Here is a 72,089-nt window from a genome sequence, read left to right on the forward strand (position 1 = left end):
ACCCCAGATCCATCAAGAACTCCTCTTTCTTGGAGGGTTCTTGGTTGTTACAGTTCAAGAAAGTCATTTCTTGGTACCTTTTTTCCACCCTTCCACCATTCCTAATCCATACCCCCCCTTCTCTTCGTTCTTGATCCACCCCACCACCGTTCTTGAACACCCTCCCACATTTCTTGAATTTCCCCTCTTTCCTCCTTTCCCCATCGTTTCTTGATTCCCAACCGCCTCGTCTTGCCTTTCTTGATCGCCTACCCTCCTTTCTCCCATCGTTTCTTGATTCCCAACCGCCTCGTCTTGCCTTTCTTGATCGCCCACCCTCCTTTCCCCATTGTTTCTTGATTCCCAACCGCATCCTCTTGTCTTTCTTGATCGCCCATCTTTCTTTCCCCTTGATTTCATGATTTCTTGATTTCTTGATTTCTTGATTTCTTGATTTCTTGATTTCTTGAATTCTTGATTTCTTGATTTCTTGATTTCTTGATCTCACCACATCTCCTTGATTCCCCTTCGTCCTCCCCTTCGCCCTCCCCTCGCCCTCATCTTTCTTGATTTCTTGATTCCCACCCTCTACGCCATAACCGATTACTTGGTTTTATGCCCCACCCCCATGACTATTCCCACGATACTTGGTTCGCTGTCTTGCTCGCCCACACGACTACGATGTGCACCAGCCAAGCGCGCGCCTTGTGCACCCTCTGCTCCGACTATTGCTGCACACCTCCCGTGGACTCAGCTCTCTGCTGGTAGTTACGATCGCACCGTCCGCACCCGGTTTCGTCTTCGTCAACGACACTCGTCCGCACGACCCGACACTAAGCATCCGCTCGACGACTTGGACGCCTTGGACTAAGCGATACAAAGGTCAGTCTCGTCTCCCCTCTATAAACTCCAGTATTATTATCTTCCCCTATCGCGTCCGCTACCGTGATATTCTCGAACATCATCAGATAGGACTAGCCACTTTGTCGAACGTAGGGATTCTTGTGGTAGACAGATTGTCATCCGACTTGGACACCAAACGCTCCAGGGCTGTTAGACGCCCCTCACTTAGTAGACGTCTAGTAGGTCCAGCGGGTCATTGGGAGTTTGACCTTAGGATCACTCCTCTCTCGTTGATCGGTACGGCCGGCGTCGCTATCCGTCAAGTCCTTATCTGCTCATTCATATTTTCTCATCATTTGGCTTACATCCCTTACATTCGCATCATAACCCTGTGACGTGAAACGCGCCGATTGATCCCGGCCGTCGTCGTTTCACATCAAATTCTATTGCCATATGGATGTATTTGTATTTCATGGTGGGTTCTATGCCTTGCTAAGTCCACAGATTTTTGATAGCAAGTTGAATTTGCAGACTATGGATACCAGTGCAATAAAATTTTGATTTAACCAAAATAAAATAATCCATGAAATATCCACATGATCCCCTAAAAAGATATTCAAAGATGGATTCCTCACATGATATGTCAAATTGTTTAGATGGGGCAAAATATTCAATAACCATATGGGAAAGACTTCTATTTTCCATAAAATGATCGTGACAATCTGAAAAGAAAATCTTTTTAAAAAGAAAATATGGACTTATAGATTCATTAGGCATGCTCATTTGAAAATCATGAACTTGAAAACTCATTTTCTCATTATTCAAAAGATGATTATGCCAATCACTATAAAACATTTTAGTTATATTTGGCATAATATTTATTCCTCTAATCATTTTCCTTTGCAAATATATGGAATGAAGAGGCAAGTGTGTAACATCAAAATGTTCATTCATGGATATTAAAGGTAAAGCGTCATACAAACTTTTGTCAACTACTATAATATCATGTATGAAATCTATTTCTTTCTCTTCATCAACATAATGTGTAGTCATATTTTTATTCTCCCGTAACTCCTTTTTATCCTCAAGTAATTTTCCATCTTCCTCAATAACTCTTCCAAAATCTTCAAATAATAAATGCATACCAGCAAGAATTTCTTCCAATTCTATTATATCACCTTTATCCTCTATAAAAAAATCTATTTGTCTTCTAGGAGCTCTTGAATAAAGTGCTTGGGGAAAAGGGATTGGTGGACAATAACCCTCAAAATCTGAAAATTTTCCAATCACTAAGTCATTCTTCATATTATTCTCATCTCGATCAATCAAATTTTTGAAATCATTGACAAAATCAGAAAATGAGTCTTCCTCTTCCTCGTTTGCACCCCTATCATGCATGATATCCTTATCTTTGATATTGTATTCATGAACTTTGTCAATGAAATTAAATGATGCCTTACTAGGTTCAATTTCATGCATATAATCACTTTCATGGAATAGAGATGATGAATTAGAAATTTGAAAACTTGTAGAAGATTTGAGTGAATATTGATCTTCCCTTTCATCTAATGATCGTGCAGCTTGGAGTTGGGCTGAATCTTCTGAAGACTCATAGCTTATCCCTCTTTGTGTTGATTTCAGCATGTCCATATGCATTGTAAGGAGCTTCTTTTCTTCTTCCCAAGCTTTTTCCTTTTCCTGCAATCTTATATACTCCTTCCGTAGTTTGTTTTCAACAATAAAATCCGACAAACCTTGGTTAGTTTGATCATGAGAAATAGATGAACAAGCATTTGAAGATTCAGAATTTCCATATGGATTACACTTCTTAGAAAATTTAGTGATATTCGAAGCACTTTGCATTTCTTTATCTATCATCCATTCCAATAAAGTTTTACCACGAAGATCGGATGTAGAAGGAGAAGAACACTCTGAAGATCGAAAATCATAGGATGAATGTATATCAGCAATTTGAGAATTCTCATGTTCATTTTCTTGCATATTTTTCATAGTTTTCTCAATCATCCATTCAAACAATGTTTTATTGCCAAAACCGGGAGTAGAAGGGGAATCACACTTTGAAGATTCAAAATTAGCATGTGCATATGCATCACAATTGTCAGAAACATGAGTGATATTTGAAGTATTTTGCATGTTTTGCATATTTTTTTCAACCATTAATTCAAGCAAAGTTTTCTTACCACGATCAATAGTAGAAGGGGAATAATAATTTGAAGTGAAATTTGCAGATTGGGATTCATAGGAAGCAAATTTGTCAGAAATTCTAGAATTATGACATTCATTTTCTTTAAATCCATTCATATTCCTTGAAATAGTAAAATTATCATGAAAATTAGGAGAAATAGGATGAAAATTAGAAGGATTACACGAAAATTGATCATATGAAAAAGAAGTTCCTGAATCGAATTGATTATTGAAAATCCCATTTCTACTATATGGAAATTCAGTCATGAAAACGTCGATATGATTATATGAAGGATTGCAACAAGAATTTGAAAATTGAGGATTAAGAGGAGCATTTGAGTGAGAATTATTGTAATAATCAGGAAAAATCGGTGTTGATGTATCCGTGTAATCACAAGAGTAGGAAGAATTATTTCCCTGACTATATGGAGAATAATTTCCCATATGTTCCATATTTCTGTTATGGAATTCATTAATTCCATAACAGTTAAACATTACTTCAAGCAACACTTTTTTTTTTTACAAAACAAAATCAAACCGAAAACACTTGCATAATATTCATCATTCAAATGAGGGTTCAAATGAATCCCCAACTCAAAAAAAAATGAAATTAAGCCTTGTAGCCTCGAAGGCAACGGCGCCAAATGATAAGCTCAAAAATGTTTGTTTATTTGTCGTTATTTAGGGAGTTTTTCGAACTTAATCACTAATTTTTTATGTCCCTTAATGCTTGAGGAAGGGGTCGAACCCTAGGGAGGCGATAGGAAAATTCAATTCTCTTCAAATTAGGGATTAGCACTCAAGTTTTAGTAGCTATGACTTTTTTACTTTTAATAGATTTTATGACTAGTTAGCAATCTTTGACAAGAACACCTAATTAATACCCTACTAGGTTGTTTAAGTATCCAATGGATCTTAGATTCTTAGGATGTCAGTGTAACAAATATCTAGATCAACAGTTCGCTTGAAGTGTGCTTAACGTGTTTGTTTAACCTGAATACCTAATGCAGCTTGCACATTTTTTATTTTCTTTTAGTCAATTGAAAATGATTTAGAGAAGAAATGTATACCAATATTTAATACAAGTCTCTTTATAAAGATGTATTCAAATTTCTCAAAGACTTGAAGGCCTGAGGTAATATTTTCTAGTAATTTGTATTTTGTTTGATTGATTTCTCACAGATTTAGAATGTTAAGAAGAATTTTGATTATTCTTATATTTAATTTAACCCTGATTAATTCGGAATTGTAAATATATCCTATGATTGCAAATCGTGAATGTGATTCAGGATTTGCTGAATTTTCAGCAGCACGAGCATGAATTTTATGATTTTAAGGAACAAATGTGATTCTAAATAGGAAGGGACAATCGATCTAGGCTAATTGATTTGAAATCAAACTAAAATTCACGAGCTAAAATGATTAAAATCGGAACATAAAAAACGACGGCGAGCCTAAACGAAATGCAAATTTCAGAAAATCCAGTATGAAATAAAGTGAAAAAATCAAAAAAGAATAAACCTAGAGGTACCAGGAGTGATCATGACTCGATTTAGGCAAATTCTGCGCAACAAACACCACGATTCCCGTGAATTTCAGCCTGAACTTTGGGGAAGAATGCGGCGACGGATCTGCAAGATTGCGGTCCACATCGAGCTCGGATTCACTCCAGGTTGATTCCTGAGCTTTGAAGGAGGCTAGGCGATCTGTCCTTCAACTTAAACAATCAAGAATGCCTACTGTGCACTGACAAACAGTGTGGTAGAGAGACCGAGAGAGAGAGAGAGAGAGACCGCATCAACCGTGCACTGACAAAGACACCAAAGACGAACGACGCCACCGCCGAGAGAGCTCGGATTGCCGCGATTCTTATTTCATTGGATTCAGAAGGGCTTCTTCTATAAGAATCGACTACAAATTCGTCATCAACAGATTCCTATAGCTCCTTATAGAAGCTTTTCAATCTTCAAGGTAAGTTTTTTATTCAAAATTCCATTCCGCAATATCCCGTTAACTACTTAAGCTCAATACGTTGAATCTATATTCAATCTGTTCGTCTTCAGAAGCCGCCTCTTTCTATATACTTAATTCTCTATGAATTTGCATATTTAAGTGTAAATTTTGGTTTTAAAATCCGCATCGCCGAAATCCCCCGCTCGCAGCCCGCAATCCAATGCGGGCTGCTGAGCTACCAGGTTGCCCGCTTGACGTGGCTGCCATGCAGGCGGCTCGGCAGTCGACGAAATCTGACATGGGCGACCCTCCGGGGTCCATTAAAAACTTAATGGACCCCTATTCGCCCACGTCAGCCGTTGGGAGCGTCAACACCGTTGGCTTTGCTAAAGTGGACGCATCCGACGATAGCGTACCACCCAAAAAAACAAAAAAAAACAAAACAGGAAAAAACCAAAAGATACGGCGGCATCGGCCACCAAGCCGCCGCAATTTGGGTCCATCTGGACCGTTGCGCATGCCACGTGCCAGGATCGCGACGGTCCAACGGATGGACCCTTTGTGGACCATGCGCCGATTCAAACTCAAGAGCCGTTGGCATTAAGTGCCAACGGTTCCTTTACCGCAGCCGCCCACCTCGAAGCCCCCTCCATCTCCACGTCAGATCCGACGGTCATAACTGAACCTCAACATAGGATCGATCCAATACTGACTGTCGGATCTGATGGAACTTGTGAGGGTCTTTTTGCAACAAAACTTTGCAAAAAGGCCCTTCAAAGTTCAGAAATTATGTCAATACTTTTTTTCTGTTATAAATATATCATTTTTTTCTTAGAATAAATGCATTTCCTCTTCAAATAAATCTCAGAAAAATCCTAAAAATCATAAAAAATTCTAGAAAATTCTAGAAGATTCAATGATTCATCCCTATACTGATAAATCTCGATATTAAATATTAAAATTAGCATTTTCATTCAAAAATAGTTATTTCAAGCTCCAATAAATCCTTTAAAATTCATAGAATTAACAGAAAATTAGGGAAAAATCAGAAATCACTTGAAAACAATATTTTCATGTAAATATATGATAGCAACCCCATTTTAAGCTCTTTAAATGCATAAAATTGTGCTAATAACATAAAATAAAGACCCAATTTAGGGTGTTATCAATCGGCTCGTATTGCGTCACAGGAATATGATGATTTATATGCGATGAATTATGAATGCACGATGTCCAGTAGGAAATCCCGTAATGAGCAATATTTATTCAAATGATTGAGATATTGATTCAAATCAGACTCCCAATGACCCTTAGGACCAACTAGGCGTCTAAGGTATGAGAGGCATTTTACGGCCCAAGAGTGTCCAGCGTCTAGGTTCAACGTCTAACCCTCTACCACAAGAAAAGACCTAACACTCAATGTAGGTGGCTATCCTATCGATGATTGCACGTAACCTGGCAGAGGACGAGATAGCAGACGATGAGACTGGAGAAAGTAATAATACTGGAATTTAATGGAGGGGAGACGAGAGGATACCTGATTTTTCGATAGTCCACGGCGTAAGACGCGTTCAATTCAGGGTCAAGGATAGGACTGGTGACGGACGGTGGGACTGGACGAGCGGATATGAGGGCCGGTGGTCAGCGTGAGCAGGGCGTGCAAGACTGGGGGCCCACGCGGCAAGGCGTGTAGTGCGCATGCGCCGATGGCGCGGCGCGCGTCTGACGTGTGCGCGGCGTGGACAAGCGCGCGGGCGCATGCGAGCGCACAGCGCACGGGCGCATGCGAGCGCACAGCGCACAGGCGCAGCGGGCGCGCAGTGCATGGGCGCGGACAGGTGCGCGGGTGTGGGCGAGCGCACGACTTGCGGCACGCGCGCGGCGCTGGCAGCGCGCGACGCGCGCCGGCGGGCAGCGCGACGGCGCGGCATGCGCTGCGGCGCACGGGAGCTCGCGGGCGAGTGGCGACGATCGCCGACAGGCGTGCGGGCGCGGGCCGATGAGCGGCGCGCGAATGCGTACCGGGAAAGGGCCGCGCACGGGCGGTGCTTGGCGGGCGCCGGGCGAGCGCAGGGGCCCGGATGGCGGCAGGAATGGTGGGCGCGATGGCGGATGGCGGCCGAGATGGAAGGCGCGATGGCGGACAGCGACGGGGATGGCAGTCGTGGCGGCGGGCGGTGGCGGAGATGGCGTGCGCGGTGGTGGACAATGGCGGAGACAATCCTGAGCCTCAAGAAAGGAGTTCTTGAGCTGTAACCGCACAAGAACCCTTCAAGAAGATGGGTTTCTTGACGTTCTTGGAGGCTCGAGGACCGGGCAGCTGGATCTTGACGGACGCAGGTGGCGACGCTCTTGAATCTTCAATCCCCTTCGGAGTGATCTCAACGAAAGGGTCTTTCGCTCCAAGAATGGTCGTCTTCTGAAATCTTTAAGTGCTCCAGAGGGATCTCGACAAAGCGATTAGACACATCATCACGGAGTGATCTCGACGTGATGGCGCGGGCTCTATCCATGGAGTGATCTCGACGTGGGCGGGACTAGCCAATTCCCTCTACACTCTACTCACTACGTTAGGTGGAGACAAGAGTTGTAAAATTCTTTCAACAATTGACTCAAATCGTCACTTGGGCATGCTATCCCCTTATATAGTGAGGATAGGTGCCAAGTGAACATGGGGGGAGGGCGAACCATCGCGAGACGTGGTTCGGCCTCTCCTTACATTTTGCAAAATAAAAACTGAAAATAAAGAAACAGGAAAAGGGACAAGGCCCAACACCGGCCCAGCCCATAAATCCAAAAACAGAACACAAACAAACAAATAAAGATAAGGATGCTTATGTGGGGTACTTAAACCCCGGGTGGCGAGCATCGGTGCGAGCAGCTCGGCGTGGCTGACGTCGTCCCGTCCTGGCGTCTCCTGGATGGTCCCCCATCAGATCACAGGTAAGGTCTTTGTGGTATCCAAGTATGCATATTTGAGGGAGGATGGTAAAGGTTTTAGCTCTAGATCAACTTCGACCGAAGGTGTGCCGGTAATTTCATCTTCTGAATTGAACCCTTCTACGCGTGATAAATACTCCTTCATCACCTCAATCTCTCCTTCATCCTCCGTACAAAGTTTTAATTCTTCATTGCTCCCTAAGGGGCACTTCATCATTTTTGATATATCAATCTGGACTCTTTCGTTCCCAATCTTAAATTCTACAGTCCCCTTTTCCCAATCCATGATTGTCCTTGCCGTTACTAAAAATGGCCTCCCTAGAATGATAGGGGCTAAACTAATATTCCCTGATATTTTGACATCAGTTACTATAAAATCTACAGGGATTTCACAATTTTCTACAGTAATCATGACATCCGTCAATCCCCCCTCGGGTTGCCTAACAGTGCCATCAGCTAGAAGTAAGTCCACATGGATGATACTTATGCTGGCTCTAATTCCCTAAATCCATATTCCTCATATAGAGCTGCAGGAATGATACTTATGCTGGCTCCGTGATGACTCTCAAATATGTCATCAAATAATTAAACTTTTTAGTTCTCATTCATCAAAATTATAATGTTAATTCATGCTAATATCATGCATATGCATCATTTTGTAAAATCACTAACCCCACTTGATCCTTTGAATCAAGTGGAATATATTTAACATTTTATGGTTAGTAAACATTCAGAGACAGGTTAAGAAGATCAAGGAAAGAGACGAGGATCAAGAGGAGCGGGCAAAAATTCAAAGAAGCAGAAATTACGAAAATGCCCCTGGGCATGACTTAAGAGAAACCTATAAATACTCTCTTGAGAGTTGATTTTAGGTTGTCCAGAATTTCTCTCAAGGAAGCTAGGGCTTGGAGAGAAAGGATTTCTGCAGGCCCTCCGAGGCGGATGACCATTTGAGCTGGGAGTGAAGCGAGCCGAGGAGTAGCTGGAGCACGACGATCGTCGCCTTGCCCGGAAGGAGTGACACAAGGAGGCGTGAGCATTTCGGTTTTGGTACAATCTTCTTCTCCCTTCTAAGACAGTCAGGGTTGGGCTGAAGATCACAAGCTGTGTCTTCAGCATTTCCAATTTCTGTTGTTCCTTTGGTTACGTTTGATTTCGAATCCCATAGTTGATTGAATCGCTTTCCATTATGTCTAGCAAAAATTTCATTGTTCTGATCCGATCGTGAACTCCTTCCTGCAGAACTTCCAACTGCTAGCAACCCAGGCCTCAGCCTAGGTTGCCAGCAATCCAAGTAGCAAGCAAGCTCGCTCGCGAGCAGCGCGGTGCTCGCCACCGGCAGCGCTCGCCAGCGGCGCAGCGCCGCTGCAGCGCAGGTTAAGCGCCGCAGCAGCGGCAGCAGCGCAGGTTCGCCTCGCAGCAGCGCCGCGAGCAGGCTCACCAGCAGCGAGGCGCCATACAGGCACAAACACCGCAGTGTTTGCTCAATTGCCTCACAGGGCATAAGCGAACCGTCAACAAAGAAAATTTCTCTACTGACGGTTCTGCTCAATTGAGTTTGCCAAGATATCTCCGTAAAACTTAACTGAAGATAATTTGACTGAAGAATTAGCTGAATCCATACTTTTAAGGAATTTTCTGCAACTTATTCTGAAGAAAATTTCTACAGAGATTAACACTTGGAATTTTCCGCTGTTTTCTTTGCTTACTGTGGATCGACCCTTGCTTGCCAAAGGCTGTGAGGTTATAAATTTCGTTGCATAAGCTCAATCCTCACACGAATTCAACTGATAAATAACCAGTAAAAAACACCCTAAAATTGGGCTCATCAACTGGCACCGTTGCCGGGGAGCACGGTATTATAGTAGGAATTTTTGTTTTTCTGAATCTACAGTCATTCTTTATTATCCTCTTAAGCTGAAGGACTTTAAAATCCTCAGCTCATCGTCTGCTAACATTTTGCTGAAGATTTATGGTAGTAACACGCTCAGGAGCTGGTGAGAAGTCTGCAGAAAACATTAGTAGAGACGCCACCCCAGATTCTACAGTCACAGAACCAGAAATTCAGCAGAGAAATATGGCTGAAGAGATACATCAGCAAAATGAGAGGAGAAGAACTATGCTGGATAGGTCTACACCATCCGGAAGCTTACGACAAACCGATGTAAATCTAAACATCGGTGAAGGTATCTTGTTTCGATACGATAATGCATTGATCAATTCTCTACCTGAATTTAACGGATTACCTGCACAGAATTCGTTAGAATTCCTTGATGATTTTCATATTAGATGCTCTTCTCAAAATGTTCCTGGAATATCTACGGAGATGTTAAAAATGAAATATTTTCCTCTAACTCTTAAAGATAAAGCGTTTGCATGGTATCGTAATCTAGGAATCACTTTTAATTCTTGGGAAGAGATGCAAGGAAAATTTGTGCAGAAATTTTACCCTCTCTCCAAAACGAATTTTTATAGAAGAGAAATTCACAATTTCCATCCTCATGACGGAGAAGCATTTAGTGAGTCATGGGAGAGATTCAATGATTTGTTGAGGAAATGTCCTCACCATGGCATTGAGCAATGTCAACTAGCCCAAATATTTTATGAATCTCTCTGATTTTATGAAAAACAAAGTAAATCTCGCCGGTGGAACGTTTACACCGCATACGAGGATGAGGTTTTCGATATTTTGGAGAGAGTTGCAGAAACTGACTTGCAGGAGATTGGAGCCAATCAGAATGGGAGAAACCTGCAGCCAAAAAGAGCAGGAGTTCTGTAGGTTAACGCCAAGGAGGGAGAGCTACAAGCGGGCCTAAGGGAGACTAACCAGAAATTGGAGGAGCTCACCTCCACCTTGAAGAATGTCTTTTTAGGCAACTCTCCTATCATTAAAGCTAAGATCTGCTCTCTCTGCTTCAGTAGGGAACATGAAGATGGGGCCTGCCAAGCCATGGAAGAAGAGGTGAAGGCCTTCAACTAGCCGCAACAACCGTGGGCAGGTCAAAAGAGGCCAAATTTCCAAAACGGAGGGAGCTTCACCAAAGGGAACAAAGCTCCTTTTCAACACCAATTTCAGTAGAAGCAGCAGTTTCAATCAAGACACCAACAGCAGTATCATGCTCCCTCTCAAACTCAACCTGATTTCTCTACACTAACCCCGGTTATTTCAGATATGATCGAGAAGCAAAATCAGAAGTTGAGAGCGGAGATGGAGATGCGCATGCAAGTCATGATGGAGTTCCAAACGAAGCAGATGTTGGAGTCCCAAGAACAGATGAGGAAGCTATTGGAGAGCTTCAGACCTGCACCACCTGAACACCAAGGTATAACTCTAGAACCCCATTGCACATCATATAAACTTCCCACGAAACCGATAATAAATCCATGCAACCTACATCATGTGCAACACTCCATTCATGATGATACGAATGGAGAAGATCCTGAAGTTCTAGCAATCTCAAAATTGAGAAATGGAAAGGAACTTCAGGATCCTTATCAGAATTCTATAGAGAATTCTAAGAAGGGGAATGAATCAAGAGAGGAAGAAGGAGAGGATTCTTCCTACGTGGAGGAACCTCTACCTTCTACGAGTGGGCAACATGTTCCTTACCCTTCAGCTTTAAATAGGAAAAAACCGACTCTTGATTATGAAAATAGATTACTTGAGAACTTTAAAAGAGCCACCATGACTGTTACTATAGAGGACATGCTTAGGTGTGCACCCTCCCTAAAGAAATACCTTAAGGATTCTTGCACCATTAGGAAGCCTAGGGAAGTAGTTAAATTATCTGAAAATGCCTCTAGCATCCTTAATGACATCCCTATCAAAATGAGAGACCCCGGAGCCCCTTTTATCACATTCTCTAAAGTTTTATTAGATACGGGAGCAAGCATAAGCATCATCCCAACGGCATTATATAAGGAGTGTGGGTTTGGAGAATTAGAGGAAATACATATGGATTTACTCCTAGCTGATGGAACTGTTAGGTAACCCGAGGGAAGGTTAACCGATGTCATGATCACTGTAGAGAATTGTGAAATACCCATAGATTTTATAGTGACTGATGTGAAAATATCGGGAAACATTAGCTTAGCTCCTATTATCTTAGGAAGACCATTTCTAGTTACTGGCAAAAATGATAATGGATTGGGAAAAGGGACGGTGGAGTTTAAAATTGGAAAGGAGAGAGTTCAACTTGATATATCAAAATGATCAAATGTCCCTTAGGAAGCAATGAGGAGTTAAAATTGTGTGCAGGGGGTGACAGAGAGGATGTGATTAAGGAATACTTGTCACAAGTAGAGGGCAGAGAGCTAGAGGAAGAAATCATAGACTCCCCTTCGGTAGAGGTAGGACCAGAATTGAAACCCTTACCCTCATCCCTCAAATATGCATATCTAGATGAGAAGAAAATCTTACCGGTAATCATTTCCTCATCACTCACTCCTGAACAAGAAAGTGACTTGCTCGATGTACTTAGGGAGCACAAAAATGCCATAGGTTGGACATTTGATGATATTAGGGGAATTCCATCTTCGATCTGTGAACATAGGATATTTTTAGAAGAGGAAGCAAGACCTTGTAGAGAGCATCAAAGGAGACTCAACCCTTACATGAGAGAAGTTCTTGAGAAAGAAATTATAAAGTGGTTGAATGCAGGAATTATTTATGCCATATCCGACAGTAGATGGGTGAGTCCCGTACACATGGTACCAAAGAAATCTGGAATTACAGTAGAAGTGAATGAAAAAGGGGAAGAGGTGCAGAAGAGATTGACCACTGGATGGAGAGTATGTATTGATTATAGGAAGCTAAACAAGGCAACCAAGAAAGACCACTACCCTCTACCCTTTATGGATCAAATATTAGAAAAGTTGTCGGGGCAACAATAGTTTTGTTTTCTTGACGGTTATTCAGTGTACAACCAAGTAAACATCCATCCTGATGATCAACAGAAGACAACATTTACGAGTCCCGTCGGGACATATGCCTTTAGGCGTATGCCCTTCGGGCTATGCAATGCCCCGCCACATTTCAGCGATGTATGAATGCCTCTTTTCTGATTTAGTAGGAGAATGTCTAGAAATCTTTATGGATGATTTTTCAGTTTTTGGATCTACCTTTGAAAACTGCTTACTAAGCCTCACCAAAGTATTGAAGAGGTGCATTGAGTCCAACCTTGTCCTAAGCTGGGAAAAATCCCATTTCATGGTGCAGGAGGGAGTAGTGCTGGGACACATGGTCAGCAACCGTGGATTGGAAGTGGACAAGGCCAAGATCGAAATCATCCAGGGTCTTCCACCTCCAACCAACCTAAAAACCCTTAGGGGTTTCCTCGGCCACGCGGGTTTCTATAGACGTTTCATTCTTGACTTTGCTAAAATTTCCAAACCTCTTACAAATATTTTATCGTCTAAGAACAATGAGTTTGAACTAACACTAGAAGCTAAAGATGCATTTTATAAATTGAAGGAAGCCTTAGTTAATGCGCCTATCTTGCAAGGGCCCGATTGGACCCTTCCTTTTGAACTAATGTGTGATGCTTCTGATTTTGCAGTAGGTGCAGTGTTAGGTCAGCAAATCGACAAGAAACCCGTGGTTATCTACTACACCAGCAGAACCTTAGTGGACGCGCAGCTAAATTATACTACTACTGAGAAGGAACTGCTAGCCATTATTTTTGCTTTAGAAAAGTTTAGATCTTACTTGTTAGGTAGTAAAATTACTGTTTTTTCTGACCATGCAGCTATTAGATACTTGTTAACGAAGAAGGAGGCCAAACCTAGGTTGATTAGATGGGTGCTTTTATTGCAGGAATTTGATTTAGAGATCAAAGATAAGAAAGGGTGTGAAAATGTAGTAGCAGATCATCTCTCTCGAATCATGAGCATCTAACCTGAGATTATAAATGATGCATTTCCTGATGAATATGTCCTAACCGCACAAGGAACATCGCTTCCTTGGTACGCGCACATTGTCAATTTGTTGGTTTCAGGAAAAATTCCCACAGGATGGATGTCTCATGGGAGGAAGAAGCTGCTTAAGGATGCACAATTTTACTTTTGGGAAGATCCGGAGCTATTCCATCAAGGCCAAGATCAAATTTTGAGGCGGTGTGTCCCCGAGAGCGAGCAAAGAAGCATTTTGGAATTCTGTCATTCCAAACCCGGAGGGGGACACTACTCGGCCAAGGTAACAACTCATAAAGTTGTTGAATCGGGTTTCTTTTGGCCTACATTATTTCATGACGCCCAGAAATTTTATAATACTTGTTTAGCATGCCAAGCATCCGTCAACATAAATAGGAAAGATAGAATGCCCCTACAACCCATCCTAGAAGTAGAAATATTTGATTTATGGGGAATCGATTTTATGGGTTCCTTCCCTAGTTCTAATGGTTATGAATATATTTTGATGGCTGTCGATTATGTCTCCAAATGGGTAGAAGCCATTCCCTCCAAAACCAATGACAGTAAGGTAGTGACTATCATTAGTGATGGAGGTTCCCACTTTACAAACTACAACTTTAGGAACCTCCTCAAGAAGTTTGGTGTCCATCATCGAGTCACTACTCCTTATCACCCTCAAGCCAATGGCCAAGTTGAATTGTGCAATCGGGCGGTTAAGAAAATTTTGAGCCTAGGAAAGATTGCGTCCGGATGGGAAAGATTGGTCTAGGAAGCTAGACGAGGCATTATGGGCCTATAGGACCGCTTACAAAACTCCTCTCGGCATGTCTCCCTTTGGACTTATCTTTGGGAAGGCTTGTCACCTACCACTTGAGTTAGAACACAAGGCCCTGTGGGCTATTAGCAAACTCAACCTAGATTTGGATAGAGCCGGCAAGCATAGACTTCTTCAATCGAATGAGTTGGAAGAGTTAAGAAATGAGGCTTATGAGAATTCGATGATTTATAAAGCCAAGATGAAGATGTTTCATGATAAGAGCTTGAAGAGACGAATTTTTGTAGAGAATCAAAAAGTATGGCTTTACAACTCTAGATTAAAACTCTTTTCAGGAAAATTGAAAACGCGATGGGATGGCCCCTTCCTTGTTCAGCAGGTTTTTGAGAATGGAGCGGTTACCATTTTTGATCCTACATCTCAAAGACAATTCACTGTGAATGGGCAACGGCTCAAACCCTACTTAGAAGAAGAAGATCTTAATAGCCCCATGAATATTACTTTAGAAAAGCCACCGCACGAGAGCTCATGATCTGACTAGTTTTTGCTTCCATTTCCTATTTTCTCTGTTTTGTTATTTTGGTGTGTTTTGTTTTTGTTTTCTTCGTTTTTGTTTCTGTCTTCGTGTGCAGCTACTCCTATCCAAGCTAGGTACACCGTCACTGGACAACACGAATGCTGATCGCCGCCTTTCCTTCCATGGTTTGATCTCTCTTTCTCCTTTCTCGTAATTATGATTTGTCATGTAGGAACATGCCTTTTTATTGGGGGGAGGGGAGTACAGTTGCATGCATCATCCATTAAAATTTTTCGTTTTGCATTCACAAACCATGGATATTTGATGATCCTAGGAGATGCTTGTCCAATGATATGCATGATAATTCGATTCTTTTCAAAAGGGTAGAGGTGCAAGAGTGGCCAGCTAGGAAATCCTAGGTGAAGTAAGCCTAGCTAGGTGCACTATGATACGTACTATTTCATCCACATCTCTTACCATTATATTTCTCTCACCTCACCACCGACTTCGGGTTGAGTTAGCACTTACATGCACGAAATTTTTAGCTTTAGTGGAGAGTAGGGTTAGTGCTAGCTCATTGGCAATATTATTATGATGTGAGTGAAGCTCCCTGAACCAAGAAGGATACAAAACTTCGTCGGGGGAATAAGCTGCCGGTCTACTAAGGACGGCAGATGGGTAGTGGATAAGCGCCACCAAATTATAAAGTGAAAGCTGCATTGCAAAACAAGCAAAAGCTTGCATCATAGTTACTAAAGTTGATTGTCATAAAAATGACCAACAAGCAGCAAATGCCAAAGAAAATAAAGGTGGAAAAGCTGTCTCCCATGTGTTTGAGCCGATGCTACTATAGCCATAGTATTGAGCTACCATTAGCACCGCCTCCACGCCTTGTTCAGTAGTGCGCTTGGGGTGTTAACTCGACCTTACTCCATATACTATGTACTTACTATATGTACACCGTAGATCAAGTGCACTTAGTTGAGGTAGAAGGCTAAGATAGATCCTAAATTTCTCCTATGCTGGTCAAGTTCAATTGCTGAAAATACTCCTTGAAAAGAGCATGAATCAAAGCTATCGGAAGTCGAGGGTCAACTTGAGATCATCTTTTATTCTCACCTGCATTTCATTACTAAAGGACTAGTAATGATCTAAGTTGGGGGGTGTTTGATGACTCTCAAATATGTCATCAAATAATTAAACTTTTTAGTTCTCATTCATCAAAATTATAATGTTAATTCATGCTAATATCATGCATATGCATCATTTTGTAAAATCACTAACCCCACTTGATCCTTTGAATCAAGTGGAATATATTTAACATTTTATGGTTAGTAAACATTCAGAGACAGGTTAAGAAGATCAAGGAAAGAGACGAGGATCAAGAGGAGCGGGCAAAAATTCAAAGAAGCAGAAATTACGAAATGCCCTGGCATGACTTAAGAGAAACCTATAAATACTCTCTTGAGAGTTGATTTTAGGTTGTCCAGAATTTCTCTCAAGGAAGCTAGGGCTTGGAGAGAAAGGATTTCTGCAGACCCTCCAAGGCTGATGACCATTTGAGCTGGGAGAGAAGCAAGCCGAGGAGTAGCTGGAGCACGACGATCGTCGCCTTGCCCGGAAGGAGTGACACAAGGAGGCGTGAGCATTTCGGTTTTGGTACAATCTTCTTCTCCCTTCTAAGACAGTCAGGGTTGGGCTGAAGATCACAAGCTGTGTCTTCAGCATTTCCAATTTCTGTTGTTCCTTTGGTTACGTTTGATTTCGAATCCCATAGTTGATTGAATCGTTTTCCATTATGTCTAGCAAAAATTTCATTGTTCTCGCATCCGATCGTGAACTCCTTCCCTGCAGAACTTCCGACTGCTAGCAACCCAGGCCTCAGCCTAGGTTGCCAGCAATCCAAGTAGCAAGCAAGCTCGCCCGCGCGAATCAGCACTGCGAGCAGGCTCGCCGCGCACCGCAGCGCCGCGCGCAGGCTCGCCCGCGCGCAGCAGCGCCGCGTGCAGGTTAACCCGCGCGCAGCAGCGCCGCGTGCAGGTTCGCCCGCGCAGCAGCGCCGCGAGCAGGCTCACCAGCGCGCAGCGTTCACAGGCACAAACACCCAGGGTGTTTGCTCAATTGCCTCACAGGGCATAGCGAACCGTCCAACAAAGAAAATTTCTCTACTGACGGTTCTGCTCAATTGAGTTTGCCAAGATATCTCCGTAAAACTTAACTGAAGATAATTTGACTGAAGAATTAGCTGAATCCATACTTTTAAGGAATTTTTTGCAACTTATTCTGAAGAAAATTTCTACAGATTAACACTTGGAATTTTCCGCTGTTTTCTTTGCATCGTGGATCGACCCTTGCTTGCCAAAGGCTGTGAGGTTATAAATTTCGTTGCATAAGCTCAATCCTCACACGAATTCAACTGATAAATAACCAGTAAAAAACACCCTAAAATTGGGCTCATCAACTGGCACCGTTGCCGGGGAGCACGGTATTATAGTAGGAATTTTTGTTTTTCTGAATCTACAGTCATTCTTTATTATCCTCTTAAGCTGAAGGACTTTAAAATCCTCAGCTCATCGTCTGCTAACATTTTGCTGAAGATTTATGGTAGTAACACGCTCAGGAGCTGGTGAGAAGTCTGCAGAAAACATTAGTAGAGACGCCACCCCAGATTCTACAATACAGAACCAGAAATTCAGCAGAGAAATATGGCTGAAGAGATACATCAGCAAAATGAGAGGAGAAGAACTATGCTGGATAGGTCTACACCATCCGGAAGCTTACGACAAACCGATGTAAATCTAAACATCGGTGAAGGTATCTTGTTTCGATACGATAATGCATTGATCAATTCTCTACCTGAATTTAACGGATTACCTGCACAGAATTCGTTAGAATTCCTTGATGATTTTCATATTAGATGCTCTTCTCAAAATGTTCCTGGAATATCTACGGAGATGTTAAAAATGAAATATTTTCCTCTAACTCTTAAAGATAAAGCGTTTGCATGGTATCGTAATCTAGGAATCACTTTTAATTCTTGGGAAGAGATGCAAGGAAAATTTGTGCAGAAATTTTACCCTCTCTCCAAAACGAATTTTTATAGAAGAGAAATTCACAATTTCCATCCTCATGACGGAGAAGCATTTAGTGAGTCATGGGAGAGATTCAATGATTTGTTGAGGAAATGTCCTCACCATGGCATTGAGCAATGTCAACTAGCCCAAATATTTTATGAATCTCTCTGATTTTATGAAAAACAAAGTAAATCTCGCTTCGGGTGGAACGTTTTACACCGCATACGAGGATGAGGTTTTCGATATTTTGGAGAGAGTTGCAGAAACTGACTTGCAGGAGATTGGAGCCAATCAGAATGGGAGAAACCTGCAGCCAAAAAGAGCAGGAGTTCTATAGGTTAACGCCAAGGAGGGAGAGCTACAAGCGGGCCTAAGGGAGACTAACCAGAAATTGGAGGAGCTCACCTCCACCTTGAAGAATGTCTTTTTAGGCAACTCTCCTATCATTAAAGCTAAGATCTGCTCTCTCTGCTTCAGTAGGGAACATGAAGATGGGGCCTGCCAAGCCATGGAAGAAGAGGTGAAGGCCTTCAACTAGCCGCAACAACCGTGGGCAGGTCAAAAGAGGCCAAATTTCCAAAACGGAGGGAGCTTCACCAAAGGGAACAAAGCTCCTTTTCAACACCAATTTCAGTAGAAGCAGCAGTTTCAATCAAGACACCAACAGCAGTATCATGCTCCCTCTCAAACTCAACCTGATTTCTCTACACTAACCCGGTTATTTCAGATATGATCGAGAAGCAAAATCAGAAGTTGAGAGCGGAGATGGAGATGCGCATGCAAGTCATGATGGAGTTCCAAACGAAGCAGATGTTGGAGTCCCAAGAACAGATGAGGAAGCTATTGGAGAGCTTCAGACCTGCACCACCTGAACACCAAGGTATAACTCTAGAACCCCATTGCACATCATATAAACTTCCCACGAAACCGATAATAAATCCATGCAACCTACATCATGTGCAACACTCCATTCATGATGATACGAATGGAGAAGATCCTGAAGTTCTAGCAATCTCAAAATTGAGAAATGGAAAGGAACTTCAGGATCCTTATCAGAATTCTATAGAGAATTCTAAGAAGGGGAATGAATCAAGAGAGGAAGAAGGAGAGGATTCTTCCTACGTGGAGGAACCTCTACCTTCTACGAGTGGGCAACATGTTCTACCCTTCAGCTTTAAATAGGAAAAAACCGACTCTTGATTATGAAAATAGATTACTTGAGAACTTTAAAAGAGCCACCATGACTGTTACTATAGAGGACATGCTTAGGTGTGCACCCTCCCTAAAGAAATACCTTAAGGATTCTTGCACCATTAGGAAGCCTAGGGAAGTAGTTAAATTATCTGAAAATGCCTCTAGCATCCTTAATGACATCCCTATCAAAATGAGAGACCCCGGAGCCCCTTTTATCACATTCTCTAAAGTTTTATTAGATACGGGAGCAAGCATAAGCATCATCCCAACGGCATTATATAAGGAGTGTGGGTTTGGAGAATTAGAGGAAATACATATGGATTTACTCCTAGCTGATGGAACTGTTAGGTAACCCGAGGGAAGGTTAACCGATGTCATGATCACTGTAGAGAATTGTGAAATACCCATAGATTTTATAGTGACTGATGTGAAAATATCGGGAAACATTAGCTTAGCTCCTATTATCTTAGGAAGACCATTTCTAGTTACGGCAAAAATGATAATGGATTGGGAAAAGGGGACGGTGGAGTTTAAAATTGGAAAGGAGAGAGTTCAACTTGATATATCAAAATGATCAAATGTCCCTTAGGAAGCAATGAGGAGTTAAAATTGTGTGCAGGGGTGACAGAGAGGATGTGATTAAGGAATACTTGTCACAAGTAGAGGGCAGAGAGCTAGAGGAAGAAATCATAGACTCCTTGGTAGAGGTAGGACCAGAATTGAATCCCTTACCCTCATCCCTCAAATATGCATATCTAGATGAGAAGAAAATCTTACCGGTAATCATTTCCTCATCACTCACTCCTGAACAAGAAAGTGACTTGCTCGATGTACTTAGGGAGCACAAAAATGCCATAGGTTGGACATTTGATGATATTAGGGGAATTCCATCTTCGATCTGTGAACATAGGATATTTTTAGAAGAGGAAGTAAGACCTTGTAGAGAGCATCAAAGGAGACTCAACCCTTACATGAGAGAAGTTCTTGAGAAAGAAATTATAAAGTGGTTGAATGCAGGAATTATTTATGCCATATCCGACAGTAGATGGGTGAGTCCAGTACACATGGTACCAAAGAAATATGGAATTACAGTAGAAGTGAATGAAAAAGGGGAAGAGGTGCAGAAGAGATTGACCACTGGATGGAGAGTATGTATTGATTATAGGAAGCTAAACAAGGCAACCAAGAAAGACCACTACCCTCTACCCTTTATGGATCAAATATTAGAAAAGTTGTCGGGGCAACAATAGTTTTGTTTTCTTGACGGTTATTCAGTGTACAACCAAGTAAACATCCATCCTGATGATCAACAGAAGACAACATTTACGAGTCCCGTAGGGACATATGCCTTTAGGCGTATGCCCTTCGGGCTATGCAATGCCCCCGCCACATTTCAGCGATGTATGAATGCCCTCTTTTCTGATTTAGTAGGAGAATGTCTAGAAATCTTTATGGATGATTTTTCAGTTTTTGGATCTACCTTTGAAAACTGCTTACTAAGCCTCACCAAAGTATTGAAGAGGTGCATTGAGTCCAACCTTGTCCTAAGCTGGGAAAAATCCCATTTCATGGTGCAGGAGGGAGTAGTGCTGGGACACATGGTCAGCAACCGTGGATTGAAGTGGACAAGGCCAAGATCGAAATCATCCAGGGTCTTCCACCTCCAACCAACCTAAAAACCCTTAGGGTTTCCTCGGCCACGTGGTTTCTATAGACGTTTCATTCTTGACTTTGCTAAAATTTCCAAACCTCTTACAAATATTTTATCGTCTAAGAACAATGAGTTTGAACTAACACTAGAAGCTAAAGATGCATTTTATAAATTGAAGGAAGCCTTAGTTAATGCGCCTATCTTGCAAGGGCCCGATTGGACCCTTCCTTTTGAACTAATGTGTGATGCTTCTGATTTTGCAGTAGGTGCAGTGTTAGGTCAGCAAACCGACAAGATACCCGTGGTTATCTACTACTCCTGCAGAACCTTAGTTGACGCAGCTAAATTATACTACTACTGAGAAGGAACTGCTAGCCATTATTTTTGCTTTAGAAAGTTTAGATCTTACTTGTTAGGTAGTAAAATTACTGTTTTTTCTGACCATGCAGCTATTAGATACTTGTTAGAAGAAGGAGGCCAAACCTAGGTTGATTAGATGGGTGCTTTTATTGCAGGAATTTGATTTAGAGATCAAAGATAAGAAAGGGTGTGAAAATGTAGTAGCAGATCATCTCTCTCGAATCATGAGCATCTAACCTGAGATTATAAATGATGCATTTCCTGATGAATATGTCCTAACCGCACAAGGAACATCGCTCTTGGTACGCCACATTGTCAATTTGTTGGTTTCAGGAAAAATTCCCACAGGATGGATGTCTCATGGGAGGAAGAAGCTGTAAGGATGCACAATTTTACTTTTGGGAAGATCCGAGCTATTCCATCAAGGCCAAGATCAAATTTTGAGGCGGTGTGTCCCCGAGAGCGAGCAAAGAAGCATTTTGGAATTCTGTCATTCCAAACCCGGAGGGGGACACTACTCGGCCAAGGTAACAACTCATAAAGTTGTTGAATCGGGTTTCTTTTGGCCTACATTATTTCATGACGCCCAGAAATTTTATAATACTTGTTTAGCATGCCAAGCATCCGTCAACATAAATAGGAAAGATAGAATGCCCCTACAACCCATCCTAGAAGTAGAAATATTTGATTTATGGGGAATCGATTTTATGGGTTCCTTCCCTAGTTCTAATGGTTATGAATATATTTTGATGGCTGTCGATTATGTCTCCAAATGGGTAGAAGCCATTCCCTCCAAAACCAATGACAGTAAGGTAGTGACTATCATTAGTGATGGAGGTTCCCACTTTACAAACTACAACTTTAGGAACCTCCTCAAGAAGTTTGGTGTCCATCATCAGTCACTAACCCTTATCACCCTCAAGCCAATGGCCAAGTTGAATTGTGCAATCGGGCGGTTAAGAAAATTTTGAGCCTAGGAAAGATTGCGTCCGGATGGGAAAGATTGGTCTAGGAAGCTAGACGAGGCATTATGGGCCTATAGGACCGCTTACAAAACTCCTCTCGGCATGTCTCCCTTTGGACTTATCTTTGGGAAGGCTTGTCACCTACCACTTGAGTTAGAACACAAGGCCCTGTGGGCTATTAGCAAACTCAACCTAGATTTGGATAGAGCCGGCAAGCATAGACTTCTTCAATCGAATGAGTTGGAAGAGTTAAGAAATGAGGCTTATGAGAATTCGATGATTTATAAAGCCAAGATGAAGATGTTTCATGATAAGAGCTTGAAGAGACGAATTTTTGTAGAGAATCAAAAAGTATGGCTTTACAACTCTAGATTAAACTTTTCAGGAAAATGGAAAACGCGAGGGGATGGCCCCTTCCTTGTTCAGCAGGTTTTTGAGAATGGAGCGGTTACCATTTTTGATCCTACATCTCAAAGACAATTCACTGTGAATGGGCAACGGCTCAAACCCTACTTAGAAGAAGAAGATCTTAATAGCCCCATGAATATTACTTTAGAAAAGCCACACGAGAGCTCATGATCTGACTAGTTTTTGCTTCCATTTCCTATTTTCTCTGTTTTGTTATTTTGGTGTGTTTTGTTTTGTTTTCTGCGTTTTGTTTCTGTCTTCGTGTGCAGCTACTCCTATCCAAGCTAGGTACACCGTCACTGGACAACACGAATGCTGATCGCCTTTCCTTCCATGGTTTGATCTCTCTTTCTCCTTTCTCGTAATTATGATTTGTCATGTAGGAACATGCCTTTTTATTGGGGAGGGAGTACAGTTGCATGCATCATCCATTAAAATTTTCGTTTGCATTCACAAACCATGGATATTTGATGATCCTAGGAGATGCTTGTCCAATGATATGCATGATAATTCGATTCTTTTCAAAAGGGTAGAGGTGCAAGAGTGGCCAGCTAGGAAATCCTAGGTGAAGTAAGCCTAGCTAGGTGCACTATGATACGTACTATTTCATCCACATCTCTTACCATTATATTTCTCTCACCTCACCACCGACTTCGGGTTGAGTTAGCACTTACATGCACGAAATTTTTAGCTTTAGTGGAGAGTAGGGTTAGTGCTAGCTCATTGGCAATATTATTATGATGTGAGTGAAGCTCCCTGAACCAAGAAGGATACAAAACTTCGTCGGGGGAATAAGCTGCCGGTCTACTAAGGACGGCAGATGGGTAGTGGATAAGCGCCACCAAATTATAAAGTGAAAGCTGCATTGCAAAAACAAGCAAAAGCTTGCATCATAGTTACTAAAGTTGATTGTCATAAAAAATGACCAACAAGCAGCAAATGCCAAAGAAAATAAAGGTGGAAAAGCTGTCTCCCATGTGTTTGAGCCGATGCTACTATAGCTATAGTATTGAGCTACCATTAGCACCGCTCTCCACGCCTTGTTCAGTAGTGCGCTTGGGGTGTTAACTCGACCTTACTCCATATACTATGTACTTACTATATGTACACCGTAGATCAAGTGCACTTAGTTGAGGTAGAAGGCTAAGATAGATCCTAAATTTCTCCTATGCTGGTCAAGTTCAATTGCTGAAAATACTCCTTGAAAAGAGCATGAATCAAAGCTATCGGAAGTCGAGGGTCAACTTGAGATCATCTTTTATTCTCACCTGCATTTCATTACTAAAGGACTAGTAATGATCTAAGTTGGGGGGTGTTTGATGACTCTCAAATATGTCATCAAATAATTAAACTTTTTAGTTCTCATTCATCAAAATTATAATGTTAATTCATGCTAATATCATGCATATGCATCATTTTGTAAAATCACTAACCCCACTTGATCCTTTGAATCAAGTGGAATATATTTAACATTTTATGGTTAGTAAACATTCAGAGACAGGTTAAGAAGATCAAGGAAAGAGACGAGGATCAAGAGGAGCGGGCAAAAATTCAAAGAAGCAGAAATTACGAAAATGCCCCTGGGCATGACTTAAGAGAAACCTATAAATACTCTCTTGAGAGTTGATTTTAGGTTGTCCAGAATTTCTCTCAAGGAAGCTAGGGCTTGGAGAGAAAGGATTTCTGCAGACCCTCCAAGGCTGATGACCATTTGAGCTGGGAGAGAAGCAAGCCGAGGAGTAGCTGGAGCACGACGATCGTCGCCTTGCCCGGAAGGAGTGACACAAGGAGGCGTGAGCATTTCGGTTTTGGTACAATCTTCTTCTCCCTTCTAAGACAGTCAGGGTTGGGCTGAAGATCACAAGCTGTGTCTTCAGCATTTCCAATTTCTGTTGTTCCTTTGGTTACGTTTGATTTCGAATCCCATAGTTGATTGAATCGTTTTCCATTATGTCTAGCAAAAATTTCATTGTTCTCGCATCCGATCGTGAACTCCTTCCCTGCAGAACTTCCAACTGCTAGCAACCCAGGCCTCAGCCTAGGTTGCCAGCAATCCAAGTAGCAAGCAAGCTCGCCCGCGCGAATCAGCACTGCGAGCAGGCTCGCCACGCGCACCGCAGCGCCAGCAAGGTCGCCGCGCAGCAGCAGCGCGGCAGGTTAACCCCACGCAGCGCGCCAGGCAGGTTCGCCCGCGCGCAGCAGCGCCGCGAGCAGGCTCACCCGCGCGCAGGCGTTCGCGCGTGCACAAACACCCGCAGGGTGTTTGCTCAATTGCCTCACAGGGCATAAGCGAACCGTCAACAAAGAAAATTTCTCTACTGACGGTTCTGCTCAATTGAGTTTGCCAAGATATCTCCGTAAAACTTAACTGAAGATAATTTGACTGAAGAATTAGCTGAATCCATACTTTAAGGAATTTTTTGCAACTTATTCTGAAGAAAATTTCTACAGAGATTAACACTTGGAATTTTCCGCTGTTTTCTTTGCTTACTGTGGATCGACCCTTGCTTGCCAAAGGCTGTGAGGTTATAAATTTCGTTGCATAAGCTCAATCCTCACACGAATTCAACTGATAAATAACCAGTAAAAAACACCCTAAAATTGGGCTCATCAACTGGCACCGTTGCCGGGGAGCACGGTATTATAGTAGGAATTTTTGTTTTTCTGAATCTACAGTCATTCTTTATTATCCTCTTAAGCTGAAGGACTTTAAAATCCTCAGCTCATCGTCTGCTAACATTTTGCTGAAGATTTATGGTAGTAACACGCTCAGGAGCTGGTGAGAAGTCTGCAGAAAACATTAGTAGAGACGCCACCCCAGATTCTACAGTCACAGAACCAGAAATTCAGCAGAGAAATATGGCTGAAGAGATACATCAGCAAAATGAGAGGAGAAGAACTATGCTGGATAGGTCTACACCATCCGGAAGTTACGACAAACCGATGTAAATCTAAACATCGGTGAAGGTATCTTGTTTCGATACGATAATGCATTGATCAATTCTCTACCTGAATTTAACGGATTACCTGCACAGAATTCGTTAGAATTCCTTGATGATTTTCATATTAGATGCTCTTCTCAAAATGTTCCTGGAATATCTACGGAGATGTTAAAAATGAAATATTTTCCTCTAACTCTTAAAGATAAAGCGTTTGCATGGTATCGTAATCTAGGAATCACTTTTAATTCTTGGGAAGAGATGCAAGGAAAATTTGTGCAGAAATTTTACCCTCTCTCCAAAACGAATTTTTATAGAAGAGAAATTCACAATTTCCATCCTCATGACGGAGAAGCATTTAGTGAGTCATGGGAGAGATTCAATGATTTGTTGAGAAATGTCCTCACCATGGCATTGAGCAATGTCAACTAGCCCAAATATTTTATGAATCTCTCTGATTTTATGAAAAACAAAGTAAATCTCGCTTCGGGTGGAACGTTTTACACCGCATACGAGGATGAGGTTTTCGATATTTTGGAGAGAGTTGCAGAAACTGACTTGCAGGAGATTGGAGCCAATCAGAATGGGAGAAACCTGCAGCCAAAAAGAGCAGGAGTTCTGTAGGTTAACGCCAAGGAGGGAGAGCTACAAGCGGGCCTAAGGGAGACTAACCAGAAATTGGAGGAGCTCACCTCCACCTTGAAGAATGTCTTTTTAGGCAACTCTCCTATCATTAAAGCTAAGATCTGCTCTCTCTGCTTCAGTAGGGAACATGAAGATGGGGCCTGCCAAGCCATGGAAGAAGAGGTGAAGGCCTTCAACTAGCCGCAACAACCGTGGGCAGGTCAAAAGAGGCCAAATTTCCAAAACGGAGGGAGCTTCACCAAAGGGAACAAAGCTCCTTTTCAACACCAATTTCAGTAGAAGCAGCAGTTTCAATCAAGACACCAACAGCAGTATCATGCTCCCTCTCAAACTCAACCTGATTTCTCTACACTAACCCCGGTTATTTCAGATATGATCGAGAAGCAAAATCAGAAGTTGAGAGCGGAGATGGAGATGCGCATGCAAGTCATGATGGAGTTCCAAACGAAGCAGATGTTGGAGTCCCAAGAACAGATGAGGAAGCTATTGGAGAGCTTCAGACCTGCACCACCTGAACACCAAGGTATAACTCTAGAACCCCATTGCACATCATATAAACTTCCCACGAAACCGATAATAAATCCATGCAACCTACATCATGTGCAACACTCCATTCATGATGATACGAATGGAGAAGATCCTGAAGTTCTAGCAATCTCAAAATTGAGAAATGGAAAGGAACTTCAGGATCCTTATCAGAATTCTATAGAGAATTCTAAGAAGGGGAATGAATCAAGAGAGGAAGAAGGAGAGGATTCTTCCTACGTGGAGGAACCTCTACCTTCTACGAGTGGGCAACATGTTCCTTACCCTTCAGCTTTAAATAGGAAAAAACCGACTCTTGATTATGAAAATAGATTACTTGAGAACTTTAAAAGAGCCACCATGACTGTTACTATAGAGGACATGCTTAGGTGTGCACCCTCCCTAAAGAAATACCTTAAGGATTCTTGCACCATTAGGAAGCCTAGGGAAGTAGTTAAATTATCTGAAAATGCCTCTAGCATCCTTAATGACATCCCTATCAAAATGAGAGACCCCGGAGCCCCTTTTATCACATTCTCTAAAGTTTTATTAGATACGGGAGCAAGCATAAGCATCATCCCAACGGCATTATATAAGGAGTGTGGGTTTGGAGAATTAGAGGAAATACATATGGATTTACTCCTAGCTGATGGAACTGTTAGGTAACCCGAGGGAAGGTTAACCGATGTCATGATCACTGTAGAGAATTGTGAAATACCCATAGATTTTATAGTGACTGATGTGAAAATATCGGGAAACATTAGCTTAGCTCCTATTATCTTAGGAAGACCATTTCTAGTTACGGCAAAAATGATAATGGATTGGGAAAAGGGGATGGTGGAGTTTAAAATTGGAAAGGAGAGAGTTCAACTTGATATATCAAAAATGATCAAATGTCCCTTAGGAAGCAATGAGGAGTTAAAATTGTGTGCAGGGGGTGACAGAGAGGATGTGATTAAGGAATACTTGTCACAAGTAGAGGGCAGAGAGCTAGAGGAAGAAATCATAGACTCCCCTTCGGTAGAGGTAGGACCAGAATTGAAACCCTTACCCTCATCCCTCAAATATGCATATCTAGATGAGAAGAAAATCTTACCGGTAATCATTTCCTCATCACTCACTCCTGAACAAGAAAGTGACTTGCTCGATGTACTTAGGGAGCACAAAAATGCCATAGGTTGGACATTTGATGATATTAGGGGAATTCCATCTTCGATCTGTGAACATAGGATATTTTTAGAAGAGGAAGCAAGACCTTGTAGAGAGCATCAAAGGAGACTCAACCCTTACATGAGAGAAGTTCTTGAGAAAGAAATTATAAAGTGGTTGAATGCAGGAATTATTTATGCCATATCCGACAGTAGATGGGTGAGTCCGTACACATGGTACCAAAGAAATCTGGAATTACAGTAGAAGTGAATGAAAAAGGAAGAGGTGCAGAAGAGATTGACCACTGGATGGAGTATGTATTGATTATAGGAAGCTAAACAAGGCAACCAAGAAAGACGACTACCCTCTACCCTTTATGGATCAAATAGTAGAAAAGTCGTCGGGGCAACAATAGTTGTGTTTTCTTGACGGTTATTCAGTGTACGACCAAGTAAGCATCCATCCTGATGATCAACAGAAGATAACATTTACGAGTCCCGTGAGGGACATATGCCTTAGGCGTATGCCCTTCGGCTATGCAATGCCCCCGCCACATTTCAGCGATGTATGAATGCCCTCTTTTCTGATTTAGTAGGAGAATGTCTAGAAATCTTTATGGATGATTTTTCAGTTTTGGATCTACCTTTGAAAACTGCTTACTAAGCCTCACCAAAGTATTGAAGAGGTGCATTGAGTCCAACCTTGTCCTAAGCTGGGAAAAATCCCATTTCATGGTGCAGGAGGGAGTAGTGCTGGGACACATGGTCAGCAACCGTGGATTGAAGTGGACAAGGCCAAGATCGAAATCATCCAGGGTCTTCCACCTCCAACCAACCTAACAACCCTGAGGGGTTTCCTCGGCCACGCGGGTTTCTATAGACGTTTCATTCTTGACTTTGCCAAAATTACCAAACCTCTTACAAATATTTTATCGTCTAAGAACAATGAGTTTGAACTAACACTAGAAGCTAAAGATGCATTTTATAAATTGAAGGAAGCCTTAGTTAATGCGCCTATCTTGCAAGGGCCCGATTGGACCCTTCCTTTTGAACTAATGTGTGATGCTTCTGATTTTGCAGTAGGTGCAGTGTTAGGTCAGCAAATCGACAAGAAACCCGTGGTTATCTACTACACCAGCAGAACCTTAGTGGACGCAGCTAAATTATACTACTACTGAGAAGGAACTGCTAGCCATTATTTTGCTTTAGAAAAGTTTAGATCTTACTTGTTAGGTAGTAAAATTACTGTTTTTTCTGACCATGCAGCTATTAGATACTTGTTAACGAAGAAGGAGGCCAAACCTAGGTTGATTAGATGGGTGCTTTTATTGCAGGAATTTGATTTAGAGATCAAAGATAAGAAAGGGTGTGAAAATGTAGTAGCAGATCATCTCTCTCGAATCATGAGCATCTAACCTGAGATTATAAATGATGCATTTCCTGATGAATATGTCCTAACCGCACAAGGAACATCGCTTCCTTGAGTGCATACTGTCAATTTGTTGGTTTCAGGAAAAATTCCCACAGGATGGATGTCTCATGGAGGAAGAAGCTGCTTAAGGATGCACAATTTTACTTTTGGGAAGATCCGAGCTATTCCATCAAGGCCAAGATCAAATTTTGAGGCGGTGTGTCCCCGAAGCGAGCAAAGAAGCATTTTGGAATTCTGTCATTCCAAACCCGGAGGGGACACTACTCGGCCAAGGTAACAACTCATAAAGTTGTTGAATCGGGTTTCTTTTGGCCTACATTATTTCATGACGCCCAGAAATTTTATAATACTTGTTTAGCATGCCAAGCATCCGTCAACATAAATAGGAAAGATAGAATGCCCCTACAACCCATCCTAGAAGTAGAAATATTTGATTTATGGGGAATCGATTTTATGGGTTCCTTCCCTAGTTCTAATGGTTATGAATATATTTTGATGGCTGTCGATTATGTCTCCAAATGGGTAGAAGCCATTCCCTCCAAAACCAATGACAGTAAGGTAGTGACTATCATTAGTGATGGAGGTTCCCACTTTACAAACTACAACTTTAGGAACCTCCTCAAGAAGTTTGGTGTCCATCATCGAGTCACTACTCCTTATCACCCTCAAGCCAATGGCCAAGTTGAATTGTGCAATCGGCGGTTAAGAAAATTTTGAGCCTAGGAAAGATTGCGTCCGGATGGGAAAGATTGGTCTAGGAAGCTAGGCGAGGCATTATGGGCCTATAGGACCGCTTACAAAACTCCTCTCGGCATGTCTCCCTTTGGACTTATCTTTGGGAAGGCTTGTCACCTACCACTTGAGTTAGAACACAAGGCCCTGTGGGCTATTAGCAAACTCAACCTAGATTTGGATAGAGCGGCAAGCATAGACTTCTTCAATCGAATGAGTTGGAAGAGTTAAGAAATGAGGCTTATGAGAATTCGATGATTTATAAAGCCAAGATGAAGATGTTTCATGATAAGAGCTTGAAGAGGCAATTTTTGTAGAGAATCAAAAGTATGGCTTTACAACTCTAGATTAAAACTCTTTTCAGGAAAATTGAAAACGCGATGGGATGGCCTTCCTTGTTCAGCAGGTTTTTGAGAATGGAGCGGTTACCATTTTTGATCCTACATCTCAAAGACAATTCACTGAATGGGCAACGGCTCAAACCCTACTTAGAAGAAGAAGATCTTAATAGCCCCATGAATATTACTTTAGAAAAGCCACATCGAGAGCTCATGATCTGACTAGTTTTGCTTCCATTTCCTATTTTCTCTGTTTTGTTATTTTGGTGTGTTTTGTTTTTGTTTTCTTCGTTTTTGTTTCTGTCTTCGTGTGCAGCTACTCCTATCCAAGCTAGGTACACCGTCACTGGACAACACGAATGCTGATCGCCGCCTTTCCTTCCATGGTTTGATCTCTCTTTCTCCTTTCTCGTAATTATGATTTGTCATGTAGGAACATGCCTTTTATTGGGGAGGCGAGTACAGTTGCATGCATCATCCATTAAAATTTTTCGTTTTGCATTCACAAACCATGGATATTTGATGATCCTAGGAGATGCTTGTCCAATGATATGCATGATAATTCGATTCTTTTCAAAAGGGTAGAGGTGCAAGAGTGGCCAGCTAGGAAATCCTAGGTGAAGTAAGCCTAGCTAGGTGCACTATGATACGTACTATTTCATCCACATCTCTTACCATTATATTTCTCTCACCTCACCACCGACTTCGGGTTGAGTTAGCACTTACATGCACGAAATTTTTAGCTTTAGTGGAGAGTAGGGTTAGTGCTAGCTCATTGGCAATATTATTATGATGTGAGTGAAGCTCCCTGAACCAAGAAGGATACAAAACTTCGTCGGGGGAATAAGCTGCCGGTCTACTAAGGACGGCAGATGGGTAGTGGATAAGCGCCACCAAATTATAAAGTGAAAGCTGCATTGCGCAAAAACAAGCAAAAGCTTGCATCATAGTTACTAAAGTTGATTGTCATAAAAAATGACCAACAAGCAGCAAATGCCAAAGAAAATAAAGGTGGAAAAGCTGTCTCCCATGTGTTTGAGCCGATGCTACTATAGCCATAGTATTGAGCTACCATTAGCACCGCTCTCCACGCCTTGTTCAGTAGTGCGCTTGGGGTGTTAACTCGACCTTACTCCATATACTATGTACTTACTATATGTACACCGTAGATCAAGTGCACTTAGTTGAGGTAGAAGGCTAAGATAGATCCTAAATTTCTCCTATGCTGGTCAAGTTCAATTGCTGAAAATACTCCTTGAAAAGAGCATGAATCAAAGCTATCGGAAGTCGAGGGTCAACTTGAGATCATCTTTTATTCTCACCTGCATTTCATTACTAAAGGACTAGTAATGATCTAAGTTGGGGGGTGTTTGATGACTCTCAAATATGTCATCAAATAATTAAACTTTTTAGTTCTCATTCATCAAAATTATAATGTTAATTCATGCTAATATCATGCATATGCATCATTTTGTAAAATCACTAACCCCACTTGATCCTTTGAATCAAGTGGAATATATTTAACATTTTATGGTTAGTAAACATTCAGAGACAGGTTAAGAAGATCAAGGAAAGAGACGAGGATCAAGAGGAGCGGGCAAAAATTCAAAGAAGCAGAAATTACGAAAATGCCCTGGGCATGACTTAAGAGAAACCTATAAATACTCTCTTGAGAGTTGATTTTAGGTTGTCCAGAATTTCTCTCAAGGAAGCTAGGGCTTGGAGAGAAAGGATTTCTGCAGACCCTCCAAGGCTGATGACCATTTGAGCTGGGAGAGAAGCAAGCCGAGAGTAGCTGAGCACGACGATCGTCGCCTTGCCGGAAGGAGTGACACAAGGAGGCGTGAGCATTTCGGTTTTGGTACAATCTTCTTCTCCTTCTAAGACAGTCAGGGTTGGGCTGAAGATCACAAGCTGTGTCTTCAGCATTTCCAATTTCTGTTGTTCCTTTGGTTACGTTTGATTTGAATCCATAGTTGATTGAATCGCTTTTTCCATTATGTCTAGCAAAAATTTCATTGTTCTCGCATCCGATCGTGAACTCCTTCCTGCAGAACTTCCAACTGCTAGCAACCCAGGCCTCAGCCTAGGTTGCCAGCAATCAAGTAACAAGCAAGCTCGCCCGCGAATCAGCATCTGCGAGCAGGCTCGCCCACCGCAGCGCCAGCGAGCTCGCCCGCGTGCAGCAGCGCCGCGTGCAGGTTAACCCGCGCGCAGCAGCGCCGCGTGCAGGTTCGCCCGCGCGCAGCAGCGCCGCGAGCAGGCTCACCCGCGCGCAGGCGTTCGCGCGTGCACAAACACCCGCAGGGTGTTTGCTCACTTGCCTCACGGGGCCTAAGCGAGCCGTCAACATAGAAAAGTTCTCTGCTGACGGTGCTGCTCAATTGAGTTTGCCAAGATATCTCCGTAAAACTGAACTGAAGATAATTTGACTGAAGAATTCGCTGAATCCATACTTTTAAGGAATTTTCTGCAACTTATTCTGAAGAAAATTTCTACAGAGATTAACACTTGGAATTTTCCGCTGTTTTCTTTGCTTACTGTGGATCGACCCTTGCTTGCCAAAGGCTGTGAGGTTATAAATTTCGTTGCATAAGCTCAATCCTCACACGAATTCAACTGATAAATAACCAGTAAAAACACCTAAAATTGGGCTCATCAACTGGCACCGTTTTGAGCACGGTATTATAGTAGGAATTTTGTTTTTCTGAATCTACAGTCATTCTTTATTATCCTCTTAAGCTGAAGGACTTTAAAATCCTCAGCTCATCGTGCTAACATTTTGCTGAAGATTTATGGTAGTAACACGCTCAGGAGCTGGTGAGAAGTCTGCAGAAAACATTAGTAGAGACGCCACCCCAGATTCTCTGATCACAGAACCAGAAATTCAGCAGAGAAATATGGCTGAAGAGATACATCAGCAAAATGAGAGGAGAAGAACTATGCTGGATAGGTCTACACCATCCGGAAGCTTCGACAAACCGATGTAAATCTAAACATCGGTGAAGGTATCTTGTTTAAATACGATAATGCATTGATCAATTCTCTACCTGAATTTAACGGATTACCTGCACAGAATTCGTTAGAATTCCTTGATGATTTTCATATTAGATGCTCTTCTCAAAATGTTCCTGGAATATCTACGGAGATGTTAAAAATGAAATATTTTCCTCTAACTCTTAAAGATAAAGCGTTTGCATGGTATCGTAATCTAGGAATCACTTTTAATTCTTGGGAAGAGATGCAAGGAAAATTTGTGCAGAAATTTTACCTCTCTCAAAGCAATTTTTATAGAAGAGAAATTCACAATTTCCATCCTCATGACGGAGAAGCATTTAGTGAGTCATGGGAGAGATTCAATGATTTGTTGAGGAAATGTCCTCACCATGGCATTGAGCAATGTCAACTAGCCCAAATATTTTATGAATCTCTCTGATTTTATGAAAAACAAAGTAAATCTCGCTTCGGGTGGAACGTTTTACACCGCATACGAGGATGAGGTTTTCGATATTTTGGAGAGAGTTGCAGAAACTGACTTGCAGGAGATTGGAGCCAATCAGAATGGGAGAAACCTGCAGCCAAAAAGAGCAGGAGTTCTGTAGGTTAACGCCAAGGAGGGAGAGCTACAAGCGGGCCTAAGGGAGACTAACCAGAAATTGGAGGAGCTCACCTCCACCTTGAAGAATGTCTTTTTAGGCAACTCTCCTATCATTAAAGCTAAGATCTGCTCTCTCTGCTTCAGTAGGGAACATGAAGATGGGGCCTGCCAAGCCATGGAAGAAGAGGTGAAGGCCTTCAACTAGCCGCAACAACCGTGGGCAGGTCAAAAGAGGCCAAATTTCCAAAACGGAGGGAGCTTCACCAAAGGGAACAAAGCTCCTTTTCAACAATTTCAGTAGAAGCAGCAGTTTCAATCAAGACACCAACAGCAGTATCATGCTCCTCTCAAACTCAACCTGATTTCTCTACACTAACCGGTTATTTCAGATATGATCGAGAAGCAAAATCAGAAGTTGAGAGCGGAGATGGAGATGCGCATGCAAGTCATGATGGAGTTCCAAAAGCAGATGTTGGAGTCCCAAGAACAGATGAGGAAGCTATTGGAGAGCTTCAGACCTGCACCACCTGAACACCAAGGTATAACTCTAGAACCCCATTGCACATCATATAAACTTCCTGAAAACCGATAATAAATCCATGCAACCTACATCATGTGCAACACTCCATTCATGATGATACGAATGGAGAAGATCCTGAAGTTCTAGCAATCTCAAAATTGAGAAATGGAAAGGAACTTCAGGATCCTTATCAGAATTCTATAGAGAATTCTAAGAAGGAATGAATCAAGAGAGGAAGAAGGAGAGGATTCTTCCTACGTGGAGGAACCTCTACCTTCTACGAGTGGGCAACATGTTCCTTACCCTTCAGCTTTAAATAGGAAAACCGACTCTTGATTATGAAAATAGATTACTTGAGAACTTTAAAAGAGCCACCATGACTGTTACTATAGAGGACATGCTTAGGTGTGCACCCTCCTAAAGAAATACCTTAAGGATTCTTGCACCATTAGGAAGCCTAGGAAGTAGTTAAATTATCTGAAAATGCCTCTAGCATCCTTAATGACATCCCTATCAAAATGAGAGACCCGGAGCCCCTTTTATCACATTCTCTAAAGTTTTATTAGATACGGAGCAAGCATAAGCATCATCCCAACGGCATTATATAAGGAGTGTGGGTTTGGAGAATTAGAGGAAATACATATGGATTTACTCTAGCTGATGGAACTGTTAGGTAACCCGAGGGAAGGTTAACCGATGTCATGATCACTGTAGAGAATTGTGAAATACCCATAGATTTTATAGTGACTGATGTGAAAATATCGGAAACATTAGCTTAGCTCCTATTATCTTAGGAAGACCATTTCTGAATTACGGCAAAAATGATAATGGATTGGGAAAAGGGACGGTGGAGTTTAAAATTGGAAAGGAGAGAGTTCAACTTGATATATCAAAAATGATCAAATGTCCCTTAGGAAGCAATGAGGAGTTAAAATTGTGTGCAGGTGGGTGACAGAGAGGATGTGATTAAGGAATACTTGTCACAAGTAGAGGCAGAGAGCTAGAGGAAGAAATCATAGACTCCCTCGGTAGAGGTAGGACCAGAATTGAAACCCTTACCCTCATCCCTCAAATATGCATATCTAGATGAGAAGAAAATCTTACCGGTAATCATTTCCTCATCACTCACTCCTGAACAAGAAAGTGACTTGCTCGATGTACTTAGGGAGCACAAAAATGCCATAGGTTGGACATTTGATGATATTAGGGGAATTCCATCTTCGATCTGTGAACATAGGATATTTTTAGAAGAGGAAGCAAGACCTTGTAGAGAGCATCAAAGGAGACTCAACCCTTACATGAGAGAAGTTCTTGAGAAAGAAATTATAAAGTGGTTGAATGCAGGAATTATTTATGCCATATCCGACAGTAGATGGGTGAGTCCCGTACACATGGTACCAAAGAAATCTGGAATTACAGTAGAAGTGAATGAAAAAGGGGAAGAGGTGCAGAAGAGATTGACCACTGGATGGAGAGTATGTATTGATTATAGGAAGCTAAACAAGGCAACCAAGAAAGACCACTACCCTCTACCCTTTATGGATCAAATATTAGAAAAGTTGTCGGGGCAACAATAGTTTTGTTTTCTTGACGGTTATTCAGTGTACAACCAAGTAAACATCCATCCTGATGATCAACAGAAGACAACATTTACGAGTCCCGTAGGGACATATGCCTTTAGGCGTATGCCCTTCGGGCTATGCAATGCCCGCCACATTTCAGCGATGTATGAATGCCCTCTTTTCTGATTTAGTAGGAGAATGTCTAGAAATCTTTATGGATGATTTTTCAGTTTTGGATCTACCTTTGAAAACTGCTTACTAAGCCTCACCAAAGTATTGAAGAGGTGCATTGAGTCCAACCTTGTCCTAAGCTGGGAAAAATCCCATTTCATGGTGCAGGAGGGAGTAGTGCTGGGACACATGGTCAGCAACCGTGGATTGGAAGTGGACAAGGCCAAGATCGAAATCATCCAGGGTCTTCCACCTCCAACCAACCTAAAAACCCTTAGGGGTTTCCTCGGCCTGTGAGTTTCTATAGACGTTTCATTCTTGACTTTGCTAAAATTTCCAAACCTCTTACAAATATTTTATCGTCTAAGAACAATGAGTTTGAACTAACACTAGAAGCTAAAGATGCATTTTATAAATTGAAGGAAGCCTTAGTTAATGCCTATCTTGCAAGGGCCCGATTGGACCCTTCCTTTTGAACTAATGTGTGATGCTTCTGATTTTGCAGTAGGTGCAGTGTTAGGTCAGCAAATCGACAAGCAACCCGTGGTTACCTACTACACCAGCAGAACCTTAGTGGACGCGCAGCTAAATTATACTACTACTGAGAAGGAACTGCTAGCCATTATTTTTGCTTTAGAAAAGTTTAGATCTTACTTGTTAGGTAGTAAAATTACTGTTTTTTCTGACCATGCAGCTATTAGATACTTGTTAACGAAGAAGGAGGCCAAACCTAGGTTGATTAGATGGGTGCTTTTATTGCAGGAATTTGATTTAGAGATCAAAGATAAGAAAGGGTGTGAAAATGTAGTAGCAGATCATCGCTCGAATCATGAGCATCTAACCTGAGATTATAAATGATGCATTTCCTGATGAATATGTCCTAACCGCACAAGGAACATCGCTTCCTTGGTACGCGCACATTGTCAATTTGTTGGTTTCAGGAAAAATTCCCACAGGATGGATGTCTCATGGGAGGAAGAAGCTGCTTAAGGATGCACAATTTTACTTTTGGGAAGATCCGGAGCTATTCCATCAAGGCCAAGATCAAATTTTGAGGCGGTGTGTCCCCGAGAGCGAGCAAAGAAGCATTTTGGAATTCTGTCATTCCAAACCCGGAGGGGGACACTACTCGGCCAAGGTAACAACTCATAAAGTTGTTGAATCGGGTTTCTTTTGGCCTACATTATTTCATGGCCCAGAAATTTTATAATACTTGTTTAGCATGCCAAGCATCCGTCAACATAAATAGGAAAGATAGAATGCCCTACAACCCATCCTAGAAGTAGAAATATTTGATTTATGGGGAATCGATTTTATGGGTTCCTTCCCTAGTTCTAATGGTTATGAATATATTTTGATGGCTGTCGATTATGTCTCCAAATGGGTAGAAGCCATTCCCTCCAAAACCAATGACAGTAAGGTAGTGACTATCATTAGTGATGGAGGTTCCCACTTTACAAACTACAACTTTAGGAACCTCCTCAAGAAGTTTGGTGTCCATCATCGAGTCACTACTCCTTATCACCCTCAAGCCAATGGCCAAGTTGAATTGTGCAATCGGGCGGTTAAGAAAATTTTGAGCCTAGGAAAGATTGCGTCCGGATGGGAAAGATTGGTCTAGGAAGCTAGACGAGGCATTATGGGCCTATAGGACCGCTTACAAAACTCCTCTCGGCATGTCTCCCTTTGGACTTATCTTTGGGAAGGCTTGTCACCTACCACTTGAGTTAGAACACAAGGCCCTGTGGGCTATTAGCAAACTCAACCTAGATTTGGATAGAGCCGGCAAGCATAGACTTCTTCAATCGAATGAGTTGGAAGAGTTAAGAAATGAGGCTTATGAGAATTCGATGATTTATAAAGCCAAGATGAAGATGTTTCATGATAAGAGCTTGAAGAGACGAATTTTTGTAGAGAATCAAAAAGTATGGCTTTACAACTCTAGATTAAAACTCTTTTCAGGAAAATTGAAAACGCGATGGGATGGCCCCTTCCTTGTTCAGCAGGTTTTTGAGAATGGAGCGGTTACCATTTTTGATCCTACATCTCAAAGACAATTCACTGTGAATGGGCAACGGCTCAAACCCTACTTAGAAGAAGAAGATCTTAATAGCCCCATGAATATTACTTTAGAAAAGCCACCGCACGAGAGCTCATGATCTGACTAGTTTTTGCTTCCATTTCCTATTTTCTCTGTTTTGTTATTTTGGTGTGTTTTGTTTTTGTTTTCTTCGTTTTTGTTTCTGTCTTCGTGTGCAGCTACTCCTATCCAAGCTAGGTACACCGTCACTGGACAACACGAATGCTGATCGCCGCCTTTCCTTCCATGGTTTGATCTCTCTTTCTCCTTTCTCGTAATTATGATTTGTCATGTAGGAACATGCCTTTTTATTGGGGGGAGGGGAGTACAGTTGCATGCATCATCCATTAAAATTTTTAGTTTGCATTCACAAACCATGGATATTTGATGATCCTAGGAGATGCTTGTCCAATGATATGCATGATAATTCGATTCTTTTCAAAAGGGTAGAGGTGCAAGAGTGGCCAGCTAGGAAATCCTAGGTGAAGTAAGCCTAGCTAGGTGCACTATGATACGTACTATTTCATCCACATCTCTTACCATTATATTTCTCTCACCTCACCACCGACTTGGGTTGAGTTAGCACTTACATGCACGAAATTTTTAGCTTTAGTGGAGAGGGTTAGTGCTAGCTCATTGGCAATATTATTATGATGTGAGTGAAGCTCCTGAACCAAGAAGGATACAAAACCGTCGGGGAATAAGCTGCCGGTCTACTAAGGGCGGCAGATGGAGTAGTGGATAAGCGCCACCAAATTATAAAATGAAAGCTGCATTGCGCAAAAACAAGCAAAAGCTTGCATCATAGTTACTAAAGTTGATTGTCATAAAAAATGACCAACAAGCAGCAAATGCCAAAGAAAATAAAGGTGGAAAAGCTGTCTCCCATGTGTTTGAGCCGATGCTACTATAGCCATAGTATTGAGCTACCATTAGCACCGCTCTCACGCCTTGTTCAGTAGTGCGCTTGGGGTGTTAGCTCCACCTTACTCCAGATACGACGTACTCACTAAATCTACACCGTAGATCAAGTGCACTTAGTTGAAGTAGAAGGCTAAGATAGCTCCCAAATTGCTCCTACGCTGGTAAAGTTCAATTGCTGAAAATACTCCTTGAAAAAAGCATGAATCAAAGCTATCGGAGTCGAGGGTCAACTTGAGATCATCTTTTATTCTCACCTGCATTTCATTACTAAAGGACTAGTAATGATCTAAGTTGGGGGGTGTTTGATGACTCTCAAATATGTCATCAAATAATTAAAATTTTTAGTTCTCATTCATCAAAATTATAATGTTAATTCATGCTAATATCATGCATATGCATCATTTTGTAAAATCACTAACCCCACTTGATCCTTTGAATCAAGTGGAATATATTAACATTTTATGGTTAGTAAACATTCAGAGACAGGTTAAGAAGATCAAGGAAAGAGACGAGGATCAAGAGGAGCGGGCAAAAATTCAAAGAAGCAGAAATTACGAAAATGCCCTGGGCATGACTTAAGAGAAACCTATAAATACTCTCTTGAGAGTTGATTTTAGGTTGTCAGAATTTCTCTCAAGGAAGCTAGGGCTTGGAGAGAAAGGATTTCTGCAGACCCTCCAAGGCTGATGACCATTTGAGCTGGGAGAGAAGCAAGCCGAGGAGTAGCTGGAGCACGACGATCGTCGCCTTGCCGGAAGGAGTGACACAAGGAGGCGTGAGCATTTCGGTTTTGGTACAATCTTCTTCTCCCTTCTAAGACAGTCAGGTTGGGCTGAAGATCACAAGCTGTGTCTTCAGCATTTCCAATTTCTGTTGTTCCTTTGGTTACGTTTGATTTGAATCCATAGTTGATTGAATCGTTTTCCATTATGTCTAGCAAAATTTCATTGTTCTCGCATCCGATCGTGAACTCCTTCCCTGCAGAACTTCCGACTGCTAGCAACCCAGGCCTCAGCCTAGGTTGCCAGCAATCCAAGTAGCAAGCAAGCTCGCCCGCGCGAATCAGCACTGCGAGCAGGCTCGCCGCGCACCGCAGCGCCGCGCGCAGCAGCGTCGCGTGCAGGTTAACCCGCGCGCAGCAGCGCCGCGTGCAGGTTCGCCCGCGCGCAGCAGCGCCGCGAGCAGGCTCACCCGCGCGCAGGCGTTCGCGCGTGCACAAACACCCGCAGGGTGTTTGCTCAATTGCCTCACAGGGCATAAGCGAACCGTCAACAAAGAAAATTTCTCTACTGACGGTTCTGCTCAATTGAGTTTGCCAAGATATCTCCGTAAAACTTAACTGAAGATAATTTGACTGAAGAATTAGCTGAATCCATACTTTTAAGGAATTTTCTGCAACTTATTCTGAAGAAAATTTCTACAGAGATTAACACTTGGAATTTTCCGCTGTTTTCTTTGCTTACTGTGGATCGACCCTTGCTTGCCAAAGGCTGTGAGGTTATAAATTTCGTTGCATAAGCTCAATCCTCACACGAATTCAACTGATAAATAACCAGTAAAAAACACCCTAAAATTGGGCTCATCAACTGGCACCGTTGCCGGGGAGCACGGTATTATAGTAGGAATTTTTGTTTTTCTGAATCTACAGTCATTCTTTATTATCCTCTTAAGCTGAAGGACTTTAAAATCCTCAGCTCATCGTCTAACATTTTGCTGAAGATTTATGGTAGTAACACGCTCAGGAGCTGGTGAGAAGTCTGCAGAAAACATTAGTAGAGACGCCACCCCAGATTCTACAGTCACAGAACCAGAAATTCAGCAGAGAAATATGGCTGAAGAGATACATCAGCAAAATGAGAGGAGAAGAACTATGCTGGATAGGGCTACACAATCCGGAAGCTGACGACAAACCGATGTGAATCTAAACATCGGTGAAGGTATCTTGTTTCGATACGATAATGCATTGATCAATTCTCTACCTGAATTTGACGGCTTACCTGCACAGAATTCGTTAGAATTCCTTGATGATTTTCATATTAGATGCTCTTCTCAAAATGTTCCTGGAATATCTACGGAGATGTTAAAATGAAATATTTTCCTCTAACTCTTAAAGATAAAGCGTTTGCATGGTATCGTAATCTAGGAATCACTTTTAATTCTTGGGAAGAGATGCAAGGAAAATTTGTGCAGAAATTTTACCCTCTCTCAAAAGCAATTTTTATAGAAGAGAAATTCACAATTTCCATCCTCATGACGGAGAAGCATTTAGTGAGTCATGGGAGAGATTCAATGATTTGTTGAGGAAATGTCCTCACCATGGCATTGAGCAATGTCAACTAGCCCAAATATTTTATGAATCTCTCTGATTTTATGAAAAACAAAGTAAATCTCGCTTCGGGTGGAACGTTTTACACCGCATACGAGGATGAGGTTTCGATATTTTGGAGAGAGTTGCAGAAACTGACTTGCAGGAGATTGGAGCCAATCAGAATGGGAGAAACCTGCAGCCAAAAAGAGCAGGAGTTCTATAGGTTAACGCCAAGGAGGGAGAGCTACAAGCGGGCCTAAGGGAGACTAACCAGAAATTGGAGGAGCTCACCTCCACCTTGAAGAATGTCTTTTAGGCAACTCTCCTATCATTAAAGCTAAGATCTGCTCTCTCTGCTTCAGTAGGGAACATGAAGATGGGGCCTGCCAAGCCATGGAAGAAGAGGTGAAGGCCTTCAACTAGCCGCAACAACCGTGGGCAGGTCAAGAGGCCAAATTTCCAAAGCGGAGGAGCTTCACCAAAGGGAACAAAGCTCCTTTTCAACACCAATTTCAGTAGAAGCAGCAGTTTCAATCAAGACACCAACAGCAGTATCATGCTCCTCTCAAACTCAACCTGATTTCTCTACACTAACCCGGTTATTTCAGATATGATCGAGAAGCAAAATCAGAAGTTGAGAGCGGAGATGGAGATGCGCATGCAAGTCATGATGGAGTTCCAAGCGAAGCAGATGTTGGAGTCCCAAGAACAGATGAGGAAGCTATTGGAGAGCTTCAGACCTGCACCACCTGAACACCAAGGTATAACTCTAGAACCCCATTGCACATCATATAAACTTCCCACGAGACCGATAATAAATCCATGCAACCTACATCATGTGCAACACTCCATTCATGATGATACGAATGGTGCAGATCCTGAAGTTCTAGCAATCTCAAAATTGAGAAATGGAAAGGAACTTCAGGATCCTTATCAGATTTCTATAGAGAATTCTAAGAAGGGAATGAATCAAGAGAGGAAGAAGGAGAGGATCCTTCCCACGTGGAGGAACCTCTACCTTCTACGAGTAGACAACATGTTCCTTACCCATCAGCCTTAAATAGGAAAAAACCGACTCTAGATTATGAAAATAGATTACTTGAGAACTTTAAAAGAGCCACCATGACTGTTACTATAGAGGACATGCTTAGGTGTGCACCCTCCCTAAAGAAATACCTTAAGGATTCTTGCACCATTAGGAAGCCTAGGGAAGTAGTTAAATTATCTGAAAATGCCTCTAGCATCCTTAATGACATCCCTATCAAAATGAGAGACCCGGAGCCTTTTATCACATTCTCTAAAGTTTTATTAGATACGGAGCAAGCATAAGCATCATCCCAACGGCATTATATAAGGAGTGTGGGTTTGGAGAATTAGAGGAAATACATATGGATTTACTCTAGCTGATGGAACTGTTAGGTAACCGAGGAAGGTTAACCGATGTCATGATCACTGTAGAATTGTGAAATACCCATAGATTTTATAGTGACTGATGTGAAAATATCGAAACATTAGCTTAGCTCCTATTATCTTAGGAAGACCATTTCTGAATTCTGGCAAAAATGATAATGGATTGGGAAAAGGACGGTGGAGTTTAAAATTGGAAAGGAGAGAGTGCAACTTGATATATCAAAAATGATCAAATGTCCCTTAGGAAGCAATGAGGAGTTAAAATTGTGTGCAGGGGGTGACAGAGAGGATGTGATTAAGGAATACTTGTCACAAGTAGAGGGCAGAGAGCTAGAGGAAGAAATCATAGACTCCCCTTCGGTAGAGGTAGGACCAGAATTGAAACCCTTACCCTCATCCCTCAAATATGCATATCTAGATGAGAAGAAAATCTTACCGGTAATCATTTCCTCATCACTCACTCCTGAACAAGAAAGTGACTTGCTCGATGTACTTAGGGAGCACAAAAATGCCATAGGTTGGTCATTTGATGATATTAGGGAATTCCATCTTGATCTGTGAACATAGGATATTTTTAGAAGAGGAAGCAAGACCTTGTAGAGAGCATCAAAGGAGACTCAACCCTTACATGAGAGAAGTTCTTGAGAAAGAAATTATAAAGTGGTTGAATGCAGGAATTATTTATGCCATATCCGACAGTAGATGGGTGAGTCCCGTACACATGGTACCAAAGAAATCTGGAATTACAGTAGAAGTGAATGAAAAAGGGGAAGAGGTGCAGAAGAGATTGACCACTGGATGGAGAGTATGTATTGATTATAGGAAGCTAAACAAGGCAACCAAGAAAGACCACTACCCTCTACCCTTTATGGATCAAATATTAGAAAAGTTGTCGGGCAACAATAGTTTTGTTTTCTTGGCGGTTATTCAGTGTACAACCAAGTAAACATCCATCCTGATGATCAACAGAAGACAACATTTACGAGTCCCGTGGGACATATGCCTTTAGGCGTATGCCCTTCGGGCTATGCAATGCCCCGCCACATTTCAGCGATGTATGAATGCCCTCTTTCTGATTTAGTAGGAGAATGTCTAGAAATCTTTATGGATGATTTTCAGTTTTGGATCTACCTTTGAAAACTGCTTACTAAGCCTCACCAAAGTATTGAAGAGGTGCATTGAGTCCAACCTTGTCCTAAGCTGGGAAAACTCCCATTTCATGGTGCAGGAGGGAGTAGTGCTGGGACACATGGTCAGCAACCGTGGATTGGAAGTGGACAAGGCCAAGATCGAAATCATCAGGGTCTTCCACCTCCAACCAACCTAAAAACCCTTAGGGGTTTCCTCACCTTGGGTTTCTATAGACGTTTCATTCTTGACTTTGCTAAAATTTCCAAACCTCTTACAAATCTTTTATCATCTAAGAACAATGAGTTTGAACTAACACTAGAAGCTAAAGATGCATTTTATAAATTTAAGGAAGCCTTAGTTAATGCGCCTATCTTGCAAGGGCCCGATTGGACCCTTCCTTTTGAACTAATGTGTGATGCTTCTGATTTTGCAGTAGGTGCAGTGTTAGGTCAGCAAATCGACAAGAAACCCGTGGTTATCTACTACACCAGCAGAACCTTAGTGGACGCATGGCTAAATTATACTACTACTGAGAAGGAACTGCTAGCCATTATTTTTGCTTTAGAAAAGTTTAGATCTTACTTGTTAGGTAGTAAAATTACTGTTTTTCTGATCATGTAGCTATTAGATACTTGTTAACGAAGAAGGAGGCCAAACCTAGGTTGATTAGATGGGTGCTTTTATTGCAGGAATTTGATTTAGAGATCAAAGATAAGAAAGGGTGTGAGAATGTAGTAGCAGATCATCTCTCTCGAATCATGAGCATCTAACCTGAGATTATAAATGATGCATTTCCTGATGAATATGTCCTAACCGCACAAGGAACATCGCCTTGGTGCGCGCACATTGTCAATTTGTTGGTTTCAGGAAAAATTCCCACAGGATGGATGTCTCATGGGAGGAAGAAGCTGCTTAAGGATGCACAATTTTACTTTTGGGAAGATCCGGAGCTATTCCATCAAGGCCAAGATCAAATTTTGAGGCGGTGTGTCCCGAGGCGAGCAAAGAAGCATTTTGGAATTCTGTCATTCCAAACCGGAGGACACTACTCGGCCAAGGTAACAACTCATAAAGTTGTTGAATCGGGTTTCTTTTGGCCTACATTATTTCATGGCGCCCAGAAATTTTATAATACTTGTTTAGCATGCCAAGCATCCGTCAACATAAATAGGAAAGATAGAATGCCCTACAACCCATCCTAGAAGTAGAAATATTTGATTTATGGGAATCGATTTTATGGGTTCCTTCCCTAGTTCTAATGGTTATGAATATATTTTGATGGCTGTCGATTATGTCTCCAAATGGGTAGAAGCCATTCCCTCCAAAACCAATGACAGTAAGGTAGTGACTATCATTAGTGATGGAGGTTCCCACTTTACAAACTACAACTTTAGGAACCTCCTCAAGAAGTTTGGTGTCCATCATCGAGTCACTACTCCTTATCACCCTCAAGCCAATGGCCAAGTTGAATTGTGCAATCGGGCGGTTAAGAAAATTTTGAGCCTAGGAAAGATTGCGTCCGGATGGGAAAGATTGGTCTAGGAAGCTAGACGAGGCATTATGGGCCTATAGGACCGCTTACAAAACTCCTCTCGGCATGTCTCCCTTTGGACTTATCTTTGGGAAGGCTTGTCACCTACCACTTGAGTTAGAACACAAGGCCCTGTGGGCTATTAGCAAACTCAACCTAGATTTGGATAGAGCCGGCAAGCATAGACTTCTTCAATCGAATGAGTTGGAAGAGTTAAGAAATGAGGCTTATGAGAATTCGATGATTTATAAAGCCAAGATGAAGATGTTTCATGATAAGAGCTTGAAGAGACGAATTTTTGTAGAGAATCAAAAAGTATGGCTTTACAACTCTAGATTAAAACTCTTTTCAGGAAAATTGAAAGCGATGGGATGGCCTTCCTTGTTCAGCAGGTTTTGAGAATGGAGCGGTTACCATTTTTGATCCTACATCTCAAAGACAATTCACTGTGAATGGGCAACGGCTCAAACCCTACTTAGAAGAAGAAGATCTTAATAGCCCCATGAATATTACTTTAGAAAAGCCACATACGAGCTCATGATCTGACTAGTTTTTGCTTCCATTTCCTTTTTTCTCTGTTTTGTTATTTTGGTGTGTTTTGTTTTTGTTTTCTTCGTTTTTGTTTCTGTCTTCGTGTGCAGCTACTCCTATCCAAGCTAGGTACACCGTCACTGGACAACACGAATGCTGATCGCCGCCTTTCCTTCCATGGTTTGATCTCTCTTTCTCCTTTCTCGTAATTATGATTTGTCATGTAGGAACATGCCTTTTATTGGGGAGGAGTACAGTTGCATGCATCATCCATTAAAATTTTTAGTTTTGCATTCACAAACCATGGATATTTGATGATCCTAGGAGATGCTTGTCAATGATATGCATGATAATTCGATTCTTTTCAAAAGGGTAGAGGTGCAAGAGTGGCCAGCTAGGAAATCCTAGGTGAAGTAAGCCTAGCTAGGTGCACTATGATCGTACTATTTCATCCACATCTCTTACCATTATATTTCTCTCACCTCACCACCGACTTCGGGTTGAGTTAGCACTTACATGCACGAAATTTTTAGCTTTCGTGGAGAGTAGGGTTAGTGCTAGCTCATTGGCAATATTATTATGATGTGAGTGAAGCTCCCTGAACCAAGAAGGATACAAAACCCGTCGGGAATAAGCTGCCGGTCTACTAAGGGCGGCAGATGGGTAGTGGATAAGCGCCACCAAATTATAAAGTGAAAGCTGCATTGCAAAAAAGCAAAAGCTTGCATCATAGTTACTAAAGTTGATTGTCATAAAAAATGACCAACAAGCAGCAAATGCCAAAGAAAATAAAGGTGGAAAAGCTGTCTCCCATGTGTTTGAGCCGATGCTACTATAGCCATAGTATTGAGCTACCATTAGCACCGCTCTCCACGCCTTGTTCAGTAGTGCGCTTGGGGTGTTAACTCGACCTTACTCCATATACTATGTACTTACTATATGTACACCGTAGATCAAGTGCACTTAGTTGAGGTAGAAGGCTAAGATAGATCCTAAATTTCTCCTATGCTGGTCAAGTTCAATTGCTGAAAATACTCCTTGAAAAGAGCATGAATCAAAGCTATCGGAAGTCGAGGTCAACTTGAGATCATCTTTTATTCTCACCTGCATTTCATTACTAAAGGACTAGTAATGATCTAAGTTAGGGTGTTTGATGACTCTCAAATATGTCATCAAATAATTAAAATTTTTAGTTCTCATTCATCAAAATTATAATGTTAATTCATGCTAATATCATGCATATGCATCATTTTGTAAAATCACTAACCCCACTTGATCCTTTGAATCAAGTGGAATATATTTAACATTTTATGGTTAGTAAACATTCAGAGACAGGTTAAGAAGATCAAGGAAAGAGACGAGGATCAAGAGGAGCGGGCAAAAATTCAAAGAAGCAGAAATTACGAAAATGCCCTGGGCATGACTTAAGAAGAAACCTATAAATACTCTCTTGAGAGTTGATTTTAGGTTGTCAGAATTTCTCTCAAGGAAGCTAGGGCTTGGAGAAAGGATTTCTGCAGACCCTCCAAGGCTGATGACCATTTGAGCTGGGAAGCAAGCCGAGGAGTAGCTGGAGCACGACGATCGTCGCCTTGCCGGAAGGAGTGACACAAGGAGGCGTGAGCATTTCGGTTTTGGTACAATCTTCTTCTCCTTCTAAGACAGTCAGGGTTGGGCTGAAGATCACAAGCTGTGTCTTCAGCATTTCCAATTTCTGTTGTTCCTTTGGTTACGTTTGATTTGAATCCATAGTTGATTGAATCGTTTTCCATTATGTCTAGCAAAAATTTCATTGTTCTCGCATCCGATCGTGAACTCCTTCCCTGCAGAACTTCCGACTGCTAGCAACCCAGGCCTCAGCCTAGGTTGCCAGCAATCAAGTAACAAGCAAGCTCGCAGGCTCGAATCAGCGCACATGGCGCGCAGCGCGCGAGGCTTCGCCAGCGCAGCGCAGCGCCGGCGTGCAGGTTAACCCGCGCAGCAGCGCGCGCGTGCAGGTTCGCCAGCGCAGCAGCGCGCGAGCAGGCTCACCAGCGCGGGCGTTGGCGTGCACAAACACCAGCGGTGTTTGCTCAATTGCCTCACAGGGCATAGCGAACCGTCAACAAAGAAAATTTCTCTCGGCGGTTCTGCTCAATTGAGTTTGCCAAGATATCTCCGTAAACTTAACTGAAGATAATTTGACTGAAGAATTAGCTGAATCCATACTTTTAAGGAATTTTCTGCAACTTATTCTGAAGAAAATTTCTCAGATTAACACTTGGAATTTTCCGCTGTTTTCTTTGCTTCGTGGATCGACCCTTGCTTGCCAAAGGCTGTGAGGTTATAAATTTCGTTGCATAAGCTCAATCCTCACACGAATTCAACTGATAAATAACCAGTAAAAAACACCCTAAAATTGGGCTCATCAACTGGCACCGTTGCCGGGGAGCACGGTATTATAGTAGGAATTTTTGTTTTTCTGAATCTACAGTCATTCTTTATTATCCTCTTAAGCTGAAGGACTTTAAAATCCTCAGCTCATCGTCTGCTAACATTTTGCTGAAGATTTATGGTAGTAACACGCTCAGGAGCTGGTGAGAAGTCTGCAGAAAACATTAGTAGAGACGCCACCCCAGATTCTCTGATCACAGAACCAGAAATTCAGAGAAATATGGCTGAAGAGATACATCAGCAAAATGAGAGGAGAAGAACTATGCTGGATAGGTCTACACCATCCGGAAGCTTCGACAAACCGATGTAAATCTAAACATCGGTGAAGGTATCTTGTTTAAACGATAATGCATTGATCAATTCTCTACCTGAATTTAACGGATTACCTGCACAGAATCGTTAGAGAATTCCTTGATGATTTTCATATTAGATGCTCTTCTCAAAATGTTCCTGGAATATCTACGGAGATGTTAAAAATGAAATATTTTCCTCTAACTCTTAAAGATAAAGCGTTTGCATGGTATCGTAATCTAGGAATCACTTTTAATTCTTGGGAAGAGATGCAAGGAAAATTTGTGCAGAAATTTTACCCTCTCTCCAAAGCAATTTTTATAGAAGAGAAATTCACAATTTCCATCCTCATGACGGAGAAGCATTTAGTGAGTCATGGGAGAGATTCAATGATTTGTTGAGGAAAAGTCCTCACCATGGCATTGAGCAATGTCAACTAGCCCAAATATTTTATGAATCTCTCTGATTTTATGAAACACAAAGTAAATCTCGCTTCGGGTGGAACGTTTTACACATACGAGGATGAGGTTTCGATATTTTGGAGAGAGTTGCAGAAACTGACTTGCAGGAGATTGGAGCCAATCAGAATGGGAGAAACCTGCAGCCAAAAAGAGCAGGAGTTCTGTAGGTTAACGCCAAGGAGGGAGAGCTACAAGCGGGCCTAAGGAGACTAACCAGAAATTGGAGGAGCTCACCTCCACCTTGAAGAATGTCTTTTAGGCAACTCTCCTATCATTAAAGCTAAGATCTGCTCTCTCTGCTTCAGTAGGGAACATGAAGATGGGGCCTGCCAAGCCATGGAAGAAGAGGTGAAGGCCTTCAACTAGCCGCAACAACCGTGGGCAGGTCAAAAGAGGCCAAATTTCCAAAGCGGAGGAGCTTCACCAAAGGGAACAAAGCTCCTTTTCAACACCAATTTCAGTAGAAGCAGCAGTTTCAATCAAGACACCAACAGCAGTATCATGCTCCTCTCAAACTCAACCTGATTTCTCTACACTAACCCGGTTATTTCAGATATGATCGAAGCAAAATCAGAAGTTGAGAGCGGAGATGGAGATGCGCATGCAAGTCATGATGGAGTTCCAAGCGAAGCAGATGTTGGAGTCCCAAGAACAGATGAGGAAGCTATTGGAGAGCTTCAGACCTGCACCACCTGAACACCAAGGTATAACTCTAGAACCCCATTGCACATCATATAAACTTCCCACTAAACCGATAATAAATCCATGCAACCTACATCATGTGCAACACTCCATTCATGATGATACGAATGGAGAAGATCCTGAAGTTCTAGCAATCTCAAAATTGAGAAATGGAAAGGAACTTCAGGATCCTTATCAGAATTCTATAGAGAATTCTAAGAAGGGGAATGAATCAAGAGAGGAAGAAGGAGAGGATTCTTCCTACGTGGAGGAACCTCTACCTTCTAGTGGGCAACATGTTCCTTACCCTTCAGCTTTAAATAGGAAAAAACCGACTCTTGATTATGAAAATAGATTACTTGAGAACTTTAAAGAGCCACCATGACTGTTACTATAGAGGACATGCTTAGGTGTGCACCCTCCCCAAAGAAATACCTTAAGGATTCTTGCACCATTAGGAAGCCTAGGGAAGTAGTTAAATTATCTGAAAATGCCTCTAGCATCCTTAATGACACCCCTATCAAAATGAGAGACCCCGGAGCCCCTTTTATCACATTCTCTAAAGTTTTATTAGATACGGGAGCAAGCATAAGCATCATCCCAACGGCATTATATAAGGAGTGTGGGTTTGGAGAATTAGAGGAAATACATATGGATTTACTCCTAGCTGATGGAACTGTTAGGTAACCCGAGGGAAGGTTAACCGATGTCATGATCACTGTAGAGAATTGTGAAATACCCATAGATTTTATAGTGACTGATGTGAAAATATCGGGAAACATTAGCTTAGCTCCTATTATCTTAGGAAGACCATTTCTAATTCTGGCAAAAATGATAATGGATTGGGAAAAGGGACGGTGGAGTTTAAAATTGGAAAGGAGAGAGTTCAACTTGATATATCAAAAATGATCAAATGTCCCTTAGGAAGCAATGAGGAGTTAAAATTGTGTGCAGGGGGTGACAGAGAGGATGTGATTAAGGAATACTTGTCACAAGTAGAGGGCAGAGAGCTAGAGGAAGAAATCATAGACTCCTTCGGTAGAGGTAGCACCAGAATTGAAACCCTTACCCTCATCCCTCAAATATGCATATCTAGATGAGAAGAAAATCTTACCGGTAATCATTTCCTCATCACTCACTCCTGAACAAGAAAGTGACTTGCTCGATGTACTTAGGGAGCACAAAAATGCCATAGGTTGGACATTTGATGATATTAGGGGAATTCCATCTTGATCTGTGAACATAGGATATTTTTAGAAGAGGAAGCAAGACCTTGTAGAGAGCATCAAAGGAGACTCAACCCTTACATGAGAGAAGTTCTTGAGAAAGAAATTATAAAGTGGTTGAATGCAGGAATTATTTATGCCATATCCGACAGTAGATGGGTGAGTCCGTACATGGTACCAAAGAAATCTGGAATTACAGTAGAAGTGAATGAAAAAGGGGAAGAGGTGCAGAAGAGATTGACCACTGGATGGCGAGTATGTATTGATTATAGGAAGCTAAACAAGGCAACCAAGAAAGACCACTACCCTCTACCCTTTCTGGATCAAATATTAGCAAAGTCGTCGGGGCAACAATAGTTTTGTTTTCTTGCCGGTTATTCAGTGTACAACCAAGTAAACATCCATCCTGATGATCAACAGAAGACAACATTTACGAGTCCCGTCGGGACATATGCCTTTAGGCGTATGCCCTTCGGGCTATGCAATGCCCACGCCACATTTCAGCGATGGATGAATGCCCTCTTTTCTGATTTAGTAGGAGAATGTCGAGAGATCGTTATGGATGATTTTTCAGTTTTGGATCTACCTTTGAAAACTGCTTACTAAGCCTCACCAAAGTATTGAAGAGGTGCATTGAGTCCAACCTTGTCCTAAGCTGGGAAAAATCCCATTTCATGGTGCAGGAGGGAGTAGTGCTGGGACACATGGTCAGCAACCGTGGATTGGAAGTGGACAAGGCCAAGATCGAAATCATCCAGGGTCTTCCACCTCCAACCAACCTAAAACCCTTAGGGGTTTCCTCGACCTGTGAGTTTCTATAGACGTTTCATTCTTGACTTTGCTAAAATTTCCAAACCTCTTACAAATATTTTATCGTCTAAGAACAATGAGTTTGAACTAACACTAGAAGCTAAAGATGCATTTTATAAATTGAAGGAAGCCTTAGTTAATGCGCCTATCTTGCAAGGGCCCGATTGGACCCTTCCTTTTGAACTAATGTGTGATGCTTCTGATTTTTGCAGTAGGTGCAGTGTTAGGTCAGCAAATCGACAAGAAACCCGTGGTTATCTACTACACCAGCAGAACCTTAGTGGACGCAGCTAAATTATACTACTACTGAGAAGGAACTGCTAGCCATTATTTTTGCTTTAGAAAAGTTTAGATCTTACTTGTTAGGTAGTAAAATTACTGTTTTTTCTGACCATGCAGCTATTAGATACTTGTTAACGAAGAAGGAGGCCAAACCTAGGTTGATTAGATGGGTGCTTTTATTGCAGGAATTTGATTTAGAGATCAAAGATAAGAAAGGGTGTGAAAATGTAGTAGCAGATCATCTCTCTCGAATCATGAGCATCTAACCTGAGATTATAAATGATGCATTTCTGATGAATATGTCCTAACCGCACAAGGAACATCGCTTCCTTGGTACGCACATTGTCAATTTGTTGGTTTCAGGAAAAATTCCCACAGGATGGATGTCTCATGGGAGGAAGAAGCTGTAAGGATGCACAATTTTACTTTTGGGAAGATCCGGAGCTATTCCATCAAGGCCAAGATCAAATTTTGAGGCGGTGTGTCCCGAGAGCGAGCAAGAAGCATTTTGGAATTCTGTCATTCCAAACCCGGAGGGGGACACTACTCGGCCAAGGTAACAACTCATAAAGTTGTTGAATCGGGTTTCTTTTGGCCTACATTATTTCATGACGCCCAGAAATTTTATAATACTTGTTTAGCATGCCAAGCATCCGTCAACATAAATAGGAAAGATAGAATGCCCCTACAACCCATCCTAGAAGTAGAAATATTTGATTTATGGGGAATCGATTTTATGGGTTCCTTCCCTAGTTCTAATGGTTATGAATATATTTTGATGGCTGTCGATTATGTCTCCAAATGGGTAGAAGCCATTCCCTCCAAAACCAATGACAGTAAGGTAGTGACTATCATTAGTGATGGAGGTTCCCACTTTACAAACTACAACTTTAGGAACCTCCTCAAGAAGTTTGGTGTCCATCATCAGTCACTACTCCTTATCACCCTCAAGCCAATGGCCAAGTTGAATTGTGCAATCGGGCGGTTAAGAAAATTTTGAGCCTAGGAAAGATTGCGTCCGGATGGGAAAGATTGGTCTAGGAAGCTAGACGAGGCATTATGGGCCTATAGGACCGCTTACAAAACTCCTCTCGGCATGTCTCCCTTTGGACTTATCTTTGGGAAGGCTTGTCACCTACCACTTGAGTTAGAACACAAGGCCCTGTGGGCTATTAGCAAACTCAACCTAGATTTGGATAGAGCCGGCAAGCATAGACTTCTTCAATCGAATGAGTTGGAAGAGTTAAGAAATGAGGCTTATGAGAATTCGATGATTTATAAAGCCAAGATGAAGATGTTTCATGATAAGAGCTTGAAGAGACGAATTTTTGTAGAGAATCAAAAAGTATGGCTTTACAACTCTAGATTAAAACTCTTTTCAGGAAAATTGAAAACGCGATGGGATGGCCCCTTCCTTGTTCAGCAGGTTTTTGAGAATGGAGCGGTTACCATTTTGATCCTACATCTCAAAGACAATTCACTGTGAATGGGCAGCGGCTCAAACCCTACTTAGAAGAAGAAGATCTTAATAGCCCCATGAATATTACTTTAGAAAAGCCACCGCACGAGCTCATGATCTGACTAGTTTTGCTTCCATTTCCTATTTTCTCTGTTTTGTTATTTTGGTGTGTTTTGTTTTTGTTTTCTTACGTTTTGTTTCTGTCTTCGTGTGCAGCTACTCCTATCCAAGCTAGGTACACCGTCACTGGACAACACGAATGCTGATCGCCTTTCCTTCCATGGTTTGATCTCTCTTTCTCCTTTCGTAATTATGATTTGTCATGTAGGAACATGCCTTTTTATTGGGGAGGAGTACAGTTGCATGCATCATCCATTAAAATTTTCGTTTGCATTCACAAACCATGGATATTTGATGATCCTAGGAGATGCTTGTCCAATGATATGCATGATAATTCGATTCTTTTCAAAAGGGTAGAGGTGCAAGAGTGGCCAGCTAGGAAATCCTAGGTGAAGTAAGCCTAGCTAGGTGCACTATGATACGTACTATTTCATCCACATCTCTTACCATTATATTTCTCTCACCTCACCACCGACTTCGGGTTGAGTTAGCACTTACATGCACGAAATTTTTAGCTTTAGTGGAGAGTAGGGTTAGTGCTAGCTCATTGGCAATATTATTATGATGTGAGTGAAGCTCCCTGAACCAAGAAGGATACAAAACTTCGTCGGGGGAATAAGCTGCCGGTCTACTAAGGACGGCAGATGGGTAGTGGATAAGCGCCACCAAATTATAAAGTGAAAGCTGCATTGCGCAAAAACAAGCAAAAGCTTGCATCATAGTTACTAAAGTTGATTGTCATAAAAAATGACCAACAAGCAGCAAATGCCAAAGAAAATAAAGGTGGAAAAGCTGTCTCCCATGTGTTTGAGCCGATGCTACTATAGCCATAGTATTGAGCTACCATTAGCACCGCTCTCCACGCCTTGTTCAGTAGTGCGCTTGGGGTGTTAACTCGACCTTACTCCATATACTATGTACTTACTATATGTACACCGTAGATCAAGTGCACTTAGTTGAGGTAGAAGGCTAAGATAGATCCTAAATTTCTCCTATGCTGGTCAAGTTCAATTGCTGAAAATACTCCTTGAAAAGAGCATGAATCAAAGCTATCGGAAGTCGAGGGTCAACTTGAGATCATCTTTTATTCTCACCTGCATTTCATTACTAAAGGACTAGTAATGATCTAAGTTGGGGGGTGTTTGATGACTCTCAAATATGTCATCAAATAATTAAACTTTTTAGTTCTCATTCATCAAAATTATAATGTTAATTCATGCTAATATCATGCATATGCATCATTTTGTAAAATCACTAACCCCACTTGATCCTTTGAATCAAGTGGAATATATTAACATTTTATGGTTAGTAAACATTCAGAGACAGGTTAAGAAGATCAAGGAAAGAGACGAGGATCAAGAGGAGCAAAAATTCAAAGAAGCAGAAATTACGAAAATGCCCTGGGCATGACTTAAGAGAAACCTATAAATACTCTCTTGAGAGTTGATTTTAGGTTGTCCAGAATTTCTCTCAAGGAAGCTAGGGCTTGGAGAGAAAGGATTTCTGCAGACCCTCCAAGGCTGATGACCATTTGAGCTGGGAGAGAAGCAAGCCGAGGAGTAGCTGGAGCACTGACGATCGTCGCCTTGCCGGAAGGAGTGACACAGGAGGCGTGAGCATTTCGGTTTTGGTACAATCTTCTTCTCCCTTCTAAGACAGTCAGGGTTGGGCTGAAGATCACAAGCTGTGTCTTCAGCATTTCCAATTTCTGTTGTTCCTTTGGTTACGTTTGATTTGAATCCCATAGTTGATTGAATCGTTTTCCATTATGTCTAGCAAAAATTTCATTGTTCGCATCCGATCGTGAACTCCTTCCCTGCAGAACTTCCGATTGCTAGCAACCCAGGCCTCAGCCTAGGTTGCCAGCAATCAAGTAGCAAACAAGCTCGCCACGAATCAGCCTTCGCGAGCAGGCTGGCCAAGACCGCAGCGCCAGCGCGCAGGCTCGCCGCAGCAGCGCCGCGTGCAGGTGCCATCGCCCAGCAGCAGCGCCAGCGAGCAGGCTCACCAGCAGCGCGGGCGTTGGCGTGCACAAACACCCGCAGGGTGTTTGCTCAATTACCTCACAGGGGCATAGCGAACCGTCAACAAAGAAAATTTCTCTCTGGCGGTTCTGCTCAATTGAGTTTGCCAAGATATCTCCGTAAAACTTAACTGAAGATAATTTGACTGAAGAATTAGCTGAATCCATACTTTTAAGGAATTTTCTGCAACTTATTCTGAAGAAAATTTCTACGAGATTAACACTTGGAATTTTCCGCTGTTTTCTTTGCTTACGTGGATCGACCCTTGCTTGCCAAAGGCTGTGAGGTTATAAATTTCGTGCATAAGCTCAATCCTCACACGCAATTCAACTGATAAATAACCAGTAAAAACACCTAAAATTGGGCTCATCAACTGGCACCGTTGCAGGGGATACGGTATTATAGTAGGAATTTTTGTTTTTCTGAATCTACAGTCATTCTTTATTATCCTCTTAAGCTGAAGGACTTTAAAATCCTCAGCTCATCGTCTGCTAACATTTTGCTGAAGATTTATGGTAGTAACACGCTCAGGAGCTGGTGAGAAGTCTGCAGAAAAAATTAGTAGAGACGCCACCCCAGATTCTCTGATCCACAGAACCAGAAATTCAGCAGAGAAATATGGCTGAAGAGATACATCAGCAAAATGAGAGGAGAAGAACTATGCTGGATAGGTCTACACCATCCGGAAGCTTACGACAAACCGATGTAAATCTAAACATCGGTGAAGGTATCTTGTTTCGATACGATAATGCATTGATCAATTCTCTACCTGAATTTAACGGATTACCTGCACAGAATTCGTTAGAATTCCTTGATGATTTTCATATTAGATGCTCTTCTCAAAATGTTCCTGGAATATCTACGGAGATGTTAAAAATGAAATATTTTCCTCTAACTCTTAAAGATAAAGCGTTTGCATGGTATCGTAATCTAGGAATCACTTTTAATTCTTGGGAAGAGATGCAAGGAAAATTTGTGCAGAAATTTTACCCTCTCTCCAAAGCAATTTTTATAGAAGAAATTCACAATTTCCATCCTCATGACGGAGAAGCATTTAGTGAGTCATGGGAGAGATTCAATGATTTGTTGAGAAATGTCCTCACCATGGCATTGAGCAATGTCAACTAGCCCAAATATTTTATGAATCTCTCTGATTTTATGAAAAACAAAGTAAATCTCGCCGGGTGGAGCGTTTTACACCGCATACGAGGATGAGGTTTCGATATTTTGGAGAGAGTTGCAGAAACTGACTTGCAGGAGATTGGAGCCAATCAGAATGGGAGAAACCTGCAGCCAAAAAGAGCAGGAGTTCTATAGGTTAACGCCAAGGAGGGAGAGCTACAAGCGGGCCTAAGGGAGACTAACCAGAAATTGGAGGAGCTCACCTCCACCTTGAAGAATGTCTTTTTAGGCAACTCTCCTATCATTAAAGCTAAGATCTGCTCTCTCTGCTTCAGTAGGGAACATGAAGATGGGGCCTGCCAAGCCATGGAAGAAGAGGTGAAGGCCTTCAACTAGCCGCAACAACCGTGGGCAGGTCAAAAGAGGCCAAATTTCCAAAGCGGAGGAGCTTCACCAAAGGGAACAAAGCTCCTTTTCAACACCAATTTCAGTAGAAGCAGCAGTTTCAATCAAGACACCAACAGCAGTATCATGCTCCTCTCAAACTCAACCTGATTTCTCTACACTAACTTGGTTATTTCAGATATGATCGAGAAGCAAAATCAGAAGTTGAGAGCGGAGATGGAGATGCGCATGCAAGTCATGATGGAGTTCCAAACGAAGCAGATGTTGGAGTCCCAAGAACAGATGAGGAAGCTATTGGAGAGCTTCAGACCTGCACCACCTGAACACCAAGGTATAACTCTAGAACCCATTGCACATCATATAAACTTCCCAGAAACCGATAATAAATCCATGCAACCTACATCATGTGCAACACTCCATTCATGATGATCACGAATGGAGAAGATCCTGAAGTTCTAGCAATCTCAAAATTGAGAAATGGAAAGGAACTTCAGGATCCTTATCAAATTCTATAGAGAATTCTAAGAAGGGAATGAATCAAGAGAGGAAGAAGGAGGATTCTTCCTCGTGGAGGAACCTCTACCCTCTACGAGTGGGCAACATGTTCCTTACCCTTCAGCTTTAAATAGGAAAAAACCGACTCTTGATTATGAAAATAGATTACTTGAGAACTTTAAAAGAGCCACCATGACTGTTACTATAGAGGACATGCTTAGGTGTGCACCCTCCTAAAGAAATACCTTAAGGATTCTTGCACCATTAGGAAGCCTAGGAAGTAGTTAAATTATCTGAAAATGCCTCTAGCATCCTTAATGACATCCCTATCAAAATGAGAGACCCGGGCCTTTTATCACATTCTCTAAAGTTTTATTAGATACGGGAGCAAGCATAAGCATCATCCCAACGGCATTATATAAGGAGTGTGGGTTTGGAGAATTAGAGGAAATACATATGGATTTACTCCTAGCTGATGGAACTGTTAGGTAACCCGAGGAAGGTTAACCGATGTCATGATCACTGTAGAGAATTGTGAAATACCCATAGATTTTATAGTGACTGATGTGAAAATATCGGGAAACATTAGCTTAGCTCCTATTATCTTAGGAAGACCATTTCTGAATTCTGGCAAAAATGATAATGGATTGGGAAAAGGACGGTGGAGTTTAAAATTGGAAAGGAGAGAGTTCAACTTGATATATCAAAAATGATCAAATGTCCCTTAGGAAGCAATGAGGAGTTAAAATTGTGTGCAGGGGGTGACAGAGAGAGGATGTGATTAAGGAATACTTGTCACAAGTAGAGGGCAGAGAGCTAGAGGAAGAAATCATAGACTCCTTCGGTAGAGGTAGGACCAGAATTGAAACCCTTACCCTCATCCCTCAAATATGCATATCTAGATGAGAAGAAAATCTTACCGTAATCATTTCCTCATCACTCACTCCTGAACAAGAAAGTGACTTGCTCGATGTACTTAGGAGCACAAAATGCCATAGGTTGGACATTTGATGATATTAGGGAATTCCATCTTCGATCTGTGAACATAGGATATTTTTAGAAGAGGAAGCAAGACCTTGTAGAGAGCATCAAAGGAGACTCAACCCTTACATGAGAGAAGTTCTTGAGAAAGAAATTATAAAGTGGTTGAATGCAGGAATTATTTATGCCATATCCGACAGTAGATGGGTGAGTCCGTACACATGGTACCAAAGAAATCTGGAATTACAGTAGAAGTGAATGAAAAAGGGGAAGAGGTGCAGAAGAGATTGACCACTGGATGGAGAGTATGTATTGATTATAGGAAGCTAAACAAGGCAACCAAGAAAGACCACTACCCTCTACCCTTTATGGATCAAATATTAGAAAAGTTGTCGGTGCAACAATAGTTTTGTTTTCTTGACGGTTATTCAGTGTACAACCAAGTAAACATCCATCCTGATGATCAACAGAAGACAACATTTACGAGTCCCGTAGGGACATATGCCTTTAGGCGTATGCCCTTCGGGCTATGCAATGCCCCATACATTTCAGCGATGTATGAATGCCCTCTTTTCTGATTTAGTAGGAGAATGTCTAGAAATCTTTTTGGATGATTTTTCAGTTTTTGGATCTACCTTTGAAAACTGCTTACTAAGCCTCACCAAAGTATTGAAGAGGTGCATTGAGTCCAACCTTGTCCTAAGCTGGGAAAAATCCCATTTCATGGTGCAGGAGGAGTAGTGCTGGGACACATGGTCAGCAACCGTGGATTGAAGTGGACAAGGCCAAGATCGAAATCATCCAGGGTCTTCCACCTCCAACCAACCTAAAAACCCTTAGGGGTTTCTCGCCACGTGGGTTTCTATAGGCGTTTCATTCTTGACTTTGCTAAAATTTCCAAACCTCTTACAAATATTTTATCGTCTAAGAACAATGAGTTTGAACTAACACTAGAAGCTAAAGATGCATTTTATAAATTGAAGGAAGCCTTAGTTAATCGCCTATCTTGCAAGGGCCCGATTGGACCCTTCCTTTTGAACTAATGTGTGATGCTTCTGATTTTGCAGTAGGTGCAGTGTTAGGTCAGCAAATCGACAAGAAACCCGTGGTTATCTACTACACCAGCAGAACCTTAGTGGACGCAAGGCTAAATTATACTACTACTGAGAAGGAACTGCTAGCCATTATTTTTGCTTTAGAAAAGTTTAGATCTTACTTGTTAGGTAGTAAAATTACTGTTTTTTCTGACCATGCAGCTATTAGATACTTGTTAACGAAGAAGGAGGCCAAACCTAGGTTGATTAGATGGGTGCTTTTATTGCAGGAATTTGATTTAGAGATCAAAGATAAGAAAGGGTGTGAAAATGTAGTAGCAGATCATCTCTCTCGAATCATGAGCATCTAACCTGAGATTATAAATGATGCATTTCCTGATGAATATGTCCTAACCAAGACAAGGAACATCGCTTCCTTGGTACGCGCACATTGTCAATTTGTTGGTTTCAGGAAAAATTCCCACAGGATGGATGTCTCATGGGAGGAAGAAGCTGTAAGGATGCACAATTTTACTTTTGGGAAGATCCGGAGCTATTCCATCAAGGCCAAGATCAAATTTTGAGGCGGTGTGTCCCGAGCGAGCAAAGAAGCATTTTGGAATTCTGTCATTCCAAACCCGGAGGGGGACACTACTACGGCCAAGGTAACAACTCATAAAGTTGTTGAATCGGGTTTCTTTTGGCCTACATTATTTCATGGCCCAGAAATTTTATAATACTTGTTTAGCATGCCAAGCATCCGTCAACATAAATAGGAAAGATAGAATGCCCCTACAACCCATCCTAGAAGTAGAAATATTTGATTTATGGGAATCGATTTTATGGGTTCCTTCCTAGTTCTAATGGTTATGAATATATTTTGATGGCTGTCGATTATGTCTCCAAATGGGTAGAAGCCATTCCTCCAAAACCAATGACAGTAAGGTAGTGACTATCATTAGTGATGGAGGTTCCCACTTTACAAACTACAACTTTAGGAACCTCCTCAAGAAGTTTGGTGTCCATCATCAGTCACTACTCCTTATCACCCTCAAGCCAATGGCCAAGTTGAATTGTGCAATCGGGCGGTTAAGAAAATTTTGAGCCTAGGAAAGATTGCGTCCGGATGGAAAGATTGGTCTAGGAAGCTAGACGAGGCATTATGGGCCTATAGGACCGCTTACAAAACTCCTCTCGGCATGTCTCCCTTTGGACTTATCTTTGGGAAGGCTTGTCACCTACCACTTGAGTTAGAACACAAGGCCCTGTGGGCTATTAGCAAACTCAACCTAGATTTGGATAGAGCCGGCAAGCATAGACTTCTTCAATCGAATGAGTTGGAAGAGTTAAGAAATGAGGCTTATGAGAATTCGATGATTTATAAAGCCAAGATGAAGATGTTTCATGATAAGAGCTTGAAGAGACGAATTTTTGTAGAGAATCAAAAAGTATGGCTTTACAACTCTAGATTAAAACTCTTTTCAGGAAAATTGAAAACGCGATGGGATGGCCCCTTCCTTGTTCAGCAGGTTTTTGAGAATGGAGCGGTTACCATTTTTGATCCTACATCTCAAAGACAATTCACTGTGAATGGGCAACGGCTCAAACCCTACTTAGAAGAAGAAGATCTTAATAGCCCCATGAATATTACTTTAGAAAAGCCACCGCACGAGAGCTCATGATCTGACTAGTTTTTGCTTCCATTTCCTATTTTCTCTGTTTTGTTATTTTGGTGTGTTTTGTTTTTGTTTTCTTCGTTTTTGTTTCTGTCTTCGTGTGCAGCTACTCCTATCAAGCTAGGTACACGTCACTGGACAACACGAATGCTGATCGCCTTTCCTTCCATGGTTTGATCTCTCTTTCTCCTTTCTCGTAATTATGATTTGTCATGTAGGAACATGCCTTTTTATTGGGGGGAGGGGAGTACAGTTGCATGCATCATCCATTAAAATTTTTCGTTTTGCATTCACAAACCATGGATATTTGATGATCCTAGGAGATGCTTGTCCAATGATATGCATGATAATTCGATTCTTTTCAAAGGGTAGAGGTGCAAGAGCGGCCAGATAGGACATCCTAGGTGAAGTAAGCCTAGCTAGGTGCACTATGATACGTACTATTTCATCCACATCTCTTACCATTATATTTCTCTCACCTCACCACCGACTTGGGTTGAGTTAGCACTTACATGCCGAAATTTTTAGCTTTCGTGGAGAGTAGGGTTAGTGCTAGCTCATTGGCAATATTATTATGATGTGAGTGAAGCTCCCTGAACCAAGAAGGATACAAAACTTCGTCGGGGGAATAAGCTGCCGGTCTACTAAGGACGGCAGATGGGTAGTGGATAAGCGCCACCAAATTATAGAGTGAAAGCTGCATTGCGCCAAAAACAAGCAAAAGCTTGCATCATAGTTACTAAAGTTGATTGTCATAAAATGACCAACAAGCAGCAAATGCCAAAGAAAATAAAGGTGGAAAAGCTGTCTCCCATGTGTTTGAGCCGATGCTACTATAGCCATAGTATTGAGCTACCATTAGCACCGCTCTCACGCCTTGTTCAGTAGTGCGCTTGGGGTGTTAACTCGACCTTACTCCATATACTATGTACTTACTATATGTACACCGTAGATCAAGTGCACTTAGTTGAGGTAGAAGGCTAAGATAGATCCTAAATTTCTCCTATGCTGGTCAAGTTCAATTGCTGAAAATACTCCTTGAAAAGAGCATGAATCAAAGCTATCGGAGTCGGGTCAACTTGAGATCATCTTTTATTCTCACCTGCATTTCATTACTAAAGGACTAGTAATGATCTAAGTTAGGGTGTTTGATGACTCTCAAATATGTCATCAAATAATTAAACTTTTAGTTCTCATTCATCAAAATTATAATGTTAATTCATGCTAATATCATGCATATGCATCATTTTGTAAAATCACTAACCCCACTTGATCCTTTGAATCAAGTGGAATATATTAACATTTTATGGTTAGTAAACATTCAGAGACAGGTTAAGAAGATCAAGGAAAGAGACGAGGATCAAGAGGAGCGGCAAAAATTCAAAGAAGCAGAAATTACGAAAATGCCCTGGGCATGACTTAAGAGAAACCTATAAATACTCTCTTGAGAGTTGATTTTAGGTTGTCCAGAATTTCTCTCAAGGAAGCTAGGGCTTGGAGAGAAAGGATTTCTGCAGACCCTCAAGGCTGATGACCATTTGAGCTGGGAGAGAAGCCGAGGAGTAGGCTGGAGCACGGCGATCGTCGCCTTGCCGGAAGGAGTGACACAAGGAGGCGTGAGCATTCGGTTTTGGTACAATCTTCTTCTCCCTTCTAAGACAGTCAGGGTTGGGCTGAAGATCACAAGCTGTGTCTTCAGCATTTCCAATTCTGTTGTTCCTTTGGTTACGTTTGATTTGAATCCCATAGTTGATTGAATCGTTTTCCATTATGTCTAGCAAAAATTTCATTGTTCTCGCATCCGATCGTGAACTCCTTCCTGCAGAACTTCCGGCTGCTAGCAGCAGGCCTCAGCCTGGGTTGCCAGCAATCAAGTAGCAAACAAGCTGCGCGCGAATCAGCGCTGCGAGCAGCTCGCCGCGCACCATGGCGCGCGTAGAGCTCGCCCGCCAGCGCAGCAGCGGCGTGCAGGTTCGCCAGCGCGGCAGCAGCGCGCGAGCAGGCTCACCAGCGCGGCGTTGGCGGCGTGCACAAACACCGCAGGTGTTTGCTCAATTGCCTCACAGGGCATAGCGAACCGTCAACAAAGAAAATTTCTCTCGGCGGTTCTGCTCAATTGAGTTTGCCAAGATATCTCCGTAAAACTTAACTGAAGATAATTTGACTGAAGAATTAGCTGAATCCATACTTTTAAGGAATTTTCGCAACTTATTCTGAAGAAAATTTCTACAGAGATTAACACTTGGAATTTTCCGCTGTTTTCTTTGCTACGTGGATCGACCCTTGCTTGCCAAAGGCTGTGAGGTTATAAATTTCGTTGCATAAGCTCAATCCTCTGCAATTCAACTGATAAATAACCAGTAAAAAACACCTAAAATTGGGCTCATCAACTGGCACCGTTGAGCACGGTATTATAGTAGGAATTTTTGTTTTCTGAATCTACAGTCATTCTTTATTATCCTCTTAAGCTGAAGGACTTTAAAATCCTCAGCTCATCGTCTGCTAACATTTTGCTGAAGATTTATGGTAATAACACGCTCAGGAGCTGGTGAGAAGTCTGCAGAAAACATTAGTAGAGACGCCACCCCAGATTCTACAGTCACAGAACCAGAAATTCAGCAGAGAAATATGGCTGAAGAGATACATCAGCAAAATGAGAGGAGAAGAACTATGCTGGATAGGTCTACACCATCCGGAAGCTTCGACAAACGATGTAAATCTAAACATCGGTGAAGGTATCTTGTTTCGATACGATAATGCATTGATCAATTCTCTACCTGAATTTAACGGATTACCTGCACAGAATTCGTTAGAATTCCTTGATGATTTTCATATTAGATGCTCTTCTCAAAATGTTCCTGGAATATCTACGGAGATGTTAAAAATGAAATATTTTCCTCTAACTCTTAAAGATAAAGCGTTTGCATGGTATCGTAATCTAGGAATCACTTTTAATTCTTGGGAAGAGATGCAAGGAAAATTTGTGCAGAAATTTTACCCTCTCTCCAGCGAATTTTTATAGAAGAGAAATTCACAATTTCCATCCTCATGACGGAGAAGCATTTAGTGAGTCATGGGAGAGATTCAATGATTTGTTGAGAAATGTCTCACCATGGCATTGAGCAATGTCAACTAGCCCAAATATTTTATGAATCTCTCTGATTTTATGAAAAACAAAGTAAATCTCGCCGGGTGGAACGTTTTACACATACGAGGATGAGGTTTTCGATATTTTGGAGAGAGTTGCAGAAACTGACTTGCAGGAGATTGGAGCCAATCAGAATGGGAGAAACCTGCAGCCAAAAAGAGCAGGAGTTCTATAGGTTAACGCCAAGGAGGGAGAGCTACAAGCGGGCCTAAGGGAGACTAACCAGAAATTGGAGGAGCTCACCTCCACCTTGAAGAATGTCTTTTTAGGCAACTCTCCTATCATTAAAGCTAAGATCTGCTCTCTCTGCTTCAGTAGGGAACATGAAGATGGGGCCTGCCAAGCCATGGAAGAAGAGGTGAAGGCCTTCAACTAGCCGCAACAACAACCGTGGGCAGGTCAAAAGAGGCCAAATTTCCAAAACGGAGGGAGCTTCACCAAAGGAACAAAGCTCCTTTTCAACACCAATTTCAGTAGAAGCAGCAGTTTCAATCAAGACACCAACAGCAGTATCATGCTCCCTCTCAAACTCAACCTGATTTCTCTACACTAACCCCGGTTATTTCAGATATGATCGAGAAGCAAAATCAGAAGTTGAGAGCGGAGATGGAGATGCGCATGCAAGTCATGATGGAGTTCCAAACGAAGCAGATGTTGGAGTCCCAACAACAGATGAGGAAGCTATTGGAGAGCTTTAGATCTGCACCACCTGAACACCAAGGTATAACTCTAGAACCCCATTGCACATCATATAAACTTCCCACGAAACCGGTAATAAATCCATGCAACCTACATCATGTGCAACACTCCATTCATAATGATACGAATGGAGAAGATCCTGAAGTTCTAGCAATCTCAAAATTGAGAAATGGAAAGGAACTTCAGGATCCTTATCAAATTCTATAGAGAATTCTAAGAAGGGGAATGAATCAAGAGAGGAAGAAGGAGAGGATTCTTCCTCGTGGAGGAACCTCTACCTTCTCTACGAGTGGGCAACATGTTCCTTACCCTTCAGCTTTAAATAGGAAAAACCGACTCTTGATTATGAAAATAGATTACTTGAGAACTTTAAAGAGCCACCATGACTGTTACTATAGAGGACATGCTTAGGTGTGCACCCTCCTAAAGAAATACCTTAAGGATTCTTGCACCATTAGGAAGCCTAGGGAAGTAGTTAAATTATCTGAAAATGCCTCTAGCATCCTTAATGACATCCCTATCAAAATGAGAGACCGAGCCCTTTTATCACATTCTCTAAAGTTTTATTAGATACGGGAGCAAGCATAAGCATCATCCCAACGGCATTATATAAGGAGTGTGGGTTTGGAGAATTAGAGGAAATACATATGGATTTACTCTGGCTGATGGAACTGTTAGGTAACCGAGGAAGGTTAACCGATGTCATGATCACTGTAGAGAATTGTGAAATACCCATAGATTTTATAGTGACTGATGTGAAAATATCGGGAAACATTAGCTTAGCTCCTATTATCTTAGGAAGACCATTTCTAGTTACGCAAAAATGATAATGGATTGGGAAAAGGGACGGTGGAGTTTAAAATTGGAAAGGAGAGAGTTCAACTTGATATATCAAAAATGATCAAATGTCCCTTAGGAAGCAATGAGGAGTTAAAATTGTGTGCAGGGGTGACAGAGAGGATGTGATTAAGGAATACTTGTCACAAGTAGAGGGCAGAGAGCTAGAGGAAGAAATCATAGACTCCCTTCGGTAGAGGTAGGACCAGAATTGAAACCCTTACCCTCATCCCTCAAATATGCATATCTAGATGAGAAGAAAATCTTAGTAATCATTTCCTCATCACTCACTCCTGAACAAAGAAAGTGACTTGCTCGATGTACTTAGGGAGCACAAAAATGCCATAGGTTGGACATTTGATGATATTAGGGAATTCCATCTTGATCTGTGAACATAGGATATTTTTAGAAGAGGAAGCAAGACCTTGTAGAGCATCAAAGGAGACTCAACCCTTACATGAGAGAAGTTCTTGAGAAAGAAATTATAAAGTGGTTGAATGCAGGAATTATTTATGCCATATCCGACAGTAGATGGGTGAGTCCCGTACACATGGTACCAAAGAAATCTGGAATTACAGTAGAAGTGAATGAAAAGGAAGAGGTGCAGAAGAGATTGACCACTGGATGGAGAGTATGTATTGATTATAGGAAGCTAAACAAGGCAACCAAGAAAGACCACTACCCTCTACCCTTTATGGATCAAATATTAGAAAAGTTGTCGGGCAACAATAGTTTTGTTTTCTTGACGGTTATTCAGTGTACAACCAAGTAAACATCCATCCTGATGATCAACAGAAGACAACATTTACGAGTCCCGTAGGGACATATGCCTAGGCGTATGCCCTTCCGGGCTATGCAATGCCCCCGCCACATTTCAGCGATGTATGAATGCCTCTTTTCTGATTTAGTAGGAGAATGTCTAGAAATCTTTATGGATGATTTTTCAGTTTTGGATCTACCTTTGAAAACTGCTTACTAAGCCTCACCAAAGTATTGAAGAGGTGCATTGAGTCCAACCTTGTCCTAAGCTGGGAAAAATCCCATTTCATGGTGCAGGAGGAGTAGTGCTGGGACACATGGTCAGCAACCGTGGATTGGAAGTGGACAAGGCCAAGATCGAAATCATCCAGGGTCTTCCACCTCCAACCAACCTAAAAACCCTTAGGGGTTTCCTCGACCTGGGTTTCTATAGACGTTTCATTCTTGACTTTGCTAAAATTTCCAAACCTCTTACAAATATTTTATCGTCTAAGAACAATGAGTTTGAACTAACACTAGAAGCTAAAGATGCATTTTATAAATTGAAGGAAGCCTTAGTTAATGCGCCTATCTTGCAAGGGCCCGCTTGGACCCTTCCTTTTGAACTAATGTGTGATGCTTCTGATTTTGCAGTAGGTGCAGTGTTAGGTCAGCAAATCGACAAGAAACCCGTGGTTATCTACTACACCAGCAGAACCTTAGTGGACGCGCAGCTAAATTATACTACTACTGAGAAGGAACTGCTAGCCATTATTTTGCTTTAGAAAAGTTTAGATCTTACTTGTTAGGTAGTAAAATTACTGTTTTCTGACCATGCAGCTATTAGATACTTGTTAACGAAGAAGGAGGCCAAACCTAGGTTGATTAGATGGGTGCTTTTATTGCAGGAATTTGATTTAGAGATCAAAGATAAGAAAGGGTGTGAAAATGTAGTAGCAGATCATCTCTCTCGAATCATGAGCATCTAACCTGAGATTATAAATGATGCATTTCCTGATGAATATGTCCTAACGCACAAGGAACATCGCTTCCTTGAGTACGCACATTGTCAATTTGTTGGTTTCAGGAAAAATTCCCACAGGATGGATGTCTCATGGGAGGAAGAAGCTGTAAGGATGCACAATTTTACTTTTGGGAAGATCCGGAGCTATTCCATCAAGGCCAAGATCAAATTTTGAGGGTGTGTCCCCGAGAGCGAGCAAAGAAGCATTTTGGAATTCTGTCATTCCAAACCGGAGGACACTACTCGGCCAAGGTAACAACTCATAAAGTTGTTGAATCGGGTTTCTTTTGGCCTACATTATTTCATGGCCTTAGAAATTTTATAATACTTGTTTAGCATGCCAAGCATCCGTCAACATAAATAGGAAAGATAGAATGCCCCTACAACCCATCCTAGAAGTAGAAATATTTGATTTATGGGAATCGATTTTATGGGTTCCTTCCTAGTTCTAATGGTTATGAATATATTTTGATGGCTGTCGATTATGTCTCCAAATGGGTAGAAGCCATTCCCTCCAAAACCAATGACAGTAAGGTAGTGACTATCATTAGTGATGGAGGTTCCCACTTACAAACTACAACTTTAGGAACCTCCTCAAGAAGTTTGGTGTCCATCATCAGTCACTACTCCTTATCACCCTCAAGCCAATGGCCAAGTTGAATTGTGCAATCGGGCGGTTAAGAAAATTTTGAGCCTAGGAAAGATTGCGTCCGGATGGGAAAGATTGGTCTAGGAAGCTAGACGAGGCATTATGGGCCTATAGGACCGCTTACAAAACTCCTCTCGGCATGTCTCCCTTTGGACTTATCTTTGGGAAGGCTTGTCACCTACCACTTGAGTTAGAACACAAGGCCCTGTGGGGCTATTAGCAAACTCAACCTAGATTTGGATAGAGCCGCAAGCATAGACTTCTTCAATCGAATGAGTTGGAAGAGTTAAGAAATGAGGCTTATGAGAATTCGATGATTTATAAAGCCAAGATGAAGATGTTTCATGATAAGAGCTTGAAGAGGCAATTTTGTAGAGAATCAAAAAGTATGGCTTTACAACTCTAGATTAAAACTCTTTTCAGGAAAATTGAAAACGCGATGGGATGGCCTTCCTTGTTCAGCAGGTTTTGAGAATGGAGCGTTACCATTTTTGATCCTACATCTCAAAGACAATTCACTGTGAATGGGCAACGGCTCAAACCCTACTTAGAAGAAGAAGATCTTAATAGCCCCATGAATATTACTTTAGAAAAGCCACCGCACGAGAGCTCATGATCTGACTAGTTTTTGCTTCCATTTCCTATTTTCTCTGTTTTGTTATTTTGGTGTGTTTTGTTTTTGTTTTCTTCGTTTTTGTTTCTGTCTTCGTGTGCAGCTACTCCTATCCAAGCTAGGTACACCGTCACTGGACAACACGAATGCTGATCGCCGCCTTTCCTTCCATGGTTTGATCTCTCTTTCTCCTTTCTCGTAATTATGATTTGTCATGTAGGAACATGCCTTTTTATTGGGGGGAGGGGAGTACAGTTGCATGCATCATCCATTAAAAATTTTCGTTTGCATTCACAAACCATGGATATTTGATGATCCTAGGAGATGCTTGTCAATGATATGCATGATAATTCGATTCTTTTCAAAGGGTAGAGGTGCAAGAGTGGGCAGCTAGGAAATCCTAGGTGAAGTAAGCCTAGCTAGGTGCACTATGATACGTACTATTTCATCCACATCTCTTACCATTATATTTCTCTCACCTCACCACCGACTTCGGGTTGAGTTAGCACTTACATGCACGAAATTTTTAGCTTTAGTGGAGAGTAGGGTTAGTGCTAGCTCATTGGCAATATTATTATGATGTGAGTGAAGCTCCCTGAACCAAGAAGGATACAAAACTTCATCGGGGGAATAAGCTGCCGGTCTACTAAGGGCGGCAGATGGGTAGTGGATAAGCGCCACCAAATTATAAAGTGAAAGCTGCATTGCGCAAAACAAGCAAAAGCTTGCATCATAGTTACTAAAGTTGATTGTCATAAAAATGACCAACAAGCAGCAAATGCCAAAGAAAATAAAGGTGGAAAAGCTGTCTCCCATGTGTTTGAGCCGATGCTACTATAGCCATAGTATTGAGCTACCATTAGCACCGCTCTCACGCCTTGTTCAGTAGTGCGCTTGGGGTGTTAACTCGACCTTACTCCATATACTATGTACTTACTATATGTACACCGTAGATCAAGTGCACTGAGGTGAGGTAGAAGGCTAAGATAGATCCTAAATTTCTCCTATGCTGGTCAAGTTCAATTGCTGAAAATACTCCTTGAAAAGAGCATGAATCAAAGCTATCGGAAGTCGAGGTCAACTTGAGATCATCTTTTATTCTCACCTGCATTTCATTACTAAAGGACTAGTAATGATCTAAGTTAGTGTTTGATGACTCTCAAATATGTCATCAAATAATTAAACTTTTTAGTTCTCATTCATCAAAATTATAATGTTAATTCATGCTAATATCATGCATATGCATCATTTTGTAAAATCACTAACCCCACTTGATCCTTTGAATCAAGTGGAATATATTTAACATTTTATGGTTAGTAAACATTCAGAGACAGGTTAAGAAGATCAAGGAAAGAGACGAGGATCAAGAGGAGCGGGCAAAAATTCAAAGAAGCAGAAATTACGAAACTGCCCCTGGGCATGACTTAAGAGAAACCTATAAATACTCTCTTGAGAGTTGATTTTAGGTTGTCCAGAATTTCTCAAGGAAGCTAGGGCTTGGAGAAAGGATTTCTGCAGACCCTCCAAGGCTGATGACCATTTGAGCTGGGAGAGAAGCAAGGAGTAGCTGGAGCACGACGATCGTCGCCTTGCGGAAGGAGTGACACAAGGAGGCGTGAGCATTTCGGTTTTGGTACAATCTTCTTCTCCTTCTAAGACAGTCAGGTTGGGCTGAAGATCACAAGCTGTGTCTTCAGCATTTCCAATTCTGTTGTTCCTTTGGTTACGTTTGATTTGAATCCATAGTTGATTGAATCGTTTTCCATTATGTCTAGCAAAATTTCATTGTTCTCGCATCCGATCGTGAACTCCTTCCCTGCAGAACTTCCGACTGCTAGCAACCCAGGCCTCAGCCTAGGGTTGCCAGCAATCAAGTAACAGCAAGCTCGCCTCGCGAATCAGCACTGCGAGCAGGCTCGCGCGCACCGCGGCGCGTAGCGCGAGCTTCGCCGCCAGCGCAGCAGCGCGCCAGTGCAGGTTCGCCCGCGCGCAGCAGCGCCGCGAGCAGGCTCACCAGCGCGCAGGCGTTCGCGCGTGCACAAACACCTGCAGGGTGTTTGCTCAATTGCCTCACGGGGCATAAGCGAACCGTCAACAAAGAAAATTTCTCTCTGCAGCGGTTCTGCTCAATTGAGTTTGCCAAGATATCTCCGTAAAACTTAACTGAAGATAATTTGACTGAAGAATTAGCTGAATCCATACTTTTAAGGAATTTTTGCAACTTATTCTGAAGAAAATTTCTACAGAGATTAACACTTGGAATTTTCAGCTGTTTTCTTTGCTACGTGGATCGACCCTTGCTTGCCAAAGGCTGTGAGGTTATAAATTTCGTTGCATAAGCTCAATCCTCACACGAATTCAACTGATAAATAACCAGTAAAAAACACCCTAAAATTGGGCTCATCAACTGGCACCGTTGCCGGGGAGCACGGTATTATAGTAGGAATTTTGTTTTTCTGAATCTACAGTCATTCTTTATTATCCTCTTAAGCTGAAGGACTTTAAAATCCTCAGCTCATCGTCTGCTAACATTTTGCTGAAGATTTATGGTAGTAACACGCCAGAGCTGTGAGAAGTCTGCA

General features: G+C 41.8%; 4 pseudogenes; all 4 read right to left on the bottom strand.

Annotated features, from left to right (window-relative positions):
- Positions 1-10,415: 10,415 nt before the first annotated feature.
- LOC144700326 (small nucleolar RNA R71) lies at positions 10,416-10,494 on the bottom strand (annotated as a pseudogene).
- Positions 10,495-18,245: 7,751 nt separating this feature from the next.
- LOC144700327 (small nucleolar RNA R71) lies at positions 18,246-18,324 on the bottom strand (annotated as a pseudogene).
- Positions 18,325-33,847: 15,523 nt separating this feature from the next.
- LOC144700328 (small nucleolar RNA R71) lies at positions 33,848-33,926 on the bottom strand (annotated as a pseudogene).
- A 7,706-nt stretch (positions 33,927-41,632) lies between these two features.
- Positions 41,633-41,711, bottom strand: LOC144700329 (small nucleolar RNA R71; annotated as a pseudogene).
- Positions 41,712-72,089: the final 30,378 nt, after the last annotated feature.

Source organism: Wolffia australiana, chromosome 2 (genome assembly GCF_029677425.1).
Source record: "Wolffia australiana isolate 7733 chromosome 2, ASM2967742v1".
Classification (NCBI taxonomy): Eukaryota; Viridiplantae; Streptophyta; class Magnoliopsida; order Alismatales; family Araceae; genus Wolffia; species Wolffia australiana.